This window comes from Strongylocentrotus purpuratus, unplaced genomic scaffold, assembly GCF_000002235.5.
Source record: "Strongylocentrotus purpuratus isolate Spur 01 unplaced genomic scaffold, Spur_5.0 spur5_scaffold_1, whole genome shotgun sequence".
NCBI lineage: Eukaryota > Metazoa > Echinodermata > Echinoidea > Camarodonta > Strongylocentrotidae > Strongylocentrotus > Strongylocentrotus purpuratus.
The window spans coordinates 6856433-6928521 of NW_022145594.1; the positions used below are offsets into that span (position 1 = coordinate 6856433).

The window sequence follows — 72089 nt, forward strand, 5'->3', positions numbered from 1 at the left end:
TCTATCAGAACTCATTTTCCCCTCGGACAGTAACTGCGTAGAATGCACTTTCAAAGATCACCCTTGACGCTACTTCACTGGAGGGCTTCAAGGGAGCGCTTTAACCAAGCATCTAGACCAAGAACTAGATAGTTTATTCCTCAGCACTACATCCTGACTTATGGATCCTGCTGAATATCGTCGTAGAAGTAGAAGTAGACGTAGCAAACATGTAACGTACGAAATTCGCATTCTGACTATATTGAAATACAATTATTCGTAAACAGGTGGATGAATTAGTTTGTATCGGGGCACTGAACAAAGATTCGTGCTTTAAATTAGCTTTTATTATGTACAAACAAGGCTCGTGAACAAAGACGTTGACTATTAATTGACTACATTACTAAATGGCCCATCCAAAACAGTAGTAAATACCGTATGAAGTGGAGTGTATCATAAAGATATCAGCGTTCTCCGGTAAGAAAGTTGTGGTTGATGCTGCTGAAGAAGAACTGGACGCAGAGACTGGTAAGCGATTCGTTTCATCATCTTGTATAAAAGAAAGAAACCGTATTTTTAATTAATTTCGATTATATTCGGAGGAGTGGTGGAGGTACAGTGAAGTATTTGTCAAGAATATCTGTGAAGTAATTGAGATAAGCTAAAAATGCAAGGTATACTGTGGAAATGACTGGGTAAACAATTAAAGCTGGGTAAACAAACCACTGAAAATTGAGCTAAACTCGCCAATGTTAGGGCAGGCCCGTCATTGCCTAAAGGATTGTTGAACAAATAAATACCCCGATGTTGAAATAAGTTTACCCGACATTTATTCTAGTGTATTAGGTCCTCATAAAAACTCATTTTAGAGACATGGGCAGTACTTTTCTATCCCGGTTTTGTATAAAAGTTTTAAAACAATCTAATACGCTTGCTTTGGTCGTTCGAGAAATGCAGTCTTGGATCAATGCTCTATAACATGCTTGTCCATTTGGATGACCTTCTTTAGTGTCTTTGTTTAGTCTTACAGAATCACCATATATACTACATTTCTGCGACAAAATATTGTGAAAATTTGTATCATTTATGTTATTATTATCATGAATACTTCAATCATAATCCTGATCATTATAAAGATCATCACCATCATCCGTATAGGGCTAATGTAAGTATATATAATGAATGTGTGATATGGGGTGTTTTATCAACTAAAATCGATTGTTGTTGATAAAACATGGTCAGTATACATTTGTTAAGTATTGTTATATCCCGGTTTTGTGTAATAGTTTAAAAAACATCTAATACGCTCGCTTTGGTCGAAATGCAGTCTTGGGTCGTGTTTCATCAACTAAATCAATTTAAGTTGATGAAACACCCCACCCCCTGCCAAGGCAAGGTGTCTCTCCTTCCGATATTTAATAGCTGGCAAAGCTAAATGTACTTGAAATAATTTCTTAGGTGATCCAACATTTACTTCTGCGACAGTAACTCCAAGCTGTGTTTCGTCACAGGTATAGTAATACGGTTATTGTTGGAATCGGGTTTTAGGTTGGGTTAGAATAGATATATTATGTATATTAATAGCGTCGAAGTTAAAAATTCGGTTAGCGTATGATATTGACAAGGAGCAATTATCGCGAGAGATAGTTTCTTATAACCAATTTCTACTATACCTCCCCAGCATGCATCTATGATGAGAACCTTTGGTTTGCCAGGCAGCACTCTTGAAAACATTTCCAGCAAATCTCGAATTTGGAGTATCCCTCCGTCCTTTCCTTGAACGCCCTTTTCATTGCCATGGCTAGATATATACACCACTGCTGATTGGGGATTGTCCTTCTTTAGCTGTTCGGTGAACTCTTTAACAGTGTCTTTCATTTCCTGTTTATGTGAAAAAGGCCATATTTGATTAAACATGAATCAACTTATAAATCCAATTTTAGACAAAGTATTTAGGGCTGAGTTGCGTATAGAACTGTATTGTTAAGCGATTACATTGTGAAACAAACTCCTAGAGGTTATTTTGAGTGATTGGGTAATGATATTATAATATTATGCAATGATGTTTTTTTATCAGATCGGCTCAACCCTGCAGAAAATCACTAATTAAAAAGCACAGCACACAGATAGGGTTATATGAAACTGCAGTTATAGGTCTACATGTACCTTCGAAATTTAACCAACAGCTTTAAAACTGTTATAGTCATATTTGAAATATGAAGGCATTTTCCAGAGCACTCCTTTTTACCTAACAAAGATGCTTTGATACCCCCCCCTCCCCACTTGGGTTTAAAAGAATGAAAATTCTCACAAACTTACTTATACCTTCACTAAATCCTTCTTTTCACAGTAAATCATGAAGGTATTAACATTTATTAATATATCTGTAGCTGTACGTTTGCACACCGTTCGAGCAAAGTTTTACATGTGCACATGTGCCATAGTAATCATCATAATTTAGATGAATAGGATGCAGTATTATATTCAAAATGTGTCCTTTATACAAGTAATTTTGATTTAATGTCTCGCAGATTGCTGTCGTACATCAAATTTGCACATGATCTTGAACTAAATGATAGTATGTTTGGTCTCATCGTTTTGGGTATGCTTAACTAATGTTGCCTTTTACCACAAGCTTCAAAATTGAACAAGCACGTAAGCGTAAGTGTTCGTAGTTGAATCTGCGATTTTTAGCTTTGAATAGATTTAAAAGGTCGTTTCAGTTTATCATAGTTTTTTATCTAGTGCAACAGGAACGAAACTTTTTCAAGGTAGTATGATATTATACAAATAATATACAAGAACTACCCATATAAGGTAGTAGCATGTGTAACTTTAAAAGTTACACTCCGTGTATTGTTTGATGAGAAGTCACAACTTTTCACATACCGATTTGGTAAGGTTTTTATAGATATTTTGATCATTTCGAAAACCGTAACCGACTTTCTTCAACAGCCCTGTCATATTCATGATATCCATATCTGCCCAAGGTCTGGGATCGCCTGGTTGTGGAAAGTCTTCGTTGCTTATGATGAGCGCGTTTCCTTTCACAGAAGATTCCCACATAACGTATTGCTGAAAGGAAAATAAAACGACGCAAGATAGCCCGGTTATGTTAATGTACAGTATACAACATAACAAAATAGAAAGTGAGTGATCAGATTTCCGATTTAAAAGTTTAAGTGAATGTATTAAATTTTACCGAAATTTCGAAATATAAACGTTCATCTTTCTGATAGAACAGGCTTAAACTGAAATGATAGAACAATTAATTAGTGTGAGGTATCACAAACGCATTCTCTTTCTGCTAATCCACATAATATCAGTCACATGAGTACAGCGATTAATACTACTTTTCTTAGTAGTTTACGATGTTAATATTAATATTCTGGTCACTGGATTCGATTTCTCATCCGCACACGATAGTTTACACGGTCCGTTCTGAGGAGTAGTCCAGCCAGGTGCCATTTTCAAGCATGCAAATGCCAGTAAAACCCCATGAACGGTCGCATTCTACCGGGGTTTTAGGACTATTACCCCCTGGCCGATCAACCCCCGGCCAATTACCAGGGGAAAATTACCCCCAAAGGACAATTACCCCCCCCCCCCGGAGAATTACCTCTCGAGGACAACCACCGCCTCAAGGACAATTACCCCTGGATTTTTTTTAATTTTTTATTAGATACAAATTATTATCAAGTTCAAGTTCGAGTTCGTTTATTCATTTCATTTTCAAAAAAACACAGCAAATGCAAATAAACATACAAGTATATATAGATACAAATAATGTTCAGTTAATACAATAGCTTCAAATGAAATAGGAGAACAAAGGAAAAGCCTATGGTGGCCCTGTATAAAAAAAAAAAAGTTCCCGGAATATTATAATTTATAATAGTTATATAACTGAGCATATATTACTTAAAGATATCACAAAATACAGCGATACACACAATATAAAGACAAAAAAAATACAAAAACATGTATGAAATAATTTAAAATTGGAGGGGGGCAAATAAGGTTTGGAAGGTTAATTTAACGGTACTCAGAATACAAGGTCAGTTTCATTTGTTTTTTAAACATTGAACAGTTTTTATATAAGCGTACGACTTGAAGTAGAGTGTTCCATATGTTTGGCAAAGTATTTCTTACAGATTTTTTTAGAGAATGAACTTTTTACTTTCCATAAATGAAACACGAGAGTGCAAAAATCGATTTGCGCCAAAGCAAAGTCACACACACACATACACGCGCGCACACATGTTCGTTGATATTTGATATTCGATATTTGATATGTGTGGCATGATTAATTTTGTTAGGGATGTTATTTGGATCTGCAAAGACCGAATTAATACCAGAATCCCAAATGTTTTATTCAAACATCACATGAGCAACTTTGGCGCAAGTCATTTTTTACACTCCTGCAAACAATGCCTCCTGTTCATTCAAGCGTGTACACATACCACACAAAATGATACTGAATGCTTTGGGGTAAAACACTCTTTCATAAGATGTATAATAATTTACTATTAATAGACGATTTAAAAATAATTATTAATTTTCTAGGTTTAAACTTTTGTTTGACATACACTGTATGTCCCTTAATACGCTTACCTAGTCACATCACCAAACCGACTCCACATGGACTCCAAACAACTAACTATTTGGCGGTATCGTGTTACCTCGATGGCTTATATTTTTCGGTTTATAGGCCGTTTGTTTGTTTGTGTTTTCGAGGTTTGTATGTGTGTGTGTGGAAGGGTGGTATGATAGCAATACAAACAAGCGGACGAACATTAAACGAACACACCCATGCACACACACACACACACACACACACACACTAACGCTTTCACTACCTAACGATTTTGGAACTACTGTCTCTGAAAAGTGTGGCGGAAGACTTGTAAAGACCACCCTCTCCCTCAAAAGTTTGTGTGTGGGTGCGCTAGTGTAGTGTGGGTGTGATATGCCCGTGGTCTGGCGGTTTTAGTAAGGTATTTGAAACGTTATAAAATCATACCATCTCACGATCCGATTCGTCAGGTCCCGACTTAGCTGGCCTCACAGTACGGTTCTGCCATTTATCTAGGGGGAATGGTGTAATGACAGTAATATAAATCGTAATACTGGTCATGAAATTATTGTAATGATGATAATGACGATGTTAATGAAAAATGGTAATGATAATAATACTTATAAGAACATCAAAAACAATAATGATGATAAAAACAAACATAATTATAACAATTATGATAATAATCATCACCCATACCATCATCATAATAATTATACTACATGCACTATAAAGATAATAACAGCAATATTGGATGGTTTGTGCGCTAAAGCCAAACAAATTGTAAAAAGTGTCAGAATTTACTTTGTCAGAAAGAATATGTATTAAAGTTCATCAGTGAGAGAACTATATGTTGGATGATTTAGTGGATTTGCTATTGGGAAGGTGTCGTCAACCCCCCCCCCCCACCCCCCAATTAAAATACTTAAAGCGCAATTTACGTTTAAACTGCTCTCGGATTATTGGGGGGGGGGTATTGTTATCTTCCAATACAAACAACTAAGCAGTAATTGAATTCACTGTTTTCAAACTAATCTTGACAGCACTGTTATTTCCAACTTTGATATCAAACGTGATTATTCTGTAGTGTGCAATTTTTCAATGCGGGACATTGGTATTAATTTCTGATAAGACGTCCCCCTCCCCCCTCAAGTAAAAGAAAACAAATGTAATATTTTATCAACCGAACTACAGGATTGTACCACCTATTGATTGACAAGGCACGTTCACAGAGAAGCTTGTTATGTGTAGGGTTTATATACACTGGGATAGTTAATTTCATACATGTATACCACCAACCTTCTCTAGTTATGCCTTGAAATGAAGATGGTTCTTGTATCATGTTAGAGGATGCAGTGATAGAAGTAACATAAATATCAACGTAATTCGCCCCATTTTCATATTATAATAATTTGTTTTGCTTCTTTCCTAAAAATGAACCCCTTAAATATGAATACCTTACCATGAGGTGTTGGGGGATGACTAGGTCCTGCTGCACCATGTTGTCCGCTGGAATCTATGATAGTGAGAAGAAAAAAACTACATAATCACAAAGACTTTCGATAAGTTAACTCTATGATGATATCAATATCCCAATGTATATCCCACAGACATACATAGAAGTCCTTTTGGTCTCAAGTATACCGGAATGGGTTTTGCGGGTATGTTGGGGTGGGAGGGGCTGGTCATTGTCACTCATGCCCGTCTTTATTTCCGGAACCCTTGTAATATAATGTATTTAATCAGATAGACATACACGCACACACATACACATACACACACATACACGCACACGCACGCACACACACACATATATATATTTGAATTGTTTGAATGAATATATATATATAAATATGCGTGTGTGGGGGTGGGTTGTTTTTGCGAATGGACAAGTGTATATTGTATAATTCAACAGTACTTGACAATTTCATGATTTTACAATATTTATCACAAATTCTATCCGTTGGCAGTCCAGCATGGCTTATGCCGAAAGCGTGGGTAGCGTCGCGTCGCGTCGCGATGACTTGAACTCGACCATTCGTCCAAAGCCCCCCCCCCCCCCGGTTTCGACGAAAGGGTGCGTTGACTAGTCTTCCACATCCGTCGTTTATAATAGAATTTAAGGAATAGAAATGTAAGTCGTTAATCAAATTATCAGAATAGAAACTGATTACAAGTTAAAGGCCATTTGTACTAGTTTCGCCAGGGGGATTAGACCCCTGCAAGGTCACTTGACAGGTGTTTATCTCATTAAACCGGCTCTCAATTAACATAATAAAAAGAGGATCATGGGAGACCAACATGCACCGATTAGGCATTATTGCTATATGAAGGGCGCAATTAACTTTAAGCAGTACGGATTTAAATAAAACTAGTTTGACGTAGTCTTGCAGATCAGGCGTTAATAAGAATTAAATAAATAAATAACAAGAAACACAATCAAATAATTCACTTTGATATTTAAAAATGTCAAAGTTGTTTACCTAGTCTTGCATATCAGTCGTTTATTTATTAAAATAGCAAAATATAATATACATTTCTTTCTCTGTATGGAATTCAGAAAGCCCCCCCCCGCCTCCCTGCCCGCTTATCCCGAAAGGGTGCATTAAGGCGGTAGGCCTACCCCTTTATTTATTTATTTATTTGTTATATCATTTGTAAAGACTAGTATGCATGACTAGTTTTCATCAAAAAATGAATTCTCTACATAGAAAGAAATGGATATTATTTTTATTTGATATTTTAAAATATTTATTGAACTTATTAATTGAATTAATTATAATAAACGCCTGATCAGCAAGACTAAGTAAAACTAGTTTTATTCAATTTTTAATCTGTTTCTATTTTGATTTTTTGAATTTAAACGACTTAAATTTCTATTTCGTAAATTTTATAATAAACGATTGTTGTGGAAGACTAGTCAACGCACCCTTTCGGCACAACGGGGGGAGGGGCTTTGAACGAATGGTCGCGTTCAAATCAACGCGACGCGAAGCTACCCACCTTTCGGCATAAGCCGTCCCGCATTACGCAATGGAATTCTTCTCGTAGATACGGTCACATTCATATACAAAAAATCATCAGAACGATAATGATAATAATGATAGTAATAATTGCTGTATAACTCTGGTATCTGTTAGTTATAGACCAAATGACAGGATTGTACCATCCATTAATTGACAAGGCAGAGAAGCTTGCTACGTATAGAGTTTATTAACACTGGGATATTTGATTGCTTTAACATGTATACCATCATGTTTCTCTAGTTATGCCTAGCTCACTTCGTCTTGCTAGAGGAAGCAATGACATGAGTATGCAGAATAGCAGTGTACTGTGACCCATTTTCAAATTATAATAATGTGTTTTGCTTCTGATCTAAAAATGAATCCTTGAATATGAATACCTTACCTACAGGAGATGGTGAGGGGTGACTTTGTCTTGCTGCACCGTATTGTTCGCTGGAATCTATGATAGTGAGAAAAAAGAACAACACAATCACAATGTCGATTTTAATACCCTAATGTATATCCCACAAACAAACATAGAAGACTTCATGTACACCGGAATGGGTTTTGCTTAGATGGGGGGGGGGGGGGGGGGGGGGGGGGGGGGGGTCGTTGTCCCCATGCCTACCTTTATTTCCGGACCCCTTTTAATATAATGTTTATAATCACACACACACACACACACACACATATATATATATATATATATACATTAAAACTGTTTGAATGAGTATATATGTATGTATCAACAAGTGTGTGTGTTTGTGTTCTTGTGTCTGTGTGTGTTGTGGTGTGTGTACATGTGTATACTGTATAATTCAACAGTAATTGTAATAATTTCATGATCTTATTTTTCATGAACTCTATTGGAAAAACAAATACTACATTATTTACCATCTGTCGTATCCATTGGCAGTCCAGAGGTACGCGATGGGTTTCTTTTGGTAGGCACTGTCACAGTATCTATATAACAATAATAATAATAATACTAATAATACTAATAGTGATACGTTATTTATGAATTGCAATTTCCAGGTATGATCATATGCGCTTTACAATTACGTTATTAACAGAAGAAGTGAGCTTTTGTTATTTTCCTTAGGTATTGAGAGATCGGTGGTTGCGAACAAATCAAATATATTATTGAATTAATACAAATGGAAACACATTTCAGCATTGGAGTTAAGCAAAATTAGGGAGCATTTAAAAGAAATTAACCAATTGCAATTTTAAATTGAGGCCCGAAGATGTAAAGATAATTACAATTGATATTGCCCAAGTATCATATTTTTATTATTATTATCATCATCATCATTATTGTTATCATTATTATTATTACTATTTTTATTATCATTATTATTCAATTATTTGTAATGGTCTTAATATTATACGTATGTTTTGGTGGGATATCACCAAATCCAAATTCTTGAAGGTCGATATTTATAATGAAAACAATAGATACACAACATCATAAAAGTACATCAAAACATCAACTCAAACATTCTACTCATGATGATAATAATAATTATATTTCATATGGGCGTGTTCTCAGAATTATGCCTGGAGGCGGAGGGGGTGGATGCTGTCGAACCCTACCAAAATATTACGTCTCATATTTCTGCGAGAGAGCAACTGTGTTGAATGTAAGTTTGTCCTTGATCTTTTTTTTCTTCATTTCTATATTCCTTTTATAATCGTATAAGAACATTCGACCGGGGGAATTTGATGGCAGCCCAGAACTCGGTCGATGGGTTAAGCAATAATTAATAGGGCAAAGTGATACGTTCGAATCGTGTTATGTATTTTAGAGCAAGAAGGGCGTTAACTCTTGGTTAAAGTTTATGAATTGACGCCTCCCTGGCTCCAGACATTCAATATGTTTACGTAGAACTTAGAAATACTCTGTACTTACCAGCACCAACCTCGGGATAACACTCGCCGAGTATTTCAAACCATTGTAGCTTTTCCAAGGCATCTTTTAAATTCTGTTTCATTGTGGATGATTTTTGTCTTTTCGCCCAGTCTCTCAGCAAATTTAATGATCCCATATGTGATACACCATGTCTGTTTGCCACCTTTGCACTTTCAATATCATGCGGAGAAATCTGTAGTGCCCTTCCGAGATCATCTATTTCTGTATCTTGCTTTGTTTTTCCGGCAACCGCTCTCAAAATATCATCGAAATCTAGCCTGTCTTTATTCGTCATTCTAGATAAAAAGTTTATAAATGAACAGGGGAAATCGTTTAGACTTGTACCAAGAAGAAATGATACCCGTAGCAGATTTCGCTATAATCAAATTCGGGTCACAAATATAAAACTTCATTGAAAAACAAATATCATAATTTTCTTGATTTGTTTTCATCAAAATTATACAGATATTTAACTTGCATGCAGGCAATGCCATTTGACTGTATAGTAGCTATATTTGTGGAGAGCAACGACAACCTAAACTTGTTGGATGTGAAAAGTAAGTTTAGAAATAAAGATGATCACTGGTAATTGTGATCATATTGTTGAAAAATCACCTGGAATCAATTGGGAAAGAAAGATTACGTAGAACAAAAATATTGGTGTGTACTATGAGTTCTTAAATGATCAAATTGAGAGAAAATTGACATAATTAGGCATGTGAGACTACACACAAATTCGACATTGGTCCATACGATTGAGCTAGCTCTTGTCATATTTTGAATATGAGGCCACTTCAATAGCTTTTCAGGCGACAGCCCTACTCTGATATTCTTCCAAACTGACATCCAAAACTCACAATATATTTTTCCATCTTTAACATAACTCAACCTTCTCGTTAATATGAAGCATTGTTCTATTTCTTACCTTCAAGACAATGCATTTAATTACACCTAGAAATGTTGATCCTAAGGCGACGAATCTCCGAACGTTGCAGATCTGTGACTCAGATATACAATGTACTGCCCTTTTATCAGTGAGTGTGTAGACTTATATATGTGTTTTATCGAAATACAAATATACAGTGTAATATTTGTGCATTTACAATCGGGATAATAAAAGAGTACTAGTTTCCACGGTAGATGAGATTTATGAACAGTACTTTGATAGTATTCATCGAGCCGTAACATCAATCTTTCATCAAAATAGGGTCAGGAATATTGTTTGTGTATGGCTTTGTAAGTTTTCGCTCGACTCTCTTGATGGAACTATTATATTTCACTTCTTTTCATACGCTATTTACCTGAAATCTGCTTAAAATAGTATTTCGTTCATAACCAATTCGTATAGTCGCTCAACACTGCTGACGGCGCGCTAACACAAGCTCAGTCCAGAATCACCTATACACATAGGTTGGCCAACTTAGTTTCATGTGGTCACAAAACGGGTATTTTGTTATGTTGTGCTTGCTCAACAAAGCAGTGAACGTCATATTGTGACCAACTCAAATAGGGGTAGCAAAACTTTCATTCAATGGCTCTTGCCATAGCAAGGACCTTGAAGAAATAATTCGAAATGTATGTTTATTGCAATACTCTTTGGATTATTTACAGAAATAATTTTCGATTACTGCAATATTTCATGCAAAAGGTTACTTGAATCTTCCTCCCGCTGAATTCTTCGTTATCTTGTTTACCCTGTTATGTACGGATTCCTATCGATGGCAAATCGTATTGCAAATAAAAAATTAAACACAAAAAAGCATAGGGAATAATTTTGTACAGTTTAGGCATGTTGCTGGTCAGTTGCTTTCCTCGCCTCTCTCCACGGTTGCTCGTTTGCTAAGAAAAGAATTATGCAGAGAACACAGGACACCAAAAATTGATGAAAGGGAACATGACTTTGTTCAACGTAATGTATTTACACAATTTTCCGTTTCTGATGTCGGTAAGCACCATCACAACCTTACACACAGAACAATTTAGCACAAAACACAATTCACCGATAATTGATGTGAGGGTAAATTGCTTAACTCAAGGCAATATCTTTCTAATTATCAGTATCTTGTGTGGGTTAGCTCCATTACAACCCTCTTAACCCAGAACATTATCACAAAACTCAAAACAACAATAACTGATGTGAGGATAAATTGGTTTGGTGTTATTATAAAGATTGCGTAGGATGTGACAATCGGTGTTTTTGAATGATCACATTGAGAGGAAATTCTCTCATTGTTGCTGAAAACCAATCAAAAAAAGTTCGAGCAAAATCGGATAACTAATAAGAAAGTTATGAGCTATTAATGACATGAAGAACTTTGAAAATCACAAGACAAATTGGCAACTCAGTCATGAGTCTGTGACGTCATTGCCTCTGTGACATCATTGCCTTCCTATCCACTAATTGTTTTCTTTGTATTGATAATATAAATTTCCAATTCCCCCTTAGAATCGTATTTCTTCACACCAGCATCCAAGTTATATTGATAATAATATGCTTTTGTGTGGGTGCACAAATACAGAGTAATTTTGGTTCAGTTAATTCATGAAAATGTGAATTTGATAAGCTATTTATGTAAAAAATCAATAAATATGAATATACAATACTCAGAAAGTAGTATAAATTCTTCAAAGATCATTAAAGATTCTGTGAAATGTCATGCACGCAATATAATACAAATCATATAACCTGGGCAAAGGCTTGGGGAAATCAATTTTTGGGGATATAAAGGGAAATTAATGGAATTAAAAATATATAAAGCAATTGATAAATAGTGAGGACATGACGTCACAAACTGATAACCAAATTGGCAATTTGTGTAGTGATTTCCAATGTCCACAGTTTTACATACTTTTTTTTTTTAATTCATAACTTCCTTATTAGTTATCCGATTTTACTCAAATTTGTTTCCCTCTGTTTTTCTGCATCTATTAAAAGCAAATTATTTTTGGAGTTGACTTAGGTGACTCTTTAAGTGATTTGAGCGCAAATTGCTTTGTATATCGCGATTTTTTTAAATTTTAACATACCTTTTGTTGGTGTTAGTAAGCTAGATTACAACCATTTTAACACAGAATAATTTGCTTTGTTCAACGCAATATCTTTACCAAATTACCCGCTTTTGGTCTTGGTCTTGGTTAACTACATTACAATCCTTTTAACATTTTAGACACTTTAGAACAAAAATTAAGAACCAAATTAAAATGTTAGATTAAATTACTTTAGTCAAAGCAATGTCTTCAAACAACTATCTGTTTCTGGTCTTGATAACCTTCAATAGAACCCTTTTAACACAGAATAAGAAAGCAAAAAACACAAGGCACCAATAATTGATGTGAGGGAAAATTCAATTTTTACACGCAGTATCTTTACAAAGTTACCCTTTTCTGGTCTAATTTAGCTCCATTACAACCCTTTTAACATGGAAAAATTTAGAACAAAACACAAGGCACCATATATATGGTGAGGGTAAATTTATTTGTCGACGCAACGTCTTTAGGCGAGGCGTCAAAAATATCGATACCAGCAGGCTGCCGCCTCACGTATTGGCGCATCGAGGCTGCAATTACGGCCGAAGCCTGGCTGGGGCAATTATTTTTCACTTATTAACCCAGCCGGCTTGCGCCAGGCTGGGATCTGAGGCTCGGTTTCCATTCGAAAGGCGGCAGCCGGCGCATGCTTTTGAATGCCATTTCCTACCGCCAGCGGTAGCCGGCTGAGCTAATTAAAAAAATGCAGCCAGGACGCACAAGTGCAGTTAGCTGCCGCTGGCTGGTATATTTTTTTTTGACGCCTCGCCTTACAAAGTTACCTTTTTCTAGTTTTGGTTAGCTCCATTACAACCCTTTAACTCATAACGGTTTAGAACAAAGCACAATCCACCAATAATTAATGTGGGGGTAAATTTCTTTGTTCAATATAATGTGTTTACAAAATTACCCGTTTCTTGTCTTGGTTAGCTTAGCTCCATTACAACCCTTTTAATACATAACAGTTAAGCAAAAAGCAAAATCCACCAATAATTGATGTGAGGGTAAATATCTTTGGTATATTTTATAAATGTAATGCTTCCTGGGAGAAATTTCAATTATTTAAACATATTTGAGGCTTCCAAGATTTACTGGGTGTAAGCCACAAATATGTTTAAATAATCTTTGGTATCATAGTAAAGATTACGTAGGACACGATAATTGGTGTGTACTACGCGTTCTTGAATTATCAAATTGAGATGAAATGTTCTTATTCTTGCTGAAGATCTTATGCATTAAACGCAAAATTAGAAATGAGAGATTACAAACAGAATTAGGCATGTGAGATTACGTACAGAGCTAGGTATGTGAGATCACATACATGTGTATGTGGGAGATAACATAAAGAATTAGGTATGAGAGATTACACACATAATTAGATATGAGAGATTATACACAGAGTAATGTATGCGAGATTACATACATAATAATTAGGAATATGAGATTACATACATAATTAGGTATGCGAGATTACATACATAATAATTAGGAATATGAGATTAATTAAGTATGACAGATTACATTGGCAATTAGGTTTGAGAGATTACATACAGAATTAGGTATGTGAAATCACATAGAAAATTAGGTGATTGAGATTACTTACAGAATTAGGAATATGAGATTACATACGGAATTAGGAAAATGAGATTACATATTAAATAATTACGTAAGTAAAAATTGCATACAGAATTAGGCATGAGAGATAGATAGATAGATATAAATGGTTTTTATTAAACAGATCATCGCAGCCAATGGCTGAATTGCAATCCATTTCACAAGGTAATATACAATACAATTGAAATTTAAATTGAAATAACATAAAATATGACATAAATCAATGATCAAACATATAGACATTTAATGAAAATTCATTGATCAAATTCAAATTGTTGTTAAAAAAGAAAGAGATAGGGAGAGGTGTAGGAGAGGGAGAGTTGGAGTGATGACAAAGAGAGAGAAGGAGAGCGAAAGAGAGAAAGAAAGAGAGAGAAGGGGGACGAAAGAGAGAGACGGAAAGAGAGAGAGCGCGAAGGAGAGAGAGAGAGAGAGAGAGTTGAAGAGAGGAAGAGACAGACAAAGAGTACCTTATCATTACAGATGAGGGGAGATGGCAAGAAATATTCAGTAATGCAGAAAATTGAGATAAAAACTATCAAAATTCATTCACATAGTTCAATCATGGACTGTGAAATTCTAAAAATACAATTTATATTGGTATTACATTTTATTCAGAAGATTTACAAAGTAAGGAAGAGAGCTGCACTGGAAGCGTTTTGTTTTACATTGGTATTTTTTAAACTTTGATTGAGATCTTAGAGCATAAGTGCTTTGTTGTCAAAGAGGTAAACATTCTTTAAATTGTGGGTGTTTGACAAGTGCATTGGCAAAGTCTATACATAACTGCTCACGTCTTGCTTCTAATGAACGTAGATTGCACGTTTCCAATGCTGCTTCATAATTTTCATACTGACGTCCTAAAATGATTTTGCAAGCTCTTTTCTGAATACGTTCTTAAATATATACATGAGTTTTTGTTAAATTACCATTGAAAACCGGTACCCCATAATCTAAAATCGAACGAATTTATCCTTTATATATAAGTAAAAGGTCATCTACAGGCAATCCATTCTTCTTAAGGCAACGAAACATAAACAACTTCCTATTACACCTTTTTGTGAGATCGGATACATGACTATCCCACTTTAAGTTCGATTGTAAAATTATTCCGAGGACTTTGGCTTGACGAACATAAATTAATTCTTTGTCGCCAATGAAAATTGAAGTTTGTTAGAGCTCAAAATAAAGACGTGCTGCCTGTGAGGCGCTATCTATCAGTCTAGTTAACTAGCTATGTGAGACTACATACAGAATTATGTAATGTGAAACAACACACACATTCGACATTGGTCCAAACGGTTGAGCTAGTTCTTGTCAAATTTCCAATATGAGTGCACTTCAATAGATTTTCAGGTGCCAGCCATCTTTATCATAACTCAATCTTATCCTTAATAAGAAGTACTGTTCTATTTCTTACCTTCAAGACAATGCACTTGAGTACACCTCGAAATGTTGATCCTATGGCGACGAATCTCCGACCGTTGCAGATCTGTGACTCAGAGACACACTGTCCTTGTAGCAGTGAGTGTGTAGACTTATATATGTGTTTTATCGAAATACAAATACCCAGGGTAATAATTGTGCATTAGCAAACATGATAACAAAAGAGAACTAGTTTTCGCGGTAGATAATATTCATAAACCGTACTTTGATTCCGGACATTGAGCCATAACGGCACTTTTTCATCAAAGCCAGCTTCACGACTTTTAGTTGCGTACGTTTTTTGTAAGTTTTAGCCTGATTCTCTTGATGAAACTATCATATTCATGCTCCTTTACATACGCTTCTTAAAATAAATATGTTAAAAATAGTATTAAAGCTTATTGTGCAGCGTTTACACCCAAAATGTATTGCCGCTAAACACTGCTGAAGGTGCACCAATACCAGAGTCACCTATACACATAGTTAAGTAAACATAGTTTTACTTGATCACAACATGGTTCCTCTTTACTTTTGTGCATGCCCAACAAAGCAGTGTCCGTTATGTTGTACCCTACTCAAACCAGGTTAGCAAAAGTTTCCTAATCAGTGGCTCTAGCTACAGCAAGAAATCTTGAAGAAAATAATCCCAAAGCTATTTTTAATTGCGATACCCTTTGGATTATTTACAGAAGTTCGTTTGGATTAATGAAATATCTCATACAGAAGGATATATAGATGCTTCTTCCGTTTAATTATTCGCTATCTTCTTTACCCTGTTATGTACAATTCATAGCTATAGCAAAACGTATTGCAAAAGTATTTTAAACACGAAAAAGGCGAAGGGAACCATTTTGTAAAGTTTAGGCCTATTGGTCGCCAAGTGTTAGGCCCGGCCACAGTATCCAAAATCTGCCAAAAGGGAGGATCATATCAATTGTTGCTGTTATGTGACACCTACACGGAAATGTAGGTTTGCACCATTGAAATACTAGAGACTGCTTACACCATAACGTATTTACAATGCTTATGTAACGCGGACTTAAAGCTTACATCGAAGTGTCGAAAGGTGTCATCGGCAGATATTATGGCCCGAATTCACAAAGGAGGTTTGTCGACAAACCTTGGTTTTCGTACGTCATATGACGCGTTTTACGCGTTTTTTACAAACCTGGTTTGTAAAGAACAAAAGGAGGTTTGGCGAAACAAAAGCGCTCATACTTTGTAGATCTTATCGATGACTGTCGGAATGATTCCAGAAAGCTCTTCTCAGTAGCAAACCGACTTCTGAATCGTCGACAGTCATCACCACTTCCAGCCCACACGGACAGCCAGCAAATGGCCTCTACATTCACCCACTTCTTCCAGACGAAAGTCAAGACCATCTGCGACAGTTTATCACCTGACGAAACATCACACCACCCCCTTACTTCCTCTTCCTTTGAAGTAATACAACCTACTACCCTAAGGAGATTATGTCACTCTTACGTAAACTACCCCCCAAATCATGTCAGTTAGACCCTGTTCCCACTAAATTATTAATGGACTGTTCCTCCACATTCGCTCCCATCCTTTCTTACTTGATTAACTTGAGTTTAGAGCAGGCACATGTTCCTTCCTCATTGAAAATAGCTCTTGTTACTCCGTTGTTGAAGAAACCTTCTCTGGACCTAAATTCCCTCCAATATTATCGACCAGTTTCAAACCTACCTTTTTTGTTCAAAATTCTTGAAAGGGTTGTGTTTTCTCGTCTTTCGGATTATTTTCTGGACAATGATTTGTTCGACCCTTTCCAGTCAGGTTACAGAACCCATCATAGTGTGGAAACACTGCTTGTGAATGTGTCCAACTATATCCTGCAAGGGATGGATAGGGGTAACTCAACTGCTCTCCTGCTGCTAGACTTGTCCTCCGCCTTCGACACCGTTAATCACACTATCCTTTTGAACACACTTAGTTCACTTGGTGTCAAGGGTGAGGCATACAAATGGTTCGAGTCTTATCTGTCATACCACTCTCAGATCGTTTGTATTAATGGTTGCAAATCAGTTGCTTTGCCTCTCTCTTGTGGAGTACCACAGGGTTCTGTGGGCGGGCCTACTCTCTTCTCGATTTATTTAATTGGATTGCGACAAGTTTTGTTACAACATGGCATAGATTATCATATTTATGCAGACGATATTCAACTTATGATTTCCTTCAATCCAGATCAAGCCGCTGCAGAACGAGCCGTTCATCGCCTTGAATCTTGCATGGTTGATGTTCATGATTGGATGCTCGCACGTTCCTTGAAATTAAATTTAGACAAATGCAAATTCCTTATATTTGGTTCCAAAGTACAGCTTAGTAAAGTTAATATCAATTGCATTTCATTTTCTGGCCACATAATTCACTTGTCACAAACGTGTCGTCAATCTCGGTGTTATGTTTGACTCACATATGACAATATCTGACCAAGTTTCTAATATTTGCAGATCAGTAAGGTACCGATTGCGTAATATCGGTTTTATTCGTAAATATTTGTCCAAGTCTGCCACCGAAAAATAAGTACATGCTCTGATTTCCTCCCGTCTTGATTTTGGCAATGCCCTCCTAATCAATCTACCCCAGAATCTACTGTCCAAACTCCAGAAGCTTCAAAACGCTGCAGCTCGTATTGTTTCTCTGACCACCAAGCGTACCCACATTTCCCCAGTTTTGCAGTCGCTACACTGGCTCCCAGTAAAAGATCGCATTGTTTTCAAAATTTTGTTGCTTACCTTTCATTGCGTTCACGGCTCTGCTCCTCAATACCTTATCTCTCTAATCCAAAACTACACTCCTACAAGACCTCTACGCTCATCCACTTCCAATTTTCTTGTGACCCCCAAAATTACCAAAACGTGGGGGGAAAGATCATTTGCATACTCTAGTCCTAAATTATGGAATGGCCTTCCTGAAGACATCAACAAATGTTTATCTTCTGATTCTTTCAAAACTCATCTCAAAACATTCCTTTTCAAGTCTTGATCGTTTTCCTGTTTACACGCGCCTTGAGCACTCCACAGAGTGAATTTGGCGCGATATAAGTTACATTATTATTATTATTATTATTAAAGGAGGTTTGAGCTCAAACCTTGCTTTGTGAATTCGGGCCAATGTGGCCGTGGTTCATAATAGTCTAGGATCTAGTCTTATACAATTTTGTTAGTTCATTTCACTTCGTCAAAACTGTATTAATAAGACATAAATAAAAGCATCATAAATATATGTGGATAATAAGATCAGTTATAGTCTATCCAAACATTACCTACATTATTTTTGTATCGATTTACTTATGTATAAACCTAGCTGAAGTATAATTAACATAGATGAACAATTTTCCTCTCCAGGCAGTAATATTTAATATGTTAAGACTTTCTGACATTTCAAAGAAACCCAGACTCAGAAACTAAATTAAAATTTCTTGTCATAAATATCTAGATAAATGAAATATCCAATTGTATGACATAAATCAACATATCATTCGCTATCAACACTATTTCATATCTAAAAATTGGCTGAATGTGCTTAAATTATACATGCATTTTTTCCTGGAGCAGACCTATATACCGCGGCCTTGTCATTCACATAGAAATTCACTCTTCAATAAACGAAACCTGAACCTTCTGTATTTGTGATTTCCAACCAAATATTATCAATATACGTTTTAAACGTTACAATTTCACATACATTTATTATCATCTTCAAATGTTATGGCATACAAAAGAAAGGTTAGCTTTGGTCATTATTTCATATGGGTTTAGCTATGGCTTATACATGTCATGGAGCCAGTGTCATGTAATCTACACTTTCTGCACGAAGATCTAAATTGAACCCATTAATTTGTACCTCTAGCATACATATTTCGTAAAATACATCATTCATTCAATAAACTAGCCTCTTAGCCTCATTTATGCACTAACATAAAAAAAAACAGGTTTCCAGGATGCCCTATAATTTGAAAAATGTTGTTTTCTAATCAGTACCATGTATCCACTGTTTGACTGTACGATGAGTTGGGCACAAGGTGGCGATATTTCAATATAGACCTCGAGAACCTTGAGTGATAGTGCATGTATAATGTTGAGCAACATTCATACATATAATCAATCTGATGAAAATGACAGAATAATGTGTGATGAACTACTTATATATAACATCATTACTATCAAAGAAAGGAAAACAAATAATGACATTTCACTACATTAACAACGAATTTAGATTAATTAAGCGCGGCTCTTTACCTAGACTACCAAAATTGATCAGGACCACATGTTATGTTGTCGTCATCGTAACTGGGTTACATTTTACCCATGTTTACCTGTTATCAGTTGGAGGGATGCAGAAAATGAGAAAATTAGGTTTTTAATTGCTTCTGTACCATACTGAAAGGGAACATATTTGTTATTCCTTTATATCTATATTTTACGTTTATTCAGCATTCCAATAGAAATGAGGTATTTATGGCATGGGTTTTTTACGAGCCTAAGAGAGCACGTCAGAAGTTTGACTTTCGGCTCGCTGGAAATTCCTCTGTTAAGCATTAATATTCTGCATGGTGTCTTCGTGCACTTAAAGTTATACAATCAGTAAGAAATGTTGAATTGCCCGAAGGAAAAAAAAATAATCTGTAATTGCCATGTTAGTATGTGGGTTAATGTAGGAGAGTGGGTATCTTCAATACTTTCTGTCTCAAAAATACTTTTAGGATATAAAGATGAGCGAAATGATGTATTAAACACGACAACTATTTGTTCTAGAGTTAATAACTAAAGACATCTATTTTTTCATAAAAATAATAATACAAAAAAACATATAATAATGAGCAGTATACTAATGTTATAAATGAAAAATTAAAAGAGTTCACACTAAGATAGCTGATGTTGAATCATGTATTTTAATGATGTATAGAAATACCGTTTTGATATTGATTGTATAAAAATGTAAATGAGATTTATAAATTGTTATAACAATTAAAAAATTGCCCATAGGGCAAAATATATGGGCAAACAACATAATGTCGATTCTGCACTGAACACCCTTGTACGCCCTTTTTGGAAGATTTTTACAAAGGGTGTTGCATCATGCATCCCATTTATTGGAAACAAAGAAAGTGTGTATGCAGCCGTACCCAACACGTGTCGGGGACGATCAAGGGCATCGATTTTTAAAGGCCCGCTGCACTACTTGTAGCTACTTGCGCCCTCTCTATATTAAACAATGCCCCCCATGATCCTCTTTTTCTTAGGTAAACTGAGAGCTGAGTTGATGAGATAACCACCTGTCCAGTGACCTTGCAGGGCGGTCTAATGACTCTAATCCCTCCTGTAAACTAGTATTGATAAGCTTTAATATGAACATTTGTCTGATTTGTTTTTCATATCTTCATAGCCTGAAGTACAGGTTTGGACTTTTCTCCTTTAAATTGTTTTTTTCTATATCGCCGGAAATATCTAAACTCTGATGAATTCATGCGTCGTGGCAACAAAACCTCCTCCACCGAGTACCAGGCTTCGCCGTGCTATCATATCTCATCAAGGACTTTTAGATGTGCAAGTCGACAAAGTGGATTGCTACGTGTGACGTCCTTTCAAGGAAATGCGACGTCCTTTGAAGGCACTGCCAGTGCCCTGAAAGGACGTCACACGTAGCAGTCCACTATGTTGACGTGCAAATCTAAAAACCATATTGGGGATGAAGACAGACCACTACAATGCCCCTCCGTGGTGCACACTGAATCGTAGCACGACCTAGTACCACCTAGCGCGCCACGGTCCGACCTTTGGAGGTGTAAACAGCCAAAATAATACAAAGGTTTCTCAATTTTTCACAACTCGTCGCGAAGCTCTTTGGCAATACAATTGGGATTCCCCGCTTGGCACTATGCCAAGTTAAACCCAACACCGACGAGACTGCACTTCAATAGACTTCCGATAGAAATGTGAATTTTAGAAATTATGTTGAGTTCTGCTCATGCGATTGCATGTAGATAGCTGTGTGGAAGAGATCTGAACAGGTTGATTATGTCGTATATACAGTCTATATAGTATATAACATTATATATTATAAGAGGTGATTTTACAAGACCCAATCACAACGGGGAACCTGTGTCCACCCCCCCCCTAACAAAATAAAAGTAAAAACAAAAACGTGAGACAATAATGGAGATAGATTGCACTAAAAAAAAACTCTTCGAGGATTATACTATAATGTGAATGAACCTCTTACAACACATGTTATGTTGTTATCTCCTTTTATCACCATTAGTATTTAATTTGATATTGAGTATCAAACCTGTAAACAAAAACTAACTCCAAGTAGCGTTTAATATTCGTATATATCTCTTAACGATGGGTATAATCTCGTTATTTTTTAATATAAAGGTATAATATCAATATCGATAAGTGTGGGAAAAAATTCACTAGGCTATAAATCTTCTTTACCAATCGATATTAAACAAGATCAGTTGAAAAGGCATAAAAGGTAAAAAGACCAATTCTATCATATATGATACTCTGATATTTAAAAAGAATTACATCCCCAAAACTGCTTACTAGCATTTAGGTATCATTGATCCTCTACCCAATCTTCTTGACGATAGTTGAACGGAAATGAATATTCTCACTCAACTCCTAAAAGACGATTTCGGGACAAATTTGGAGTCCTTGGTTTTGTAAGTTATATTCTTGTTTTACAAACTAAGTTGAGAACTTATGGTAGTTTCGCGCTCTCAAAGTGAATAACAGTTGAATCAATAATGATAGTGTGATGACGATGATGATGATTATGATAATAATAGTAATAATGCTTCTTGATTGATGAATCAACATCGATAAGATTATTATCGAATAAATTTGATAGTCAGGTTTTAGGGCTTGCAAATACTAAGGAACTATGTGAGTAATTGGGCAAGCAGTTCTGCCGATATTGCATGTTTGGTTTGCCTTAAGGTATATGGCTTGGAAAACATCGTTAGGTATTGTGTTAATAGCACAGGTTTTACGGTTTCACGAACAAGTATCCCAACAAAAGTTTTTGGATGTGGGAATTCCCGTCTTTGGTATTGTATTGTATACAGTGCGTAGACAAAAAGTGCAGACAATGAAAATGTCCTCTAAAATTATTATTTCACGATATATGCCTGATTTTCCTTTGAAATTGGGGTTGTGTGCTATCCATCTGGAAGGCATTTAAAGTATTGTCAATTTTTCAAAAGAGGAAATCATGATTGATTGCTCACTGAATAATTTCGGAAAGCTCGCAAAAAATTGTTCGCGCTGAAGTGTTTCAGTCATGGATTAGATTAAAATGCAAATCATGCAGTTATTGCAATCATTGTTAACTATCATTAGCTGATCGTTTGAATTTTAACTCGATGTCTTGCTATGCATGCCCCCAGTAGCGTCTTCATAAATTGATAAAGAAGAGGTGCGGTATCCTCCTAATATAAGGGTTGAATAAAATGTATCTGGACAATTTCTTTCGTGTACCCGGATCGCAAGTTTAATTAGGTTTTGTTTTGCTTTTTCTTTTATATATTCGATTAGCCAATAGTCCAATTCATATTTAAGCGTAAAATATTGTCAATACTGGTACTGCCATCCAATTGAAAAAAATCCTCACCCCTAATTTCATTAGAGAAAATCATGCATTTATAATTTGTTCACTATATTTATAATTTGTTTATATTTGTATGCATGTTCACAATTTTATAATTCATTGGAGATACAAATGACATGAAAAAGAATAAATATAAGAAATCAGTTTATGTTTAACAATCCATTTGAATTGACTTCACATGAAAACAAATATAACAATGGTGTATCAAAGACAAGTTGCAACTATTACAGTTAAAACAAATGAAAACACAACGGTGATGAATCATAAGCAAAAGAGCTTGAATCGTTACAACAACTTTCAAATATATAATATATGACAAAGAAAATTTCTAAAAGGTTGTGAACTATTTCACTGTTACAAAGAACAAGAAGAAGAAAAAGGATATTGTTAAGTCTATTAAAATTTCCTATAAATCATGAGCGAACTAAATTATGTTCGATATAACGAGAACTGATATTTAAATTTATATGGGTATGAATATCTTCACTTACGTCGTAAAAGATGATTTTGTGACAAGTTTGGAGCCCTTGATTGCGTAAGTTCTTTTTTTTTACAAACTAAGTTGAGGAATTGTGGATGTTTTAAAGCAATAATGATAGTGGTGATGACGGCGATAATGAGTCTTTTTTTGCTATTTGATAGTCAAGTTTTAAGGCTTGCAAATGCGAGAGGCCTATGTGGGTTATTAGGCCAGCAGTTTTGCAGATATTGCATTTTTGGTTTGGCTGAAGATATATATTTGGGGAAATAGCGTTGGATATCGCTTTAATAGCACAGGTTTCAGGATTGATATCACAGCCACTGAATTTATAGATTTTTATCTCACAGCGTATGACATATTCTAAATCAATCTATACGAAAATGTGTCGAGCTCTATATACATGCTCAACTTCTGCTTGAGGAAAGCCATTAAATGTATATTTGATAATTTCCTTGCAATATGCTGCAATCTCCTGGGGAAGTATTCATGCTAATAGAGTTTCAAGCTACAGACTGAGTATACGTGATCGACAAAAAGTTTAAATCCAGTTTATTTAAAGAGGACTTGTTTTATGTTATTGTTGGTTTGGTCTGATCTGCATCCTTGATGTAGCATACAGCAGAGAAAGAGATAGAAGACATACTGGAAAAGAGAAAGAATGTATGTTTGCTCTTTTTCCTTTTTAAAAGCAAATACATGTTCGTTCATTCTCTCTAGGGGCAAGGAGTATAACCGTATATCATCTCCCGGACTGGGAATATGCCCCACCCCCTTTTTTTGTATGTCTGAACCCACGCTACGCCACTGTCTGGATCAATCACATACTTATTATAATTCAATCTGTACAGTATAGTTTCTATGATTTCTACGCAACAGAAATGTGTCTGGTAATTTACAGGTTTTCTGCTCATTACCATTTAACCGCTAAGGTTATGTATTGGTGTCATATTATCAAAAATTTACCATATATTTCAAACCCTGCCAGAGAAAATATCATTTAAATGCCTGCCAAAGGAAATATCATTAAAAACACCCCACTATTAAAGTTGAATATGCTACTTTAGTTGAATGGTGCGTCATCATGCTTGTCAACTACAAAATTACGAAAAAGTATCACACTAAAGAAATTTGTGTTTTGATGTGGGAATTCCCATCTTTGGTATTTCCTTGTATACAGTGCGTAGTAAAAAATTTTTTTTTTTAAATACACACTTTGAATATATCCCTTACGATCATAGTTTAATGATATCTGCATGAATCTTATCCCTATAAAATTATGGGTAAAGGATGCTTTACTTAGATTAAAATTTAAGTATTGAAAAATATTTGAAAGAGAAGAGTATGGTTGAGTCAACACTGGCTACCTTTGAAAAGCTCGCGAGAAAAGGTTTCAGCCTTGGATTGGATCAAAGTGCAAATCGGGCATTTATTGCATGTGTTCTGTTAATTTATCAATAACTGGTTTGAACAATCATAACTTTAACCTTGTTGCACATCCTAAGTTGCGTGTCAAAAATATGATAAAGGATATTAAAAAGAGCGGTATACTCCCAAGATAGGGGTTTAGTTAATGTACATAAAGAAACAAAGCACTTTTTGCAAGGACAATTTTAGAACAATAAAATATTAAAATTAAAATTGAGATTAATGGATCAACCGCTTCAGATCAACGGACAAAGTTCATTCGTTCTTCCTCGGGGTCCAAAAATAAGTAAAATCCATTGGTTGATTATTAAAGATATTGATAATAGTAATAATTCTCTTTTATTACCAGTATTGTTAATACTAATTTCATTAGAGAAAGTCCTGCAGATATTATTAAGATTAACAATTTTGGAGAATATTTTATAAATGCGAACTGTTTTTTTGATACACGCTGTATAATGCACTTTAGCGTTGACTACGTTTGGCGCGTTTCTTTATGTTTGTTTTCAAATTGCCCGCTGAAAAAAAAAAACATTCTAACGAACGGATTGCTCAGAAGTGGTTGTATCGTCCAGGCTCGCCTCACCGATCGGTATTTCATGTGCTGGACTAACTATTTACATTGTGACCAGATCTATTAATGTGAGTAAATGAATAATGCATGCTTTATTGATGTTTTTTTATTGAGTAGTCGGACCATTGCTACTATGTGCGTGATTTGTAGCAATGCAATATCAAGAAATTGGAACGAGTTGGCTCCATTAAATATCTTTACTCATTTGCGATGATATGCAAGGTGCCTGCAAATAATAACAAAACATATTCTGCAGTTATAAAGCGCTTTATACACTGTTGGTCATAAAGATGGAATTATTATTTTGACCCCAATTTATGGAATGATTTTGACAATGTTTTATTCCTAATAGATCTAAATAATAGGATACATTCTCAGATTTTATTGAACAATAATTTGCGAGTGTTTGTTTTGCGCGACTGCTAAAGCATGTGTGTACTACTATGCTAATCAACTAGGGGACCTTCATCATTCAATCATAACTGACAGTAATGAGGATCATTAATGCCTCACAAAAGGGCACTAATATAGCTGATCGACACGGTTTTTTATTCAGCGGGGGCTTGGGTACGGGGCCGCCCCACAAATACACAAAGACTAAGAAAGTGCAATAAATTATCAATAATTCATTGCATTTTGCCCCTCTGTAGGGCTATGCATTATGATTCATGGCATGCCCACAGAGAGGATTTTCTTTTATGTTGGGAATCGGGGCAAAATGCAATGAATTATTGAGAATTTATTCCATTTTGTTTGTATTTGTGGGGGCGGCCCCGTACCCTTGCCCCCGCTGCGTACAGTCATGATTCGGTGGCTAGGCAATGGCCTCGTTACTGTGAGGCCCCATCGACGGTGTCTCTTAGTATAGGATTTCCCGGCCAAATTCGCGAGTTTGTCATTAAAATTAATTTGACGGTTTTAGTGCTGTCGGGTATATCTTGCGTTTATATTCCCTTTTCTAGACTTCAAATCCATGAAGTTTTCGTTAGAATCTATGTATGTTTCATTTAAATTAATGAACGAAGTGCTTCTTTCGCTATTTGGTCATTCGATTTAGCGCAACACGATTTTATGACATCGCGACGGTGTACTTCTAGCATTCAAAATAGCACTTTGTGCACTAAAATTAATGGTCAATATACATTTCTCGTTTATTACACACTTTTTATAGCTCATTTTTTTTCTTTCAAGATCGTTTTTTTCATGTGTATTTCATCCTATATTATTTTCTTGCATATATAATCTTTATATACTTTTAGATTTATCAGATATTCATCAGCCTTTAAGTTTGATTGTTAATAAAATAAGACTTACATCCACGGACTTGATGGTCTTAATATTTGTGTTAATTTTTATGTAAGGAATTTGTTTGTCTTGTGGTTTATCATAAATTTATCACAATTTAATTATGGAGGAATGGTACAATATTGTGACTGGGGTAGGTGTTTTTGTATCCCCACTTGTCCGGGGTATATGAACATGTCCGTTCAGAAATGCCATATCCCTTGATTTCGCCCCTCCTTTACCTAATGTCTGTCTACACACATATACTTTGTCCTCAAAATTAATAAATTGAATAACAGAAAAGACCCCAATGGTAAATCATGTATTTAATTGCATTTTTTTAAAACTGTAAATGTGTTTTGCATTTCTTCCCCCTAACATTCCTTACTTGAATAAACATAATTCGAATACGAATGACAGGGGTTAATTTGAATGATAAAAATGACGCCTCGCCAAGTGACGATTAAATTGAATGCTAGTTGAGCAGTTTCTAAATTGAATGACAGATCTATGAAATCCTTCGACCAAAATCCTAAATTAAATACAAAATCTGGAAAATTGAATGATAATTGGCATGGCAAATCTGATTTGCGCTAACTTAAACCAAAGTAAATGAATTCGAATGACAAACTAGCGAGTTTGGCCGGGAAATCCTATACCTTACAGATAAATATGTACTAATGCTATACATACTCTTTGGTATTACTGTCTATGTCCTGTATAGGACTAAATACATCATTATTGTTTCGTAAATTTACAACATAACATATATAAGTATCGAATAATAACCTGATAATGGGATCATGGAACGATATATTGTAATTCACATTAGTTTATATGTAATCTATATTGTAATGATATTAATTCCGCTTGAGGAAATCTGTTGGAATACATTCATATTCAATTTCCAAAGATGTATCTCAAAGACTAAACGAAAGTTAAAGAAAAGAAAATCTCCAAATTATTCGTTAACTTTAGAATTTTTAAATCTCAATTAAGAAACAAAATAAGTTGTACCAACGTAGTCTGCGTCAGCCAACTATAAACAAGAATAAATCCGAATATAAAAGTTACAGGAATAATTCAATAGCAATAATTAGACTTTCTCGTAAAATGTATTTTTATATAAGAATTTGACAGAGACAGCTGCAATATGGTATTTACTTAGAAAGTTATAAATGAACCGTAAGGTAGTATAGAAACATCTAAATGTCATATTTGAAATATAAAGGTCAAGTAATTTCCGATTCAATTTTTTTTTTATCGTTTCAATAAATACGTTGTAAGTGCAGGGTTCTATTCAGGCACAAACAATAAAGTATACCTTTAGTGGTGTAATCAGCCCATATGATACAAAGGTCTCTGCAATTTGTCACAACTCACCGCGAAGCTCTTAGAAAACATTTGGGATTCCCCGCTTGGCACAATGCCAAGTAAAACCCAACACCAACGAGACTGGCTTCCAACGGGCCTAATAGAAATTTTCTGTTTTAGAAATTAAGTTGAGTCGAGGAGTTTTAAAAGCTGGATACCCAACTGGCAACAAATTATTCCAAGCAGCTGCCGTTTTCTATGGTTGCACGATATAATCTACTTGTGTGCTGTTACGTATGAATAAAGAGTGGCCTACGGGGGATCAGGCGCGTACACAGGCGGGGGGGGGGTTTGGGGGATTACCCCCCCCCTCCTTTGGTATTTTTTGTGTGTAAACCCCCCTAACGCCCCCCCCCCTTGGTTTTTTTTTAATAATAATAATAAAAAAAATTATGCCCATGGCTGGCCTAAAAAAGCTGACCTTACCCCCCCCCCCCAACTGAGCAAAATGTCAAATTTTTAAATTTCGAGACCACCAAAAAAAAGTGTCCTCGCAGGTCCAGATTTACAGTCTGTATAAACCAGGTCGTTGATCTCAGACTCTTATTCATTTTGTCCAGAAGCCTCGCGAGTCTTCTCATTCTACAATATATCCCAAGTTTTTAACAAAGAAATATCCTTAATATTTCACTTTTTAATTTGAACTAACAAGGGGGAAATCAAACAGATGATAGAATATGAATACAAAAGCGTAATTGTGTCAAGAAGCTTGTGTCAAGAAGTATGGATTGCCTCTAGATGACCTTTTACTAATATATAAAGGATACATTCGTTCGACTTTTGATTATGGGGTACCGGTTTTAAATGGTAATTTAACAAAAATTCATGTATATACTTTAGAACGTATTCAGAAAAGAGCTTGCAAAATAATTGTAGGAAGTCAGTATGAAAGTTATGAAGCAGCATTGGAAACGTGCGATCTACGTTCATTATAAGCAAGACGTGAGCAGTTATCTTGCCAAACACTCAAAATTTAAAGAATGTTTACCTCTTAGACAACAAAGCACTTATTCCTAAGATCTCAATCAAAGTTTAAACAATACCAATGTATATAAAAATGCTTCCAGTGCACCTCTCTTCCTTACTTTATAAATCTTCTTAATAAAATGTAATACCAAAATAGATTGTATTTTTAGAATTTCACACTCCATGATTGAAATATGTGAATGACTTTTGATAGCATATTCCCTCATCTGTAATGATAAGGTACTCTTTGTCTGTCTCTTTTCCTCTTCATCTCTCTCTCTCCATCTCTCTCTCTTTCTTCCCCCTTCTCTCTTTGTCTCTCTCTCTCTCTTTCGTCCCCCTTCTTTCACCTTCTCTCTCCTTTTCTCTCTATTTTTCTTTTTTCTCTTTCTCTCTTTCTCCCCCTTTCTCATCACTCCAACTATCCCTCTCCTACACCTCTCCCTTTATCTTTCTTTGTTAACAAACAAAATTAATTTGATCAATGGATTTTTATGAAATGTATATATGTTTGATTTTTGATTTATGTCATATTTTGTGTTATTTCAATTTGAATTGCGTTTTTATTGTATCTTTTGAATTTTTATTTTGTGTGCTTATATATCATGAAATTACAAACAATAGCAAGTTCATATGGTGGCCCTGAAGGGACATCGCGAATAGACTAAATCGTGAAAAATATGCGATAAAATTCACGATATCGTCAATTTTATCGCATATTTTTCACGAAGAAATTCACGAAATTGACGATATCGTGAACTTTATCGTGAACTTTTCACGATGAAATTGACGATATCGTGAATTTTATCGTGAAAAGTTCACGATATAAAGTTCACGATATCGTCAATTTTATCGTGTACTCTATCGTGTACTCTATCGTGTACTCTCCTGACGGGCGCTTCGTAAACAAAACCAGCCCTAGCTGGGGGATACAGAGAGAAGGAAAAAAAGGAAAGGGAAAGAGAAGATAAAAGGAAAGAAAGAATAATAAGAAGAAAAGAGGGAAACGGGGGGGGGGCGAAGGGCTCTTGCCTCCTCCTCACTCCCCCCCCCCCCGCCAAAAAATAAATAAGGCGAGAGAGAAGGGAAAGGGAAAGGGAAAGAAAATATAAAAGGAAAGAAAGAAGAGGAAGAAGGAAAGAGGGAAACGGGGGAAGGGCGAAAGGCTCTTACCTCCCCCCCCCCCGCCAAAAAAATAAATAAGAGAGAGAGAGAGAGAGAAGGGAAAGGGAAAGAAAGAAGAGGAATAAGAAGGAAACAGGGGAAGGGCGAAGGGCTCTTGCCTCCTCCCCCCCCCCCGCCAAAAATAAATAAGAGAGAGAAGGGAAAGGGAAAGAAAATATAAAAGGAAAGAAAGAAGAAGAATAAGAAGAAAAGAGGGGCTCTTGCCTCCTACCCCCCCCCCCCTCCCGCGCCAACAAATAAATAGGAGAGAGAGAGAGAGATAGAGAGAAGGGAAAGGGAAAGGGAAAGAAAATATAAAAGGAAAGAAAGAAGAAGAAGACGGAAAGAGGGAAACGGGGGAAGGGCGAAAGGCTCTTACCACCCCCTCCCCCCTCCCGCCATAAAGGGAAAGAGAAGGGAGAGGGAAAGAAAATATAAAAGGAAAGAAAGAAGAGGGAAAAGAATAAGAAAAGAGGGAAACAGGGGCGAAGGGCTCTTGCCTTCTTTCTTTTCTTTTTTTTCCTTTCTTTCCTATTCTCCCTCTTTTTCGTTTTTCTCTTTCTTTCTTCTCTTTCCCTTTCCTTCTCTCTCTCTCTCTCTTATTTATTTTTTGGCGGGGGGCGGGGGGACGAGGCAAAAGCCCTTTGCCCCCGTTTCCCTCTTTTCTTCTTCTTCCTCTTCTTTCTTTCCTTTTATCTTCTCTTTCCCTTTCCCTTTCCCTTCTCTCTCTCTCTCTGATTTATTTTTTGGCGGGGGGGGGAGGGGGGGGCAAGAGTCCTTCGCCCTTCCCCCGTTTTCCTCTTTTCTTCTTCTTCCTCTTCTTTCTTTCCTTTTATCTTCTCTTTCCCTTTCCCTTTCCCTTCTCTCTCTCTCTCTCTCTCTGATTTATTTTTTGGCGGGGAGGGGGGGGGGGGAGTGAGGAGGAGGCAAGAGCCCTTCGCCCCCCCCCGTTTCCCTCTTTTCTTCTTATTATTCTTTCTTTCCTTTTATCTTCTCTTTCCCTTTCCCTTTTTTCCTTCTCTCTGTCTCCCCCAGCTAGGGCTGGTTTTGTTTACGAAGCGCCCGTCAGGAGAGTACACGATAGAGTACACGATAGAGTACACGATAAAATTGACGATATCGTGAACTTTATATCGTGAACTTTTCACGATAAAATTCACGATATCGTCAATTTCATCGTGAAAAGTTCACGATAAAGTTCACGATATCGTCAATTTCGTGAATTTCTTCGTGAAAAATATGCGATAAAATTGACGATATCGTGAATTTTATCGCATATTTTTCACGATTTAGTCTATTCGCGATGTCCCTTCAGGGCCACCATAAGTTTAGGTATCAAAAGATAAGTGTTCATGTCGAGAGTCCATGTAAGAAGAGTCGCAAATAGGCCGGTTAAACAAAAAATATAAAAACACATTTACATTTTTTAGCAGTTGAAACGTACACAATTATGGATAAGACAATGTAATACTGTGGAAGTGCCTACTTATATCGGAAACGGGTGGTATTGCATGAAACAAAGGCGACTAGATCTAAAAGCAAGCGAGACCCTCTCGATATGCAATCGAGGCAAAGTGTTTTTACCACATCATCTATAATAAATTAATAATCTATAATAAATTAATGATTGTCAAAGTATTGTCACGAGAGAAATGAAGAAGCTTTTAATGATTATACAAAAACAATTAACCAAACCTGTATTAAGCACCGACATTATAAATGATGATTTGATTCCGAATTTAATTAATAAGTCAGTACTGTTAGAGAATGGCTCAATTCCTCTAATAAAAAGTAGAGGAATTAAATTTGCCTATTGAAAATTACATAGCCTTACATCAAAAATTGATGAACCAAACTAGTACTGAAGAATTCACTTTTTGATGTCATAACACTCAATGAGACTCTGTGTGACAGTACCGTAATGGATTCCAAAGTATGTATGGATGATTTCTTATTACTTTGAAAAGATAGAAATAGGAATGGTGGAGGAGTTGCAGTATTTATTTCTAAACGATTTGACTATAAGAGTCGAGATGATTTAAATCATGAAGATTTGGAATGTCTGTGGGTTGAGTGATCTAGTACCCACATAAACCACCTATTCTGATTGGAGCTTTTGTATAGGCCTCTTAATGCGACAATTGATTTCTTTGAAGAAAAATCGATTCCAACCTAGAGTTGGCCAGCTCTGTGAACAAAACTTGAATCTTTCTAGGTGAATTTAACTGCAATTATATTCCAAATCAACCTTGCTCTAATGCTAATGTTAATAAGCTAGACTACTGCACAAAGCTATATGGTTTTAGTCAACTGATAAATAGTCCAAACTCGAGTAACTAATAGCATGAGTACAATAATTGATCTCATATTTATTTCCGATCCTAAACTATACTGTGAAGGTTCTTATACCAAAAAATACTTGCTCTATCGTTAACCGATATCATAAACAAATCTTTGACCATGGGCTGTGTATACCCAAGGGCTGGAAAGCAGCTTGAGTATTAAATTCCTATTTTTAAAGCTGGTGATATGTCTAATCCAAGCAATTACCGCCCAATTTATATTTTGTCTGTTGTTAGCAAAATCATAGAGAGGGCTTTACATCACCAATTTTCTGAGTTCATTGATGATAATAATAATTTATCATGGAAAATTGAAAACAGAAAGATCTCTGGTGTCGCTTTTATCCACCTTCGTAAGGCATTTGTAACCGTTGATCACAATCTTTTATTAAAGTTGATATTCTAAGAGAATCCCAATTATTAAGATAATTACATCAATAGAAAGCTTTTAACCCCCAGAATAACACTTAATGGTGTCTAACTGAAAAAAAAGTTTAGAATGGTGAATTTATGCTAGTAAACTCTACCAAACTATCTAACTCTGAAATCCGGAAGTGCATGTAGAGTCGAGCCTCTATCCGTGACGTCACGAACGGGACTCGTGGGCTCAGTGAGAGTGAATGGCAGTGATATCCCTACGTAAATGCTATCCTGTCAGAGCTTAGATTTGTTGTTGTTAATGAGTATATTTGATGGATTTTCTTTTTTCATTAGCATGAAGAATAACGAAACAACATTTTCCAATCGCTGAATTATTTTTAAATCCTCATATTCACCTGTTTGGTAGAGATTTAAAACGGGTTTACTGCTTGGGAAACAAGGTTAAATCATGCACTAATGAATAGGCGGATGCATTATCTTGTCATCAGATAAGGTACAGGAGCAGTTTTGTAAAAACGAATAGGCCTAGAACTATGATAGTACTTATCATAGATGTGTGTGACTGCCTAAAAAAAAGAATACAGTACCAGTTAAACATTTCATGTTGTAAAATATCAAACTTGAACGAGATCATGCAAGCGCGCTTCCTCTATATTATTTTGACAACGTCTAAGATTAGTGATCGAACGATATTCATCCGCGAGAGATGCGGCTCTTGCATGAACGTTCGTGAAGCGAGCAGAATCGGGAATCGGGAGGTAAGACCAGGCCGCTGCTCTAGGCGCGGCTTGCTTGTGATGGAACGTACGTGCGCTAGTTTTATGTTTATCGGCAATTGCAAGAGAATAAAAGCGACGTTACCAGCTAAGAAAAACAACTAACAAAGACTTGCTCCTGACTACCGTTGTCAGAATTGATAGACCGCACAATTAATGCCATGCATGGAAGAAGATGAAGGATCTTCAGGGCCAATTAAGGAAGGCGAAAGACAAGGGGAAAAGGAAGTAGACTAGAAACCATCGGGAGATCGCTATATGGTAATGAACTGTGCACCGAATCAGGACAATTACCCCCTTGGCAACCACCCCCCGGAAATCTACCCCCGTAGGACGAATACCCCCCCCCCGGAAAATTCCCCCCGGAGAATCCCCCCCGAGGACAATTACCTCCCAAGGACAATTGCCCCCTGGGCAACCACCCCCGGAAAATTACTCCCCGGAAATCTACCCCCGTAGGACGATTACCCCCCCCCCGGAAAATTCCCCCCGGAGAATTCCAACCGCCGAGGACAACTACCCCCGAGGACGATTACCCCCATGGACACTACTGGGCATGGTGGCTCAGTGGTTAGAGCGCCCGTCTAATGAACGGGAGGTCGTGGGTTCGAACCCCGCCGATTCATACCAAAGACTTATAACAATGGGACCTTCTGCCTTCTAGCTAGGCGCTTAGCATATTAGATTGGAGAAGGGTAGTAATGACATATTATGTTATGCAGGGCCCGCTGGAAGACCAGTTTCATAACTGAAGTGGCTACCCTGAGTAAATAAAATGTTATTAGTTTTACCCTCGAGGACAACTATCACCCCTAAGAACAATTACCCCCCCCCCCCCGAGGACAATAACCCCAGGAGGACAACTACCTCCAATGACAATCACCCCGAGGAATTTATAACACTGTGACGTATAACGCAAGCTTCTCTCCAAAATTGCTATTTACAGAAAATTGCATGAACCTTCATTTTCAGTCTTTTCAAATTATGCAATTTCGATATGAGGGGGGGGGGGGGGGTTGAGGTTGCCCAATTCCCCTGTAGTTTTGCTACCGAGTAAAGAACAGAAATTACATTTCTTAGAAATTGAACAATACATTGCGCGCAGATGAGTACGGGGTACAGCCTCTCTCACCAACTTATGCAACAACGTTTTATTAAATGAAAAGCAAAGCAAAACAAAACGAAAAAACATTCTGTTATTCCGAGGAAAACAAATACTTTGTATATATGTTTTCTACATGTTCTTACTTAATGTTTATCGCTGTTATGAATTTATGTTCACGATTTTGTTATTAAGATTATTATCATATATATATATATATATTTGTTAAACTATACTGTACCTCATTATGTTTAACAGGGCCTCATGGAAGACCGCCATTATTGGTGATATTGAGTCACCCTGTCTAAATATCAGAAATAAATAATCTGTAAAACACAGTTGTATTCCTTTTATTTTACAATCTAACAGATACCAGAATGGGGAAAAAACGAATTTCGGACCAAAAACTGATAGACATTGCAACGGACATCGGAAATGGGGATCATGTCATGAAGCTTGCCATTAAACTTGGTGTGTCGGCAGCTGATGCAAAAAATGCCAATTTGGACTGCAACACGATTCTACAAAAAGCAATGGGTGCTACTGCTATCAAAGATCAGAAGGACAAACTTAGAGATGGACTCATTAAGAGTGGTCAAAGGGCCACAGCTGATAAACATCTACCCTCGCGTGAGTGAGTGTGGTACAGAATATAATGTTGGCAGGCCCAATCTAGATTGTCCCATACGTTGCTAATTTCATGAGTTTTCAGTATATGTGATGACTGTATTAATCTGATCGGCCTGGTCAAGAGGAATCAAACAAAATTTCAAATGAAACGATATGTGTGTGTTAATAAGATACATGTGAAACCTTAATTCAGTTAAAGACGTTCCGCAATAACACTATCACATCGGCCATGATAGCTGCGCGGGGCTAGCTGATCATGCATTAATTTTTCTACTAATTTCAGGCATTTTGCACAGTGAATACATAACCAGCCTGCATTTCAGAACGTCCTTAGTTCATACTAAATTTCGTGAGTATGCCGGACTTGCCCATGTATAATGTATAATGATACACAACCTGGAGAGGTTTGCCGATTATAACTAACGAAACATATTTTCAATCGAATACTAGGCTACAAAACTCTGATGGTTTTTATAAAACATGAATAAACGGACTACCTACGTTTCTATCGCAAGTGGGTATTTAAGTAACGAGAAGAAAAGAATTAAGAAGTTGCAAACAACACTAGCAATAATTACGGGAGGGAAGAATGGTAGCACAATATGTTGCCTTCATCTTTCTTTGAACATTAATGTCATTAATTGCATCGCTCATGGAAATGACCTTCAATTGCAATACACGAGGAAAGATTTAATGAAGACGGGAAATTTCTAACGATTTATCCAACTGGCAAAAGTGATTTTACATATTTTTGTATGTATTTCTCGTAGAAACACATTCAAATGTTACAATAGTTTAAGCATGGACCTACTTCGTAGTAGGTCCATGGTTTAAGGAACAGGTCAATTGAAAACAAGGGAATCCGGCAACCATTATTATTCTAAAGGTTAAACGAATGCAATAAACCATTTTATTTGTTTGGTACAGATTCCAAAGTGTATTGCTGTCTGATTGTAAAATTGTAACAAAAATTGTTTAAACAATTATTTACAAGTTGAGTAAATGATATGAGCAATAGCTTTTATTTGTTTTTCATACATGCAGGTACTCCTGGTAGGAAGGCTGAATCGAATACGGAATTGACACCCAAGCAGAGGAAGAGAGAAGTAGATGATAAAACTCCAAATAAGTCTCCCACTGCGAAGAAACCTAAGGGCTTGTCTAAACTTCAAGAAGCAGAACAAAAATGGGAAAAGGCAAAAAAAGACGTGAAAGAGGAAGATACAAAAGTGAAAGTTTTGCAGAAAAATTTGCAGGACGCATTAAAAAGGCTTGACCATAAAAATAAAGAAGAAAGGAAAAGATCGAGCGTCGTAACAAATTTGAAGCGGCAAGAATATGATGAAGTGGCTAAACAGCAAGCAAAACGAAAACAAGAGTTGGATAAACTTGAGTCCTTTGAAGGAACCTCTTAGTATCCCCAATCGATACTAATTCTAAAAATCGGTACAGCAAGTGAAGAGTGAAATAAGTTCTAGTTTGCTTAAATTTGAAAGGCCCCCTCCTAAAACACACAGTACCATCCAATATGGCAAGGCTGTTATCTTCCACACCGAATCATTCCTTGTTGGAAGGTTGAGCCTGGGTTTCAAAAAAAAAAACTGGGGCACTTTACAAGGATGAAGCCTTAATATTTGTTTTATTATGTTTCATGTGGAAATGTCGATTTTAATTTAATACCGGACATTACCACGATTTCGAGCTGGGTCATATCAAAAGACTTAATTATCGTTGTTCGTTTCCCTTTCGAGTGAAGATTCAGATCATGATATGTTTCGAAGTTTCTTCGATACCCATCAATCTTTAAACAGCACTCACATCGTTGTACTAAATGTTGAATTGAAGAGACAATTATTTAAAAGAGCAGCCTTAATATTAATTACTTAGCTTTGAAAGAAATTAAAAAACAAGATACGTGCAACTGAGTTTCCTAAATGCCTCTGCCCTAAATTCAATATAGGAAATGGATAGACATAATCACGATAAAAACAAAAATCCTATGATCAAATGTCAAACGACGACATTGATCGTGACGCATTAGCCTATTAAATCTTATGAAATTGTCTTCCCAGGGTGGTCCATACTATTTTAGATTTTGACGTTCATAACTCAAGTGGTTCTTGAGATATCGCGATAAAGAAAAAGCGGGAAGGACGGACGTACGTACAGATGGACGGACGAACGGACTGACAACCGGAAAACATTAAATTGAATCTAAATTCATTAGTAGGCAGGAGTAGGAGTGATTATTTTTCCTCTTATACCCACCTTTAGTTATCCTTGTTTGGGATTACAATCGATATGCAGTTTTAATGGTACATAACAAATTTAATATTTCTGGATTATGTGCTCAAAAGCTGATGATAACTGGCTCCGATGGAAAGAGGTCGTATATATCGTTACAGAATGTCAAAAATGATGCAGTCTAAGGATATATTAAAGGTTAAAGGTTAACCTAATTTCTGTTCCGTCACAGTGATCACGACATAGTGAAGATGATGATAAATTCTAAAGTGATGTCAATTATAATTTGCGTACAGAAATTTGTTTCATGATAATAAAAAGACGATTTAATAAACAAAGAGTGAGCAGGAAAAACTTAGTAAATTCAACTGGAGGCAAGGAAACCAAATCATCTTGAAAACCCTATCGTTCATTAAATAGAAATCATTTTGGCATTAATCCATACGTCATTGTCATGTTTGAATATTTAATACGAGATGCAGAAGTCTAATGAAATTGCGTAAGGTTGATTTTCGAATGCAGTTGCGATGGTATCCATGGGATTTATTAATATAAAAGTGTACTTGTATTGTTTTCCTTTTTTATGTTATGGGAATGTTAAGTTTCATAGTATTCTAATTAAAAATGTATATTTAGCAACAAGAGCGGTTACATCAAAATTGTTTGACTTGCTTTGCATACGTGTAGCGTAATTCGTTTCACTTCTAAATCAAATGAATTTGTCTGAATAAGAAAAATTCTAATCGTACCCGGATACGAGAATTTAAAGGAAACCGAACCCCAAGAAATAACTTAACTTATTCTAAGAGATTTATTATATTATTGCCCATTAATCTACAAGATTCCCCGCCAAAGTGTATGAGAGAGGTATAGAGCAAGAATAATGTGCATTTTCTCAGCACGACATGGGTATCGCCATTTTCTTGATTACGTGACGTACTATGCGAAGTCGTTTAGCAAGTAAATGTATTCAAATTTATGGAGGCTTCCTTCCCAGACGTGTGTGGTGATGAAGCATTTCATTCACCTGCTAGCATCCTTTGTACTATAATTACCAGAACGCAAATTGCATAAATAAGTCGGTGCTCTTCTAGTGTAAATTTTCCTCATATATGAAATAGATTTGTCAACCATAATGTAGTATTTAAAAATGAATTTAGTTACAATTGTTCCCCTGTTATTTATTTTTCAGCAAATATAATTTCTATCTTCTCAGTTATGATTTTTCCTCACTGGCAAGTAAAGGTTTCGTTCTTGATTTAACAATTCTTTCCAACTGAAGCTTGGTCCATGATACATGTACAACTTCAACTGGTACGTCACGTTTTTAAGAAAATGGCTGCGCCCATGTCATGCTGAAAGGCATCACATCATGCCAGGAATATCTTCATTTATATATCTCTTGTACATTTTCGTAAGGAATATTATACATCAAAGGGCAGGAATTTATTTCATATGTCAGAATACCTACATTTGTTCTTTGGGGTTAGGTTTCCTTTAAAAAGAGGTCAATGCTGCAGGTACTTTATATGTATACTAACCTAAAGGGAAATGCCCGCTGGTGTTGAGATGGTTTCAGAATAAAATGAGATAAACAGGGTCAGTGAAAGTTTGAGCACAAGCCGATTAAAAAATGTGTATTTATCGCTCAAACACAAATTGGCAACTCTGTGACGTTTATTGCCAGGCCCCGTCAAATTTGCCTTGAACTTAAACACTTCAAAAATGTAAATTTTCAGTCAAACATTCACCCTACATATAATTGTTGCAAGTACCCCCGTATACAAGGAATCTATTCCAGCATCAGTAACAAAAAAAATGAAGTTCATGAAATTTTCTGTACAGAGCCAGTTGGAGAGGAGCTCGCAAGAAAACGTCACATTGTCGCCAATTCGTGTGAAAACTTCAACATATCATACATTTTCTATTTTTAATCAGATATTTCTCAAACTTTCACTTATTCATTTCTTTCATTTGCTCTGATTGTACTATATTTAAACCAACTTAATATTAGGGTGGACTTTCTCTCACCCTCGGATGATATACAATTTCTTTTAAAATTTCATGCAATTTTGTACAAAAATGTCGCCAATAGTCAATGCATATTGTAGGCTTTTATATAGCATGTTGTTGTTTGTTTCCTATTTGTTTAGGTCATGTGGATTCTTGTTTTATATACTAATGTTCGAACCCTTCCTTTCTCAAATAAAGACAAGTCATGTAAAAAAAAAAGTAACTTGGATGTAAGCTAGCACTTATTTTGGCTGTGAATACACGTACTTAAAATGTTAGATTTTTTTAAAGCATAGGCCTACAGTCAACATGGATAAATGAAAGGAATTGGAAGTAAGTAAACACACAAACAAAAATAAGTACTGAAGGCCAAGTAATGTTAATTCCTAGTTTCGTGATCCTTTTCCCTCCTTCATTCGGCCACTTTAATATTTCAGGCCAATTCGATTTAGAAGATATCTTTTAAATTGACCTTATAACATTGTTATGACCAGTAAACTATAAGATAGTAAGTAATATTGAACTCCCTAAACGAAAATTCTAGACTTGAAACTAAGGATCAATTTTATTGGCCTTAGATGTAGTGACACGGAAGAGACGATTAATAAATATAAAGGAATACAAAGTATTTACCCATTAATTATTGCACAAAAGCAAATTAAATCCTAATTTTTCTCACCCCTCCAAATTACGGGTCAACCAGGCGCGGATCCAGGATTTCTTAGGGGGGGGGGCCAAATTTGAAATTATGCGAGCCAAAAATTGGAACGTAATGGTGACCAGCAGTGACGTAATGCGGGGGGGGGGGTGGGAGCAGGGAGGGGCGAGTTTCCCCCTCCCTCCTCCTCGAAACGCGATAGCTTTGACGTTTCATTAAATTATTAGAGAAAGAAGACGATTCATAGTACCGTTCTCGTAAATAATCCTCTTCTGAATTCAGGTTCACCCCTCCCGCGCGAAGCGCGGAAACTTTTACGTTTCATTAAATAATTAGAGAAACAAGACGATTCGTTGTACAGTTCTCGACTCTTAATCCTCGTCTGAATACAGGTTCCCCTCTCCCGCGCGAAGCGCGGAAGCTTTTACGATTCATTAAATCATTAGAGGAACAAGACGATTCGTTGTACATTTCTCGACTCTTAATCCTCGTCTGATTTCAGTTTTCCCCCTCCCGCGCGAAGCGCGGAAGGTTTTACGATTCATTAAATCATTAGAGAAACAAGACGATTCGTTGTACATTTCTCGACTCTTAATCCTCGTCTGAATTCAGTTGTCCCCCTCCCGCGCGAAGCGCGGAAGCTTTTACGATTCATTAAATCACTAGAGAAAGAAGACTTTTCGTTGTACCGTTCTCGAAAATAATCCTCATCTGAATTCATTTTCACCGCCCTCCCCCCGGCCCCTTCTGCGCGAAGCGCGGAAGGTTTTACGATTCATTAAATCATTAGAGAAACAAGACGATTCGTTGTACATTTCTCGACTCTTAATCCTCGTCTGAATTCAGTTTTCCCCCTCCCGCGCGAAGCGCGGAAGCTTTTACGATTCATTAAATCATTAGAGAAAGAAGACAATTCGTTGTACCGTTCTCGACTCTTAATTCTTGTCTAAATTCAGTCCCACCCCCCCCCCCTCCTGCGCGAAGCGCGGAAGCTTTTACATTTCTTTAAATCTTTAGAGAAACAAGACGATTCGTTGTACCGTTCTCGATGCTTAATCCTCGTCCGAGTTCAGTTTCCCCCCCTCCCGCGCGAAGCGCGGGGGCTTTTACGTTTCATTAAATTATTAGAGAAAGAAGACGATGCGTTGTACCGTTCTCTACACTAATCTTTGTCTGAATTTTAAAGATGTTCTTTGTCTGCTCCTTTTTCTTTCTACGTCCTCTTTCTTTTCTCTCCTCTTCTGTTTTAGGGGGGGCGGTTATTGTTTGGGTACCGCCCCCACCGCCCCCACCGCCCCCCTGCCTACGCGCCTGCGGTCAGATTAACACATTTTGATACCTCGTCCGACCCTGGAAGCTCAGACGTTTAAGGCAATAAATAACGGTCAGACAGGCATTCAGGGGCCCGCCTTAGGGCCCCTGGTGGGGTCGAGGCGGTGGAGCCCCCGGAAGCTCGGGGTTTTTAGGCGTTTAATTACGGTCAGATGAGCATTTTTTATAATCCTTATTATTTTGTCACACTGGCAGGACACTTAGGCGTGGGGTCAAGGGGACAAAGCCCCCCAAAATCAGGGGTTTTAGGCATTAAATTACCGTCAACTGAGCATCGAAGGGCCCGTCTTAGGGCCCAAGGTGGAATCCTGGGGGCAGAGCCCCGGAAGCTCAGGGGTTTTAGGCGTTTATTTACGGTCAGATGAGCATTTTGTTATAATCCTTATTATTTTGTGTCACTGGCAGGACACTATTTGGCGTGGGATCCAGGGGGCGGAGCCCCCCACAATCAGGGGTTTTAGGCATTAAATAACCGTCAGATGAGCATCGAAGGGCCCACCTTAGGGCCCTAGGTGGAATCCAGGGGGTAGATCCCCCGGAAGCTTAGGGGTTTTAGGCATTTAATCACGGTCAGATGATCATATTTTGATGCCTCTTTATTTGTTAACACTGGCAGTTAACTATTCTTTCTTTCTTGCTCTCTTTCTTTTTTTTAATTTCTCTTTAATATACTTTTTTTGTTAAAGTGTGTGTGGGGGGGGGGGGGGGGGCTCGAGGCTCCCGATTCCCGCCGTTCCTCGGGCCCTGACATGTAGGAATCTCAAGAATCATATTTCTTGCCTGGCTGTAAATTTATCATTTGTCATTTTGTCATTTTCCAACAAACGCATAAAAAAGTATAATTTACTAAAAAGTGAGGAAAAATCTCGGAAATTATGTCATTTCAGCATTATTTGTAATCCACAATTATGGAATTAGAAATAAAACACGTTTGAATTTGATTTTCCCCAAGCCCCCCCCCCCCCTCTCTATCAGTACGCCAGTATCTCCTATTTTCCTTTTTTCTTTCCCTTTCCTTCCTTCTCTATTATTTTTTTGATTGGGGGGGGGGGGGGGGGGGGCAACAGCCTGGGAGGCAAGGCCCTTTCGCCCCCCCCCGATCTCCTTCTTCTCCCTTTTCTTTACTTCTTCCTCTTCTTTCTTTCCCTTTCTCTCCTCTTTCCCTTTCCCTTCTTTTCCTTTCTTCTCTCTTTTTTTTTTTTTTTTTTTTTTTTTTTGCCGGGGGGGGGGGGGGGGGGGGGGGGGCCAAGGCCCGCTCGGCCCCCCCCCTGGATCCGCGCCTGGGGTCAACAGGGGTCAAATTTGCTGAAGTTACAGTAACGACATAACATGTGGACCCGACCGGTTCATCTTTATAGCTGAGGCGATTAGCCGTGCTTAATTAATGCAAATTCATTGTGTTTATGCGTAATCCACGTAAGATGATGCCATTATTAAGACGATAGCAATTTTTTAGGTCGACAATTTCCGATTTTCAACGCTTTAGATTTTGAGTTTTTTTAGAGAGGTGATACTCCACTGACAGACACTAACATAGTATAACAAATTTACATTATTGAAATCAAAGGCTTATAAGCTTTTCCGATGATATGTAATTCATTCATTTCATTTTTCAGTTCGGATATGCTCTTTAATGTTATTTTGGGTATAACAAGGTAAAAAGAAAACTACTGCATTTTTGAACGGCTGAGGAAAATCAGGCAAGATTATCAAAGTAATTGTGTTTGAAAGTTGGGGGTCGCTAAATGTCATGTTATTGTTAAGGTAATTTTGGATTACTCCCCTGTCCCTTTGTGTATTGGAATACCACAGATTTTCCCTATTGATATCATCATTGATAGAGCCCCGGGAGACAGGTCTATTGTGTAGCATGTAGTGTTATCGCCGTCCCATGTAAATAGGCCTGCGCAGTCGTACAGTTCAGAAAGAAGGATATGCAATATGTGTGGTATGTTTACAGAAACAATGTCCATCAGTGATCAAAATGACATCACCATTATGGCAAAGATTTGTTGTAATAATTAGATGTTAAAGTTATTACCAATAATAACTCTCCTATATATAGTTAATCCAATTAGTGATGTTTTTATTAATAGTGACGCTCATGTTGCAGCATTCATTTTATGCAGCTTATTGTCAGGGTTGTATCCCTCTTATAACGAATGACGCAAGATTGATCTTTTTGTTTTGTTTAGCCAAGTCGTAACATTTCGTATTTTTAAATGCCAATGAGCCGTTGTCTGTGCTATTTCTAAAAAATACGGTATGTAAATAAAGGTGTGATTTTGAGCGTAGAGGTGTGCAGGTTCGAGTGTGTATGTGTGTTTGTGTGCGTGAGCATTTTAGTGTGTCCAAAATATAATATGTAGACTGCTCCCGATGAAGTTGGTAACATTGGTACTTGCCTCTTTTATGAAATGTTTATGCAAAATTGATATATCTTCTCAGAGCTTTATTTATCAATCTATATTGAATTGAATTGAATTGAATTCGCATTTATTTCATTCTTGATTAAAAATCACATTAATAAAAAAGATACAAAATTATACGTGAACAAATTTAGAAATGAAATGTGGAACTACATAAATAAAGTCCTTAGGCCGTGAACAAGCACATTTCCCAAAGCATGCATAGCATAATGTAAAGCAAAGAAACTAAAAACAAATAACACAAATATAAACATAACTATATATTTGAGATAAAGAACCTGCTTCAACTTTTTTGAAGGAATTAACTGACTTGCAATCAGAAACATCTTTGGGGATGGAGTTCCAAATCACAGGGAAATTATGTCGTACTGATTTCATTACCTCATTTTTTGTACTGGCCATAAGTGAAACGAATCCTTTAAACGGGTAGGGTGACTATGTATCTGGTAATTAAGAGTGAACATCTGAAAAATATTAACAGGTAATTTATTTTGAAAGTAAAAGAAACAAAGGAGGGCAATGGATTAATAGTACAAATCATAAATATTAAGAAATTTCAATTTTCTAAACAGTGGGGCAGAATTGGCACGAAAATGACATCCAAGGCATATGCGAAGGTGTTTTTTTTGGCAATTTAAATAATTTATGTAATTTATTTCGACTACAATTACCCCAAACAGCAACACAATAATTTAAATATGAGAGCATGAATGAATTAGAAAGTAGTAATAATGCTGAAGGTAGAAGCGAGTATTTTAATCTGTACAATATACCAATACATTTAGATACCTTTTGAGTGACTTTATTGACATGAGTGTCCCATTGCATATTCAAGTTCAAGTTCAAGTTTATTTCCACATGTGGTTCATAAAAAAAAAAAAAGTATACATACATGTTCAGACGTATACAAAATACACAATTAACAAACAATAATATTAAGAGAAACAAATAGCGAACAAAATCTAAGAACAACTAAATACATGTAGATATAAAAAAAAAAACATGTGGGGGGACCAACAAAGGCCAGGGGCCTGTCGAGGCTGTCGACCCTAATGAAAATCAATAAAACCACCAAGAAAATTAACACTATTAACCTTATTTGATGGAACCTCATCTTTTTTATAAACAAATTATCAAGCGAATTAGTGGAATTTGACTGCCTATGGAAGAAAATTATGTTATTTGTTTTACTAAGATTTATCAACAATCTATTTGATTTGAACCATTTTGTTACTTTGTCTAATTCAGTATTAATATTATTTTGTAAGTTATGAGTGTAAAGTTGGATGTAAATTAAAGTAGTATCGTCAGCGTACATAATGTAATTAAATTTGTCAGAATAATATGTAAGATCATTAATGTAAATTAAAACAGTAGAGGACCTAGGATAGAACCTTGTGGTACGCCGTGTGTAATAGAAGAAAAATTTGAGAAACTGTTATTATAAACTACATATTGAGATTTATGAGAAAGATAACCTTCAAACCAAAATAGTGGTAAGCCCCTAATCCCATAGTGTTCTAATTTGGATAAAAGTGTTCTATGATTAACAATATCAAAGGCTTTTGAAAGGTCCATGAAAATTCCAATGCAAAATTTATTGGTATGAACTGCTGACAAAACTTTATCTTGTAATTCTATTAAAGCATGGGTAGTGGAGTGATTTTTCCTAAAGCCATATTGTGAATCTGTGAGCATTTTATTGTTTTAACAAAATTTATATAATCGGTTATAGATACATTTTTCTAACAACTTTGATAAAGACGGCAAAATAGATATTGGCCTATAATTATCAAATTTATGAGGATCACCATTTTTAAATACGGGGGTTATTTTAGCTATACTTTGTTTATCTGGGACTAAGAAATAGAGAGATTAAATATAAGTACTACTGGCTGTACAATATAAAATATTTTGTCTTCATTAAGTTAGTACTAAGATTATCAAATCCAATTGAATTACTATTGTGTAGTGAACAATAATCTCCTGAAAAATATAATTAAACTGTATTAGTAATAAATCACATTGCCTCACCATTTTATGAAATGAGTTAAGAAGACAAAAATGGTCCAACTACTTGTGCCCCAGTCTATTTCAAGTAATATTATTTTTTATTAATATCATCCACTCTGTTTTCAGCAAGATGTGAGATTACATTAAAGTTAAATCTTAGCTCCTTTGACTACATTATAATCATGAAGATGATTAAGTACCCGTAAGATCACTAATTATGAGAAGGATGAACGATGATTTATTGGTGGTGGTTATTTTACCTCACTGCTAAGAAAGCATATATGCTTGTAAGTAAGCATCCAGACGGCCGACGGTTTTAGGTCCTCTCCGAGGGACCTGGTAATGAGGATTAATGCCTTACCAAAGGGCACTAGCGCATCGCCTTGGTTTCGAGCTCGGGTCACCAGATTACGAGACCACTGCTCTACCGACTGAGCTATCGCGCCTCCTTAAGAAAAAGGAGAAAATTCATTGTTCTAATTGACTGATATTTTTATCACGAGATGGCGCAATTTGTTATGTAGCCCAAGCGCCATTGATAGAGTTTGGCAAACCCGGTTCGAGTTGGGCACAACATGGCGAATACTGCACGACAAAAGAACGTATGCCACGTTGTGACCAGCCGAAACCAAGTCGGCCAAACTCTGTGTAAATTACTGATTTGAAGAAAAGAAAATAATTTTAACTTTAACCCTGTTGCATGTCCCAAGTGTACATAATGAATAGGGGCAGTATCCTCCCAGGATAGGGGTTTAGTAAATGTATCTAGGCAACTTTCTTCTTGTTCCCCATTCGCAAGTTTGATTGAACTTTTTTCTTGCACCTCAAGGATAAGCTACACCAGCTTCACCCAATGCTGAATACACCACTGGCCCAACACCTCCACCTCCGTAAAGGCAGGTTATGTCTTTCCAGCAAAGATCATCTGCATACAAATCTCCATTAGTACACGTGTCTCTCTGGATAGTGTTGTAATGATTAAATGCGGGAACGGGAAGATATCCATCATTTACATGTTTTCTAAATCATCTTAAAAGTCACAAGTCCAGAGTAACAGCGCGTCGCACGGTGCATTGAACATTTAGGGGGGAAACATATTAATTGACAAAGGTTATGCTTCGTTTGCTTCCATGAAACTTAGATTTGATAGATATGGACGAACAGTGCACTCCATGTTTCGTCCGTTTTGGTTTGGTTCGATTTTATTGACGATCATAAAATATGAAATACAAAAATCATAACTCATAAAGAAACAAAACATTAGCATATATTACAAGTACTATTCTAGAAAAAGCTCATATTAGAATAAAGAGGAAGATCAATGGATCACTCGCTTCAGATCGATTGATCAATTAATACTAATGATAATAGTAAAGAAAAAAACATAAAACAGAGTGCATAAGTTATTATCATCATATTAGCAACAACAATATAATCCAAGAAACTACACCACCCACCCTTCTTACACTTTAACTTAATTGAATTTCCGATATGTATGTTTCAAATAAATTATTTAAAGAGCATCTGCAATTGATACCAAATATACCCTTTGCTTAAATTAAAGACCGATACTGTTTTGCCAAAAAAAAACTTCACGACTTTTAATTTGATAACAGTACATATGAAAGCGTAAAATATTTGCAATACTTTATAGCCATCCGATTGAATAGATCCTCACCCCTAGTTTCATTAAACAAACCAATTTGTGACCAATTCTCGGGATTTTTTCTGTAATTAGCCCGTATAGGACATATGTAAGCGTAAACATGTTTTAAATAATTTTATTGCCATCCGATCGAATAGATCCTTACCCCTAATTTCATTTCTTTTAAATCATGCAGATACAAATAAATTATCAATTTTGAAGGAGATTTATTAAATGCGTGCTGTTTTTTTTATACACGCTGTATAATGCACTTCGGCGTCGACTATGTTTCGCGTGTTCGTTTATTGATTGTTCGCGCGTTTTTGTATTTTCTTTTCGAATTGCCTGCTGGAATAAATACTATTCTAACAGACGGATTGCTCGGAAGCGGTTATATCTTCCAGGATCGCCTTATTTTACCGATAACTCTTCCACCGGAACAATCCATTGCCTTGTGACCAGATTTATTAATGCGAGTCAATGAAAAACGAATGCTTTATTGAGGGTTTTTTTATTAAGTAGTTTCAGTTTCAAACCATTACGATGTGCGTGATTTGTAGAAATACTTTATCAATAAATTGGAACGGGCGGCTTTATAAATATCGTTGCTTATGTGCGATGATGTCAATAACGCATGGTACATGTTTTTATTAATAATGATACTATTCCGCATTTATATAGCACTTAATACATCGACAATGTCTCTTAGCTATTTACAGATATAAATGTACGAAATTAAGAGCAACAAGTAGACTTTCTCGTAAAATGTGTTTTATAAGAGAATACGATATAACCAACTGCAATGCAACACCTACTTGGAACATTATTAATGAAATCCTAACGAAGCAAAATAAAAACGTCTAAATATCTTATTTACACTGAAGGTCAAGAAATTTCCCACCCAACAGATGTATCTGATTGTGTCAATAAGTATACCGTATAGGAGTATTTTCTAATTAGACACCAACAGTGAATTATACTTTTACGGAATAATTACAATTTCTTGCAAATTAATATAATAAATCATTTTTCGTAATGCTTACATATTGTATAAACATTTTAAACAATGTCAATCCTTGAAACATAATTAGTAGTCATGATGAAATAAGTTCGCATTACAACAAAAATTGCAGGAAGTATCGTAACGCTATTATTACGTATTTGCATTCTTACGTATGCATTAAATAGCAAAAGTCATTCCAATTTACAGAAAATACATTCGATGCTAGTTTCAAATTACCAATTATCAATCCTTCCAATTAAGTATTTCGAAGGTTATAGCAAAACTCGTTTAAAATAGACGGTATCACTTTTTAACAACATAAACTTGTTTTCTTTATCAAGGTCAATATGGTTATAGAAAATCCTATTCAACGGAATTAGCATTAATGCAACTATTTGATAGGGTGCCAACTGTCTTAGTTGATCGCAATCGTGTTATTGGTGTGTCCATGGATTTGAGCAAAGCATTTGACGCTCGATTTAATCCATTTACTAAATCAAATGGCCACACAAAAAACATGAGAGCGAGGGAAAAACTGAAGGAAAAGGAACATGAGATGATTCTTTATGACATCTAACAGACATATCGACATAATTTTACGAAAGATTGCAATCCTTCTTGCAGCGTAACTTTACTACATGACAGCAGATAACATCAGCAACATCATGAACTAAAATAATATGAACGCAATTCAACCTCTGTTCAAAGTGTAATAATCGTGATAATAGAGTTCTTATTTGTATTTCCACTTGTTATATCAATATGTATTCGTGACTCATTCATGTATTCATCTCGTATGTCTGTTACGGTTGTCATGGTTGTTAAAGAAATGCATATTGACACGAGTCTTTTGGTTGCACTTAAAGGGCCACTGTAACCAAAACGGGCTAACAAAATGGGGGGAAAAAGACATGTAGAAGAATTTTTGCCGGAGATTCCGAACATGACAATGATTTTTCTTAGAAATCATCAATAATTCTGGAATCTAGCTTTAAAAATCATGACACTTGGTTTTTACAGCTTCATTCAAATTTATGACAACAATAACATCAGGTAAACATGACCTTTATTCTGGAGTCATAAAACATTTCTTCACTTCCCTTCACTGCTATTATGTAAAAATGTGTAGAACAGGTGTCACATGCATATTCACCTGTTTTTACACATTTTTACACATAATAGCAGTGAAGGGATGTTCCTTTGTCTACCACAGCAATTTTTTAAGGGTAGAATGAGGAACTGTATATTTTGTCCTCTTTCTTTGTCCGTCATGTTCATAGTGACTAGAGGTAAAGCATGCCTACTTCGAACGCTGCTCGGCTTTTTTAAATCTTACATATATACATTTTCCTCTCTCTTTCATTTTTCTTCTATTTTCCTATTTGTGTCAATATTCTCACTTGATTGAAATTGGTAACACAATAATTACAACATTATTGTACACCATTTATGAGCTTCTTTGCCATGGAAATTGACACAACTTGAAGTCAGTTGATGTGATCTCTTTTTTAAACCCTACTCAATTGCACGACATCAGTAACACTGGCTTAAAATATTCTATACACAACTTTTATAGTGAGCTAAAAATATAGTGTAGAGCATTCTGCCAGTTCTATGCAGTTGTTTGTATTTTGTTCACGTTCAAATTTGTTATATTGCAATGTCATACTGATTCATGTACACATTTATGCAATTGTTTCTTACCATGTATGCCACATGTATACTGTTACTTCCTGGTCTCATGGATTTAACTGCATGGCGATATTAACACCATGTAACTGTGACCTGAATTTCTGCATCAATACATAATATATTTTCACAATGATATTATGGTATTTAGGTTATACCACTACGTCATTCTTGCATTGATCTCGTACAATGTACAATGTCTGTTACTGTTGTCATGGTTGTCAATGAGATGCGATTTGTGAGAGATGTTTTTATTATTTATTCACCACACACGTGCATCAGAAGCTATGAGGAATACAGAAGGCGTACCTCGAGTGATAATCTACTTTTTCATTTTCGTTATCACATCTAACAGAAATCGAGACAATTCTAAGAGAGTTTGCAATCCTATTTGTAACTTAATTTTACTACATGACAGCAGATAACATCAGCAACATCATGAACTGAAATAATATCAATGCAATTCAACTTCTGTCCAAAGTCTAATAATCATGATAATGGAGTTCTTATTTGTATTTCCACTTGTTATATCAATATGTATTCGTGACTCATTCATGCATTCATCCCGTACGTCTGTTACGGTTGTCATGGCTGCTACTGAGATGGAATATTAACATGTATATTTTGGTTGCACTTAAAGGGCCACTCTAACCAAAAAGGGCTAACAAAATGGGACAAAAAGACATGTAGAAAAATAATTGCCGGAGATTCCGAACATGACAATGATTTTTCTTAGAAATTATCAATAATTCTGGAATCTAGCTTTAAAAAATGACGACTCAGAACGCGCAGAACGTTGATGATGTTTTGATTATAGGATTTGTTTATCATCATGATTTATGTTGCATTTAGTTTGGAGCTTTGGAAAAGACCATACAAATAATAAATAAACTTAATCATATGAAATCAAATATCAAATTAATCCACTTGAATAAGTATGAACAGATTAAATAAAAATCAATAAATCAATTAAGAACTAGCAATTGGTTCTTTTAACCATTTTAGTTTTTATTTCGATAGCCTTCGGAGGATTATGAAATATATGTCCTTATGTTTTTGTCTGCTGTCTGTGGATTTTGTATTTTGTGTGCTTATATATTGTGAAATTACAAACAAGCACCCGGGGTAATAATATACGTATCTGTAAAGCGCTTTGAGAGGGCCTGCGGTCCTGAAAAGCGCTATGTATTAAAGATCGAGCTATTATTATTATTATTAATTGAGAATAATATTTTTACCGCACCATCTATAGTTCTGTAAAATACAATTCGGTTCCCTTTGTTTAAACATTCGATAGGATACCAGCATGGGGAAAACACGAATTACGGACAAAATATTGATAGACATTGCAACAGACATCGGAAACAAGAAAGATGTCATGAAGCTGGCCGTTAATCTTGGTCTGTCGGCAGCTGATGCAACCATGGAGTTAGACTGCTGCAAGGTTCTGCGCAAAGCAATGAATGCTACTGCCATCGAAGATCAGAGTGATAGACTGAGAGAAGCACTGATTAAGAGTGGTCATACGGCCGCAGCTGAAATACATCTAAACTCTCGTGAGTGTGTGGTACAGAATATAATATGAGCAGGTCCAAAGTATTTTGTCCCATGAGTTACCGACTACATCTAAGATTTCAGTGTATATGATGATCATTGTATCAATGTGATAGCCCTGTTCAAGATAAATCTAACAAAACATGAAATAAAACGATATTTGTGTATTAAAATAATTCCATAATGCAATACGTTCCGCAGTAATATTCATGCGCAAGTTTTACATGATAGCTGCGCAGGGATAGCTGATCATGCATTTACTACTAACTCCAGTCATTTTGTACAGTAAATATATTACAAGCCCACACTTAACAACATCCTTAGGTCATACGTAGTTTCGTACGGCTGCAGGAGGTGACCCACGGAAATTGAAAAATAGTCACATTTTTCACGTCCATTCCATGGTCTAATATGAGGCATATCCTGGACTTGCCCGTATGTAAATGATAAACAACCTGGGGAGATTTGTCAATTATAACGAACGAAATATATATTTTCAAACGAATGAAACAAAACTCGCAATTAGGTATCGAACGAAAATAAATCAAACAGCAATAATTATAATGAAGTGGGGGAGATGGTCTTGAGGGACTTATTGTAAAGGTAAGACCCAAATCCTTCAATTTGGTTGCTAAGCAAGGCATTTTATTTGGTATTGTGTAAACCAAGTAATTTTGATATTTTGCTTTGTACGATTTAACTGTGAGTCAATACTTTACTAAATTTAACGAATCTACACAATCTGCTGTTGAGGCAATGGCATCGCTCGTGGGAAAGACCTTTCATTGCAATACAGAAATGAGGATATACTGTAGACAGGAGATCGCTTACAATTTACCCAACTGGAAACAATGTTTTTACAAATTATTATTTCCAATCTAGCGATATTTCCCTGTTGTTTGTAGTTTTGGGAAATATTGAAATTTGGACAGATAGTGATTCTTTACCATTTTTATATATTTGGATGCCCCTGGGATGTATTATAAGTACTAGACAATTTAGCCCCTTTAAAACACTTCTGCTTTCGAGAAATCTAATAATCAAAAATTTACCGGTGCACCCGATAAATTTCAAATATTTCAAATAACGCCTTAGGCCATTCCATGGTAGTTGCGACCATGAAAATCTCAGAATATGCCGTCCTGATATACGATTTCCAGACGGGAATAGCTAATCGGTCAATTGTAGTCGAGATCATTTTTTAACATTTCATCACTTTAGACTCGATTTTAACAGCGACAACGATCATTGAACATTGTAAAATCGCATATGCTTCCAATATATTAATTTGAACCAAATTCCGTTGTGTTGGCTCAGTCAGTAGAGCGCCCGCCTCACAACCGGGGGTCGTGGGTTCGAACCCCGGCCGCGTCATACCAAAATACGTTAAAAGACAGGAGTTGCTGGTACCTCGTTTGGCGTTCAACATTGGGGACTTTTAGATTTGAGTGGACTGATACGTTTGACGTCCATTCAAGGCAGTGCGTTAAAAGGACGTCGATCGTAGCAACCCCCAATGTCTTCTTGCGAATCTAAAAGTCCCTAATAGGTGATAGAGCAACGTCGATCTGGCGCTGCTCAGTGGCTGCCGGGCTCACGATCAATTTGGCAAAAATAATTTCCATTTTCGGTTTCATAAAAGTCGGAGTGGACTTTAAAGGTACTATGTCCCATTTGCATGCCAAAAAAATGAAAAAGTTAAATTCCAACTGCATTTGAAAGATAATACTAATTTAGAACTTCACTAAAACTGTGGGGCTTGAAAATGTCTTTAAGTGGTAAAATAGCGACTAATAGTTGTCAAATCGACTATAGAGCCCAAAAGTAGTAGTCTTGATTTTCAAACGATTGTACCGAATGGTCATACGTTTTATGCTGCGCAAAGATTCAATCAGTTTAATCTTGGCCATCACAAGAAGTGGGTTATTGATGTAGACAAATGCTCATGTACCCTTTACAACTCTTTTCATGTATGTTATTACCATAGAAGAAAAAAAAGCCAGTCAGTCACTCAAAAGTGTCTGACAGTGAAGTCTAGCAAGTAAACGGGTTTCCTTGCATAATTTGAATATGAGGACACTGCTAACGTTTAAATTTCACAGATAGGACATACATGACATATTCATAATTCCTGCAAAGTTCTACAGCATTTGAGGTTGGCTGCAAAAGGGACAAAGTACCTTTAAATGATGATGATTATTATTATTATTCGTTACCCCATTTAAACACCTTTAAACACTGTGATAGTTAAAGGAACAGGTCAGTTGCAAACAAGGTAATCCTATACGTATACTTATTATAAATGTTAAACAAATGCAATTGACCTTATACTTTATCTGGTGCATGTATTCCTTAATGTACTACTGTGTTAATGTAAGATCTTATTGTTTATTTTTTTTGAAAACATAAACAAGAAAATTAAAAAACATGAAAATATATTTTGATGTTCGTTCATACATCTAGGTCCGAAAGCCAAATTGACACGCAGTCAGCAAAGGAAGAGAAAAATAAATGGTACCACTCCCACTCCGAAGAAACCAGATGGCTGGTCTAGACTTGATGAAGAAAAGCAAAAGATGAAAATGGCAGAAGAAGAATTAAAAGATCTGCAGAAACAGGAGCGCGAAGTACAAAACCAAATTGACCAGAAAAGAAGAAAAGTAAAGAAAATAAAGGGTCTCGTAGTAAAATTGCTGGAGCAAAATTATGAGGATGACGCTAAAAAACTAGCCAAACAACGAGAAGAGTTGGATAAATTTAAATCCTCTGAACCTTTCAGTACCCCTCAAGCGGTACTTATTCCTAATTCGGTACCACAAGTGAACAGTGGAATACGTCCTTTTTCGTTTGGATCAAATAGGCCTCCTCCTAAATACGGCTATTAAAACACTTAGTTCCATCCAATATGCATGCACTGCTGGTATTTTTTCCACACCGACTTTTCCTGTTTGACCTAATTATTTACACTCTGGAATTTTCCCGCTCTTCCTCATTCCTAGTTGAAAGATTGAGAATGGGTTTCAAATAACAAAGATTGGGGTAAAATCATTAAAAGGGTATGAAGGGAGTTGAAAATGTTTTTAAAACAAGTGTCAATTTTAATAATCGGACATAATCATGGTTGCGAGGTGAATCATATCAATATACTTTATTAGCGGTTTTCAATTCCCTTTCTAGTCAAGATTCGGATCATGATATGTTTCGACGTTTCATTAAAACCCATCAACCTTCAAACCGCACTCACATCATCGCACAAAAATGTGGAATAGAAATGAAAATGAAGGCGAATTCGTGAGCCCATTTCTCGAAACCAACGACAAGACCAACAGCTCATGATATCGATACTATCGGCGAGAAGAGAGGCCGAGACAAAGCCTTAGTCGCCATTCCACCTCATTTAAAAACAGGAATTTTTAAAACTGCGATTATTTAAATGAATAAGGAAATATAGTAATTATAAATAGCAGCAGGTGACAAGAAATGCATCAGAAATTAGGTAGATTATACCATGGATTTTACATGTAAAATGCAATTATGAGTAATCAATTTCACGACCGGTGAACCATTTTTTCTTTTGTTATGAGTCCTCCCGAATATTTTAATTTAATAGTTAAACATTAACAAAATTATTTAAGAGATCACACTCCTATATTAAATGACAACATGTTAACCTTCTAAACGTTGAAAAATACGTTTTGAACTATTCAGTTTACACATTTGTAGATAAAATTGATGCAATTTATGTATTGTATTTATCACTTTTAACTGATTAGATATGTAGAACAAATAGACACTAAATAAATATTTTACCGTCAGAAGTCAGAAACTTTATTATCTAAAACCTAGACCTACTAACAGCTTTGGATCAATTTTTTTTTTCGAATTGTAAAACTTTACATGATTTAATGGACTTCTTTATAAATGCTTGGGGGAGGGGGTCGGTCTTTCCAAGGAGATTATTATTACAAGTGTTTAAAATCTTTATCCCAACACACTTCATAAAAGTCTATATATCATTAGTTTCTTCCATAACCCACTATTTTTTTTTTTACAGACCTATCAAACATTGTCTTTCTTTTTTCCTTCTCTCTCTCTCTCTCCTTCTTTTTTAAGACTTGTTTTTCTTTGGGTTTGTTAGTTTGTTTATTATCATGATTGTTATGTTCCAGTTTCCTTTGTATCGTATGAGATGATCTTACTTCAACATGTTTGTTTTTCAAATGACAATGTGGATATAAACGCGTAGAATCAGTGGGACAAAAACCTTAAATATAAACATCACATGTTTTCAAAACAATGTTCATGCAATAAAAAACGGTAGTAGCCGGAAAATTTCTTGTCCATTTTGCAAGCCATAATCTACCCAATACAAGAGGTGTGGTGGTGCTGCATATCGACTAAATAGTCACGAGAGAGATATGACGGTGTCGGATAATTGTCCTTGACTTTGGCTAAGAGAGCTTTGTGGAACGAGTAGCGGAAAAGTGGCTTTTTAGCGCTGGTTTAGTCAAGAAGTTGGACTTACGACGGTTTCGAGAAACGGACTCCTTAATAATAAATACCTTGCTTTTTACAATTACAAACGATAAGAAACGGCAGAATTGTGAAGATTCAAACGAAAAGCCACTAAAAGGCAGATATAGGAGAGAAATGTTTTTCTTCTGATACCCATCTTGAGTGATCCAAGGTTTGGTTTACAATTTATATGCATTTTGTAATGGTCGATAACAAATTTAGTATTTTCAGAATTATCTGCCGCGATATTCAAAAGCTGATAATAACTGGCTTTAATGAAGAGGAATCGTACATCTTGATACAGAATGTGTCTAATGATTTATAAAGGGCAACTTAAAGATAAACTTTAGTACTGGTAATGCGATTGCATTGTGAAAGAAAAGGTGTGGAAAGGATCAGAAACAGGTGATTATGTAGCATGTAAGTATTGGTGTGCACTGCAAGGTTCTGGAGTCATCAAAATCATAATAAATTTGACCGAGTCTTGGTAAAGTAACAAGCACTCACATAGAAAGCTATATATGGGACGACACACATGGTGTCGGGGCTTGTACTACCTTGATTTCCTTGTCTTTCTATGCTCATTACTCAGCCAGTATACATTTTCTTCCAAAATTGTTTGGCACATGTCATTTATTTGTAATCTTGAACATTCAGTGTAAGTTTCGTTTGATTCTGTGAGAATCATTTTTTTTTTTTTTACCAGTACTGGAGTTTATCTTTAAACTCTATCCCGACACATTTGTCATGTTTTTTTTTAACATCATTTAGAATAATGTTTTGAAAGAGCATGTTGCATTCTTTCTTTCTTATAGTGGTATAAATATTCATTTTTAATTATTGGTATACTCTGTATACTTGGTTGATAAGCCCTCTTGTCATATGGGAAGGGCTCTCAGTTTTCTCTTAAAAGTAGCCACAGTAGGTGCAGACACTATATCGTGAGGTAAACTGTTCCAGGGTTGGACCACTGGATTTTGAAAAAGTGGCCAGCTAATTTTGTGCCAGTACGTCTTTGGTAAAGCTTTTTAGTAGTGACCTCTTAGATCTTTGTTTGGAGTAGAAAAGAACTTTTCTGAACTATTCCTATTTATATCATTAAAATATTTTTAAGTATCAATCGAATCCGTCTACTGTCTCCTCTCCTATAAAAACGATATCTTAGTATTGGTCTCATTACTGCAAAGACGTACTTATTGAAATGCGACATTATGAATATGAGGAGTGCGAAGGTCGAGGGTTCGAATCCCGACACGGCACTGATATCCTTTGGCAAGATATTTACCTGCACTTGCTACTCTCCACCGAGGTGTTAAATGGGTACCCGGTAGGATGAGAAAAGTGTGCGTTTGTAAAATGGCGACTGGTTGGAATGCTCCCCAGGGAGTGGAAAATGTGCACACATTGTGTGTGGGTGAGCCTGAATCCGATGACCGGGGTAATAATATATCTGTAAAGCGCTTAGGCACATCGTCGGATCGATGTATTGAACGCTTTATAAAAACAGATTATTATTATTATTATTATTATTATTATTATTATGTAAATTCTAAAAAAATGTCAAGTTATAATGCGAATACATAAATTTGTTTCATGATAATACAATGAGAACTTAGTAAACAAAATAAGTAAGTGGATAAAGCTTAGTAAACTGAAATTGATGCAGCGAAGACATATCATCATTAAACACGGTCGCAACAATTTTGCAAAAATATACTCAAAGGAAGTTTGAATACCCTATTGTCCATTAATTAAATATAAATCATGTTGGGATTATTCGATACGTCATTGTCATGTTCGTATATTGCAAATGATGATGCATAAGGTTATTGGAAATTGCATAAGATTCATTTGTTTAAGTAGTTTCGATCGTGTATATTGGACTTATTCATACACAAGTGTAATTGTATTTACTTCCTTTTTTTTTATTTATTGGTATATTAGGTCATATTGTTTGGAAATAGTCTAATCGTAGTTATAATATACTGAGTTCGAATATAAATTCAGCAAAAAGAGCGGTGGCATCAATGAATTTATGGCTGGACTTTGCTATGCATGCTTCTTGTGCAACTTGCTTCATTTTTTAATCAAGTGAATCCGTCTGAAAAATGGCTTTATATGTATCGTCACCAGGATACAATAATGTTATATATTATGTACGCTATTAGTGACATTGAAACGTTGGATTGCGATGTTATATTTTCATGAGTGCGTGTATGAATTACCTTTCTTCATGTGATGAACGTATCAATCAGTTTTACTGAAGACTACCAATTGGTACGCGGTACATGGTGTGAATTCATGAGAACGAAATTTATTCAAAGGCAAATACAAACAAAACACATTTATATTACAGTTTTCCCTACTTCTGAAACACTCAAGCAGCTATATAAACAAGAACAAGTCTGAAATGATAATCGGTTAACAAGCAAATAACAACGCATACTTTCATACAACAAATCATAAATAGCTGTATAACGAGATCACGCGAAACATGACATAATGACTACCGACACAAGTACGGATACATTGGCATGCCATCAAAACCGTTTGTGAGCAAAATTGAAATAAAAATAAATAATACAAAACCTATATTAATGTACATTCCAGAGAACAATGAACACCAAAACATGATTGAGAGAGTATATAGATATTTTATCAGTCAAAGGGTTCTGCAATCGTTCATTCAAAACATGCAAATATGTTTCGCTTGATCTCGTTATACATAGCCCCGGCGGGGGGGGGGGGGGGGGGGGTATGTTATATGTTCTGTTTCTATAGGGATGGTGGTTGTTTAGGCACAACATTTTGCTTTAGTTAGATTAGCATCCAATCCAAAGTGGTCCTTAGTCTTTATTTATCATTTTGTCTGCCGAGTTTTCATCTCGTGAAGACAATCAACTTTCTACTTTTAGTGAAAGCATGATTCAGAAGTTTTAAACGTTCATTCAATTCGAAAGATTTTAGTTAGCATGAAAATTGATTCAAAGGTGTTTTTTCACATGTTAAGCATCGTGTTCTGAATATAAGCTGGATAGACTTGTCAAAAATACAACATTACTAAATAGCTAAACTTGTTGTGGAGACAACTATAGACAAGACACCAAAAAACATGAAAGCATGACAAACTTGATAAAAGAGCAAAGTGTCGATAGCAAGGCGTCATTTTAATTCCTTAGTAGTTGTCTGTTCACGGCTAGAAAAGGTTTAGCTCAATGTTAAAGTATTTGACTTCACGCCTATCTAGCTCAAAGCAGACGTTGTAGACTTGTAGTGACTTATTTTGTGGAATGTCCACATCGATATCGCGATCACTTAACCTGGGATTGAGTTTCTTCTAATGTAGTCAAAGCATTGTGCGACTGCGATTCAGCTCAGACCAGTGTTTATATTTAAAATCTAAACTAATACCACGGATATAAAGAATAGCAGCGCAGTTCACGGAAACCATTTACACCCAAATCAATGAAATGGGGTGGGTGCGCACGTTTAACGCACGCGAATGCATAGACACGAAAGGTGAAACAAAAGAAAGTGTTAATGTTGTATCCAATATAGTCACTCCTACGACACCGACTCCATGACGACCCCACCAAGATTTGGTCATTCGGGGTTATGTAGTTTTATATTCGGTCTGGTCTGGTGTCGGTCTAGTGTCGGTCTTGCGTTGGTCAATCGTCGGTCTGGCGTCGGCCTGGTGTCGCCCTGGTGTTAGTCTCGAATCTTGTAACTTTTCCCTTTTAGTTCATGGAATTCTGATTTTTTTTTTTAATGAAATTCGAACATCTTGTTGACAAAAATGAAGGGGGAAGGAGTGAAGAGGAGGAGGAGGAGGAGGAGGAGAGGAGGAGGAAGAAGATGGAAAGACACAGAGGAGGAAGAAGAAGTAAAAGAAAAAGAAGAAAATTAAGATAAAGCAGAAACATTAGATAATTTCTTAATCTTCACACTTTTTTCACCTAGAAAGATATTTTACCGGGTAGAAAAGGTTTAAATCAAATCTCTTATTGATTCTTTAATTTATATATCACAGTAAATCATCATGGATCTACAAATCCTTCGAAAACAATTATTGCGAGCATTATCATTTGTACGCATTATATTAGTCGCATTAGAAATCTGAATGTCGTGATTGTTTCAATAAGATATAGCTTCTCGCAATATCATTACGTTCAAAAACGCTCAATAACATTTCTCGGCCCATGTTTCTATCTTAAAGGGGCAGTCTACCCTGAAATAATATTAGTTTTAATAAAAGCAGAAAATGAGAGGTGCAAATCGGTGAAAGTCTGAGCAACATCCTTTTTTTTAATAGGTATGAATTTATAAAGTTTTTGATCAGTGAAACGCAAGTTGTCAACGCTCTGAGGTATCTTTCAAGGTCTACTCCGATTGGCTCGTACAGAAGATATTATCAACTTTCATTTTCTTATTTATTTATGACGGAATAGATTTGTTTCATACGGGAGTTGTATACAAATAATTATGTTTAGGGTGCATGAATGATCGGAAAAAAAAAAAATGGAAAAAACAGGTTTTTTAAAAAGTTTTTAGTACATAGTATATTTGTAAAGCGCTTAGAGACATTTGTATTAAGCGCTATATAAAAATTAAATATTATTATTATGGCAAATGGGAGGGGAGATCCGTTACCGAGCTGCAAATTTGTGTTTAATTGATTGCACCTTCACAACTTTCTTTTATTTCATCAGCTTTTGTTCGAACTTTCACTGACCTCTTTTTTTTTAATTTTTTTGCTTCTATTACGCAGACTCTACTACTTCAGCCAGAAGGGATTAGACCACACAGCGAGCCAGCGAGGTCACTGTGACAGGTGGCTATCTCATTAACTGAGCTCTCATTTAACATAAGAAAAAGAGGATCATGGGGAACCAACAGGCACCGATTGGGGAAGTTTTCTATACAGAGGGAGCAAGTAGCTACAAGTAGGACAGTGTGCCTTTAAGGCCATCCTTATATCCGGGCGGACTTTCGCTTTAACGCACTCCGTCGGGCGTATAAGACGAATGCCAAACGAGTGAGGAACAACAATGTTGATCGTATCGTCCATAGTAATGAATGAGAGCGCATGCGTGGCGTCCATCCAACGAATACTTAGCGTTCACGAGTGACCAGCGAATCGTAGGGCAAGGGTGTTGCGCCCGGTCAAGTGATGTGTCTCGGCTGACCCACATTTCATCAAGATTCCTCGGAAAGTTAAAGTTCAAGTTCAAGTTCAATTTTATTGATCATGAACAATTACATGGCATAAAAATAATTTCCCGGCTGTTTCTCAATTTATATAACATCAATTAACCTACATGTACTCAAGGGGCATCGCTAGACCTTTTTCAGTGGGGGTGTAGAGGCCAACGATTACCGACAAAACTAGCCACCAATTACCGACAAAATTAAATGTCCAATATCTACAAATTCAACCCTATAAACCTGGGGCCGAAGGCTAAATTGTTTTTCCTATGGACTATCCATAATACTTGCATATGCGCAAAATGGTCATTTTCCTCGACGACATAAATATACGAATTATTTCTTCAATTTAGTCAGCATCATAGCTATATATTTTAATGCAGGCGCGGAGCTAGGATCTTATTTTAGGGAGGGGCGGTAGTGAGCAAGAGAATCACTTAAACGCTTATTAGGGGGGTGGGTGATGGGCCTCACATGCGAAGCGCGGAAGCTTAGACGTTTTCTTAAATTATTACGAAAAGAAGACGATTACTTGTACCGTTTTCGACTAGTAATCCTTGGCTGAATGAAGTCCCCCCCCCCCTCCCGCGCAAAGGGCGGAAGCTTTGACGTTTCATTAAATTATGAGAAAAAGCAGATGATTCGGTGTACCGTTCTCGACTCTCAATCCTTATCTGAATGAAGCTTCCCCCTCCCGCGCGAAGCGCGGAAGTTTTGACGTTTCATTAAGTTATTAGAGAAAGAAGACGATTCGTCGTACCGTTTTCGACTCTTAATAAGCCCTATTGATCTGAATTCAGTTTCCCCCTCTCGCGCGAAGCTCGAAAGCTTTGACGTTTCCTCAAATTATTAGAGAAAGAAGACGATTCGTTGTACTTTGTTCGACTATAAATAAGCCCTATGAATTCAGTTTCCCCCTCTCGCGCGAAGCGCAGAAGCTTCGACGTTTCCTCAAATTATTAGAGAAAGAACACGATTCGTTGTACCGTTTTCGACTTTTAATAAGCCCTATTTGTCTGAATTCAATTTCCCACTCTCGCGCGAAGCTTTGACGTTTCTTTAAATTATTAGAGAAAGAAGACGATTCGTTGTTTTGTCTCGACTCGTCTAAATGAAGTTTCCCCTTCCGAATTTTGGCGTTTCATCACAATACACAGTAAAAACGCTGCTTAAAAAAGTGATGTTCACTTACAGTTGTACACTATCTTAAACAACAGTTGAACAAATTGTAAACAACGTTGCTCGAAACGAAAGTAACTTTGTTAAACATTCGCTGTTTGAAATGTAATGACTGCTACATTACTATACGAGAGCATTTAGACAGTGTTGTTTACATATTACGTCATGTGTCTCGTGCCAGTAAAGTGCGCGTTGGCTAAAAGCTTTATTTCACATTGTTATGTTTAGAAACAGGTTCCTTGAATCTAACATGCAATTGAAATTAACATGCCACTTAGAAATGCAGTGCAGCCGTTTAGGCATAGCTCATTGTTATTCATATTAGATGCATACACACAATGCAAGTGTATGCAAGGGTCTTCTGTTGACTACACAGATTGATACATATGTAAAAGCACATGGATATTGAGTCTGGATTAAACTACCAAAGCAACCACACGTGTTTCTGCAGGCTCCATTTTGTTTGTCTCTATACTTATATTTGTTTAGCTTAATAGTTATTACTTTCCAACCCACAACACAACACACATCTTGGCCGACCAAGCTACCGACGCGCTTCTAAGTGACTGGGGATTCAATGGTTTAATTGAAATAACTTTTCTATTAACCAATTTGAAGTTTTTAACTTGTAGCGTAAGTTCACAGTTAAAATTTTCAGTATCTTTACGCAAAATGTCAGAATAAAGGTAGACTTAAAATCGTCGCGTCATGCAGTGCGGCACCGATCGCGCACTCGGTTATAACGTGTGCTAAATTCCTTGCCATATAATAGAGATTGCATGCATCCCTATATAGTGCGTGCATGCGCGCTCATGCAAAATGGGCACTGTTTTGGCGCTAATTCATGAATTGCAGAATTACCCTACCATATTGTTAGTCTTCATAAGAGACCCAGAAGTAGTCGTGCACTTATTCAGAGTATCAAACCCAAATTATACCCCATTATACAACCCTTTTGTTGTAAACAACCCCCACTGAACAACAGCTCCTTTTTAAACAACTTTCTTTAAACAACCCAGTTGGTGTAAACAAACCCCACTGAACCACAGCTCCTTTTTAAACAACTTTCTTTAAACAACCCAGTTGGTGTAAACAACTCCCACTGAACAACAGCTCCTTTTTAAACAACTTTCTTTAAACAACCCAGTTGGTGTAAACAACCCCCACTAAACAACAGCTCCTTTTTAAACAACCGTCTTTAAGCAACACCAGTTGTTTAAAATGTGATTTTAAACAAGTTGTTCAAAATGTTAATCAACTAAGTGTTTAAACTTTAAACAACTCGAGATGCTTAACATTTTAAACAACTCTCAGATCAGGTCACCCGTTAATCAAGAGTTGTTTAAACTTTCAAACAACTTGTTCACAAAATTTTCAACTATGTATAAAGAAAGGAAGACGATTCGTCGTACTGTTGTTGACTCTTAAACCTTGTTTGAATTTAGTTTCCCCGAAAATTTTAAACCTCCGATTTCTTTAGCTGATATTATAGGAAAGTTTCTCCCCCTTACGCGCGAAGCGCGGAAGCTTTGACGTTTCATTAAATTATGAGAAAAAGCAGACGATTCGGTGTACTGTTATCGACTCTTAATCCTTATCTTAATGAAGCTTCCCCCTCCCGCGCGAAGCGCGGAAGTTTTGACGTTTCCTCATATCATTAGAGAAAGAACACTATTCGTTGTACCGTTTTCGACTTTTAATAAGCCCTATTTGTCTGAATTCAGTTTCCCAATCTCGCGCGAAGCTTTGACGTTTCCTTAAATTATTAGAGAAAGAAGACGATTCATTGTTTCGTCTCGACTCGTCTAAATGAAGTTTCCCCTTCCGCGCGAAGCGCGGAATTTTTGGCGTTTCATCACAATCTAAAGAAAGGAAGACGATTCGTCGTACCGTTGTTGACTCTTAAACCTTGTTTGAATTTAGTTCCCCCGACAATTTTAAACCTCTGATTTCTTTAGCTGATATTATAGGAAAGTGAATCTTCGAGAAAACACAAGTATTGTAGTTGTAGTCACTCTCGAAGTCGTTATAAGAAGTCACAGTTCGTCGGGAAAAAACTTATCGGCCGACCGACGATATACATCTAACCGACTTCAAACTTCTGCATTGATATAATAGGCCTACACGAGGATTGAGCAAGAATACCGACACAGCTGACACGACACAGCAACATATTTACCCGTGTATTTCTTACTCCCTCGACGAGACGACTCCACCCAACAACCCCCTTCTCTCTTTTACTCCCACTCCTCCTCTCTCAGACTCTTACCTCCCCTCTCTCTCCTCCCTTTCATCCCCTTTTCCCCTGTTTCCCTTTCACTCTTTTTTCTTTTTTGTTTCCTTTTCTTTCTTTTCTACCTTTTCCTTTCTTTCCTCTCCACCCTCTTCTTCTTTTTTTTCTCTTTCTTTCTTCTCTTTTCTTTCCCGTCTTTTCCTTTCTTTTCCTTTCTTTCTTTTATTTTCCTTTTCTTTTTTTCTTTTCTTTCCCTTTCCCTCTTTTTTTTCCCTCTCTTGTTTTCCCTCTCTTGTTTTCCCTCTTTTTTTTCCCCTCTCTTGTTTCCCTCCCCCTTTTCTCTTTTTTCCCGACGGCAGCGCAATTTTACCGACAATATCCTGACAGGTGGGGGGGGGGGGGGGGTGTCGCACCCCCCCCCCCCACATCTCCACTTTGGCGACGCCCCTGACCCTCCCCCTATCGAATGGTAAAAGGGGGAATATAGAAAGAGATGGGGAAAAGGGGGAGGGAACAAGAGAAGGAAAGAAGGGGGAAATGAGAAAGAGAGAGGGGAAGAGAGAGGGAAAAGGAGAAAGAAAGGGAAAGGGAGAGAGAGAGAGAGAGAGAAAGAAAGAGAGAGAGAGCCGGAGAGAGAGTTAAAGAGAGAGAAAGAGCTGAGAAACGGGTGGCTGGGCAGTGTATTGGATGGATGAAAACCCCACCCCTACCGAATGCTATGCGTAATGCCTTCATAAATCAGTGGCCCTTCTACTTTTGGAAGAAGAGGCGCGACAGAAGCAGAAGAATAACAGAAAGACAAAAGAAGGTTAATTATAACATTAGCAATTATTGTATTTTATTAGATAGAGATGCACTATGTTACCTACATGTATGAGTATAATAATGATTTGATCATTCGTTTACTTATTGCAAAGAGTATTAAAATTTGATAAAAACCTGAATGAAAAAAGAGACTTTTTCAAATCAATAATATTATTATTACTTGATTTATAGGGGATGGACGTAACGACAGCCCTGGCTTTATATTGCCCAATTCCTCACGCTACTTGGTGTCCATCTTCAAGCCGACTTAAAGTGGGACACCAATGTTTCAGCGATGGTTTCGAAGGCTAGCAGACGTCTCTACATTGTATATCGCCTCAGAAAATGTAGACTTCCGACCTCTGATTTGGTTGCTATTTATGCTATGTACATCAGACCTGTACTTGAATACGCATCACCTGTCTGGTCCTCGTCACTGACCACTGCTCAATCCAATGACATTGAACGTGTGCAGAAAAGGGTCTGTCGAGTCATCCTTGGTGGGTATGACTCCTACCGCGGTGCTTTGGATCACCTCCGTCTTGATTCTCTCCACTCACGACGAGAAGGTCTTCTCCTCTCTTTTGCACGTGACCTTCTCACGTCAGCTCGCCATCGTGACTTTCTTCCAAAGTCCCGACGATCACTGTCTGGAAGGCAGTTACGGAACTCACATCTTCTCCATGAACCAAAATGCAGGACCACAAGATATTACAATTCTAGTATCCCATCAATTGTTCGTTTACTAAATAAGAATCCCGACCTCCTCATATAGGTCTAGCTATTTAATCCTGAACCTCTATCTGAATTTGTATCTAGTTTTATGAATATAGTTGTGATAAATATGATTTTAATAAATAGAACTTTGATAAAATGCATTTTTTAAGAATTTGATTTTGTGAAAAGAAATGTAATTTTTAGAAATATAATTTAGTTAAATGCAATTTTTATCCGATAAATTATTATAAAAGATATTTTCATTGCCAATCTATGCAACTCAAAAGAACAATGTATATTATCTGACTTTTTAAATTCAACTTTGATAAATGCAAGTTGATCAATGCAATAATTATTAATGTTATTTCAATAAATTTAATTTAATAAATGTAATTTTATATTTTCAAGCCGGGTTTTACATCACGTATTCATGAAGATCATACATAACAATATTTAATAATTGTATTTTATCGAATTATTTTGTATATATACTTCATGTAAATGTTACAGTTTAATCATTTAATTTCAATTTTTTAATGATCAATAATAATTTTTCTCTTAATACATTATCAAAATGTCCTGCTCCGACTCTCAAACTGTATACCTGATCTTACACCCTTTGAATTTCTATTTATTTCATATCCAAGTATGCAAACCGAACTCAATATTATTATTGTTTTCATTATCTATGATTTATTTACTATGTACTGTTTATATCTGGATTCATTTAAAAGTGTTTAAGCATATAATTATATTTTTTATGTCTATGGAATTATTTTTACCCTGTAAATTCACTTGTATCAGCCTCCAGCTGTATTGTTGAATATTCGAATAAAACCTTATCAAATCAAATCAAATCAAAATTCATGACGTACACGATGGAGCACGAGAGTAAAGTCTTGCACGTCGACTTTAAGGACTTTTCGATTTGCACGTCGACATAGTGGACTGCTATGTGTGACGTCCTTTTAAGGACATCACATGTAGCAGTCCACTATGTAGCATTCCACTATGTCGACGTGCAAATCGAAAAGTCCCTTTGTCGACTAGGAATGACATCTCGATGAAACGATAAAAGAAATCTTCTATTGACCCCAGTTGACATTCATGTTTATACAATTCTTTATAAAGTGCCTCATTACAAATGATGTCATTCACCTGTTACGAATGAATGTATTTCAATAGTCTGAAAGCAAATTGCATACTTTAGTTGTTGCTAGGTAGGACAAACATTAAGCCCCACCACACAACACGTAAGGTATGCAATTCGCACACTGACTATGGAATTACATTTATCCGTGAACAGGTGAATGAAATACTTTGTACTGAGGCGTTTAACAAAGATGTATGCGTTACATTGTATTACATTACGGAAATGGCCTGTACGTGCTTGGGCTTGTGCATATGGATTTTTTGCTCCTTCACAATCACAGAAAATCATCACCATCCCTGAAGATTTTTCATTATATCCTTCTTAGGATATTGGTGATACACTTGTTGTATTGTTTGAGGCTGAATTTTTTACCAATTTCGCCGAGGAAAGGTGTTATTTGTGTCTCGTATTGTAAAATTATCAGCCTTCACTTCTCGCTCGTTTCGCACGAAGATTCCAGACAGTAAGTATCAACAAGTTCTCTCCTCCCTTTTAGAATTTAAATCATTTTTAATCCATTTTGCCTCTTTTTTTCTTACATTTCTGTTTATTTTATATATATATATATATATATATATATAGGAGCGTAGCATATGTGTTCTCTTTTACCTTTATTAGCAGTGTCACTTAAGTGCAATAGCTGAAAGAATGATTTTGCCTACAATTTTTATTGCTAGTAATTTGAAAATAAATTTCATCTGTTCTGACACCAGGTCTATCTGGTGCTTAGCTTGGAATTTATCTGGAAGAGTAAAGAGCTAAAGCTTCTCTCAAGAAAACCTTGGATTCCCCCTATTTCGTCTACATATAGAACGAGGTTAGAGTCTATGAAAGCCTTTAGAAATTGTTGTTTCTTTAACCAGCTTCTTTCATCTCCTGCTTGTAAAAGAAGAACATTTCAGTCCCACTGCCTTTCCTCAATTAAAAAAGATGGCCCGATAAGAATGATAAAAATCAAATTAAGATCGTGCGCGGCCGGTGTACAAGCAATTTCAAAGACTAATAGCGACGAACTGCATGTACCCCCACTTTCTCTTTCTTCTTTTGTTGAATAGTCCAGTCAAAATAGCGAATTTTACAAGGGGGGGGGGGTGGGTGAGAGGCACTTTTTTTTTTTGGTCCAATTTTTCACGAAATATTTCGCGCCGACTCAGCCAGCCGGTGAATAAGCGGGGGGGGGGGGGGGGGGGGGGGGTTAGGGCACTATTTTTGTTTTGGTCTAATTCGTGATAAAAAAAAATTAATAAATATTATTCTGTGTTTTATTTTTACCAGGAGGGGGGGGGGGGGCAGGTCCGTCGCTCCCCTCCCGTGGATCCGCGCCTGCATCTGCACTTAAGAACTAGATTTAAATGTTTTTGGTGCCTAAAATTATGTTTTTAAGGTCAGTGAACACAATAAAAACATCTATAGAATACTTATTTTTAAACATTGATATGCAAATTTACATCGGCCATGAAAAGAATTTCACATTTTTCATAATTTTTCGCATTTAAGTACCCGATTGAAATCAATTACATGCCCTGTTTTACATAAAATGACATTTTTCTGTATTTGTTTTCTTTCCATGAATGTCAAAAATGAATTATTGAAGATTTGTTAGTTTTCTGTTAACTCAACAATACTTGTATCTTGAGAAGCCAGTTTATTTATGTTATACATGTAAATTACCTTGAATATATATTTATCTATTTGTTTCAAATGTAAATCGATAAAATCCCTGTGGAGGGAAAACTACGGAGAGAAAAAAAAAATGCCCTACATTATGTTTGTGAATTCTAAGCATGGTGGACATAATATTTGATGTCCAAATTGTGAACCTAATTTGCATAATATGCAAATAAGCGTCCTTTTACAAAAAGATGAATGCAATTTGCATAATAAAGAAACAATAAAGAAATAAAAATTGATATTTGCACCTTAATGTCGTTGTAAATAACCAAGTGGAACAGTGAACAAGGTAGACACATTTTAAAATCAATATTAAGGTTGATGTTGGCAAAATATAGAAATTACCTTCCATCAAAAGATAATGAAGTTCATATCATAATTTGCCATCTAAGATCACAGTTGAATCAGTTCATGTAATATTGATGTTTGCCATGTCAAGGAACATAATTAATATATTTAAGATTGTTATAACCAGGAAATTTGTACCTCATAATTATGCAGGTTGTCTTCCACCATAATATATACAATATCAACATTTATATTTTCAGCTTAAATTACATCCAAGTCTCCTCTTACAACAATGAAGCCTCAACAACTGTTCTGTCTTCAGGTAGTCGTGCAGTGATATTTTAAACTAAATTTACAGAAATTGTATAAACAGCATTAAGAATTTTTTAATGCATACCTTACAGTATATAAAAAGGAGGGAAAATCACATCATTTATGAAGCATACTAAATATAATACATTTATTTGCCTTTTGCTGATATACATAGATCAAGTAATAAAGTGTTAAAATCACGTGCATTATCGATGTGCTAAATTGAACAATTTTAATTATGTTTTCACGAAGAAAGAAAAACAGCGACAGACCATTGTTATAATAGTGCATGACTGCTGTCAGAGCCTGATGAGGAGATGATCATTAAAGACCTGTAGTGACTTGACCTTAGAAGAACTTTACATTTTTAAATATTATTGTCTTGACTTTATTGTGTGGCTTGAAGTCTGGCCTTTCATTCAATTGTCACCCATTTCTAAAGTGACACCTGTAAAATTGTTAAAGAGCAACACATACTTTCTCTGGCAAGGACATTCTAAACCCTATTGTATTGGGATGTGCAGTTATTCTGGCAAGCACTTTCCACAACCTACCAATGTACGGGAATAGCATATTACACCTGCTTTTGCCACACCTATTTTCATCACTTCTACTGAACTTTTCTTATAGAGCACACGTCTTTTAGAGAGAGTTTACATCAAGGCTAATTCATCTTCATCATAATTCATGTCTTACTTCTTCGCTCGATTAAGTCTTTGTGAAGTGCCTCAATACAAATTATTTCATTCACCTGGTAAGAATAATAGTATTTCAATAGACATAATCCAAACTGCATACATTAGTGGTCGCCAGGTTGGAAAACATTATGGCTTGACCTATCTACATGATGTAGCAACACTTGATCATATTATATGCAGTTTACATTCTGACTATTGAATTACTATTATTCTTATCAGGTGAATGAAATAATTTGTATTGAGGCACTTCACAAAGACTTGTGCATTAAATTTGTTTACATTACGAAAATGGTCTATAAAGGCCGTATGAGTTTCGTCTCCCTTACTCCATCCGCAAAGAAGCGACATTATATTTTGTATAAAATCCACATATTCTGTCTACGGGAACTGTGCAATATTTGAACGGGTACCTACAATTTACCTTGTAAATATAATTATCTCACTATGACTTGTGAGATAATATGCCCCAACAATTAGTGGATCACTAATGCTGGTGCCGGTTTCAACAGGTGTTGCTATAAGAAAGGACGGGAGAGATTTTACCCAGTGGGCAAAGCGCCTGAAAGTTGCAGCCGGAGTTGACCCTAGTTCAGAAAATCGTTTGCATGTTCTCCCTTCGCACCTGGCTGGATCAGCTTTTACTGTGTGGCAGAATCTCCCTTCTTCAACAAAGGCAAGTTAGGCAGAGAGTGAGAGAGCGCTTACTGCTGTTTTTGGAAGAAATAATGACATAGCCCGAGCTCTTCGGATTGAAAGAGCCCACATGCTAGGTCATGCCCGAGTTCCTAAACCAGACGCTTGTGTTGCAGCCACGCAAGATGAAACGGACGAGAAGTTTGACCACCTGCAAACACATCTCAGCAATCGCCACTCCCAAGTTGACAATGATGTCGACATGCTGAAATCACAATTCAGTAATCACAACCTTCATCATTCACGTGGTCCTTTTGCAAGGCAACGATCACAGAGTCGTATAAGAGAGGTATGACCAGCGTTCCCCCCAGCGCTACCACTCACCATCACAACGCTACCAGTCTTCATCTACAAAAAGATATCCAT

The 72089-nt window shown here is 36.3% G+C and overlaps 3 protein-coding genes across 3 annotated transcripts; 2 read left to right on the top strand and 1 right to left on the bottom strand.

Moving 5' to 3' along the window:
* Positions 1-382: 382 nt before the first annotated feature.
* LOC105444020 (caspase-1-like) lies at positions 383-15601 on the bottom strand. Its single transcript, XM_030978490.1, has 9 exons — positions 15531-15601; positions 9470-9765; positions 8452-8520; positions 7961-8017; positions 6015-6068; positions 5000-5064; positions 2869-3054; positions 1653-1860; positions 383-528 (listed from the first exon to the last, which is right to left on the bottom strand). Exons 2-9 carry the CDS (start codon positions 9762-9764, stop codon positions 383-385), a joined length of 1080 nt encoding a protein of 359 aa, XP_030834350.1. The 5' UTR covers position 9765; positions 15531-15601.
* Positions 15602-25603: 10002 nt separating this feature from the next.
* Positions 25604-38907, top strand: LOC105444013. Its single transcript, XM_030977589.1, has 3 exons — positions 25604-25721; positions 35412-35672; positions 36717-38907. Exons 2-3 carry the CDS (start codon positions 35420-35422, stop codon positions 37085-37087), a joined length of 624 nt encoding a protein of 207 aa, XP_030833449.1. The 5' UTR covers positions 25604-25721; positions 35412-35419; the 3' UTR covers positions 37088-38907.
* Positions 38908-52001: 13094 nt separating this feature from the next.
* Positions 52002-55733, top strand: LOC115921458. Its single transcript, XM_030978955.1, has 2 exons — positions 52002-52254; positions 54716-55733. The coding sequence occupies exons 1-2, from the start codon at positions 52005-52007 to the stop codon at positions 55135-55137; spliced, it is 672 nt and encodes a 223-aa protein (XP_030834815.1). The 5' UTR covers positions 52002-52004; the 3' UTR covers positions 55138-55733.
* The last annotated feature ends 16356 nt before the right edge of the window (positions 55734-72089 follow it).

Excerpts from the sequence above, each read along its gene's own strand:
- LOC105444020 (XM_030978490.1), bottom strand. The coding sequence starts at position 9,764 with ATGACGAATAAAGACAGGCTAGATTTCGATGATATTTTGAGAGCGGTT. Across the intron at positions 6,069-7,960 it reads CCCCTCACCATCTCCTGTAG|ATTCCAGCGGACAACATGGT; the intron begins GTAAGGTATTCA and ends TCACTATCATAG. Across the intron at positions 5,065-6,014 it reads TCATCCCCCAACACCTCATG|ATAAATGGCAGAACCGTACT; the intron begins GTAAGGTATTCA and ends CATTCCCCCTAG.
- LOC105444013 (XM_030977589.1), top strand. The coding sequence starts at position 35,420 with ATGGGGAAAAAACGAATTTCGGACCAAAAACTGATAGACATTGCAACG. Across the intron at positions 35,673-36,716 it reads TGATAAACATCTACCCTCGC|GTACTCCTGGTAGGAAGGCT; the intron begins GTGAGTGAGTGT and ends TCATACATGCAG.
- LOC115921458 (XM_030978955.1), top strand. The coding sequence starts at position 52,005 with ATGGGGAAAACACGAATTACGGACAAAATATTGATAGACATTGCAACA. Across the intron at positions 52,255-54,715 it reads TGAAATACATCTAAACTCTC|GTCCGAAAGCCAAATTGACA; the intron begins GTGAGTGTGTGG and ends TCATACATCTAG.